Source organism: Anomaloglossus baeobatrachus, unplaced genomic scaffold (assembly GCF_048569485.1).
Source record: "Anomaloglossus baeobatrachus isolate aAnoBae1 unplaced genomic scaffold, aAnoBae1.hap1 Scaffold_2618, whole genome shotgun sequence".
Classification (NCBI taxonomy): domain Eukaryota; kingdom Metazoa; phylum Chordata; class Amphibia; order Anura; family Aromobatidae; genus Anomaloglossus; species Anomaloglossus baeobatrachus.
Window position 1 is genome coordinate 99382 of NW_027442158.1, and position 72089 is coordinate 171470.

The 72089-nt window shown below is 46.9% G+C and overlaps 1 non-coding gene and 1 pseudogene across 1 annotated transcript; both read right to left on the reverse strand.

The window, feature by feature from the left end:
• Positions 1-25743: 25743 nt before the first annotated feature.
• Positions 25744-25943, reverse strand: LOC142263634 (U2 spliceosomal RNA). The gene has a single exon (XR_012730644.1). It is a non-coding gene; the product is annotated as a U2 spliceosomal RNA (small nuclear RNA).
• A 39863-nt stretch (positions 25944-65806) lies between these two features.
• On the reverse strand, positions 65807-66013 carry LOC142263633 (U2 spliceosomal RNA; annotated as a pseudogene).
• Positions 66014-72089: the final 6076 nt, after the last annotated feature.

The window sequence follows — 72089 nt, forward strand, 5'->3', positions numbered from 1 at the left end:
ACGCCCGGTTGGACAGACCTCCTGACATCTTAGTGTTGCATGCCGGGGGGAATGATTTGGGTGGGCGTCCTTTTCGAATCTTGATAAAGGACATCAAACATGATTTGTTACGGTTATGGGTGTCGTTTCCAGGTCTAACGATAGTCTGGTCGGAGATAGTAGCGAGAAAGAGTTGGCAGAAAGCGCGGTCAGTTGACAGGTTGAACAAGGCGCGGGCGAAGGTTAATAGGGCGATCTCGAAGTTTGTTAGTCGGAACGGGGGTATAGCAATACGGCATGTTGAGTTGGAAAGGACGGAAGAGGAATTTTGGTTGGCTAACGGGGTACACCTTAATGCGGTGGGAACTGACTTATGGGCTCTTGGCTTGCAGGGAAGTATTAAGAGGGCCCTTTGGTTGCGGGGGGTCTCAGGCACTTGAAGGGTTTCAAGGTGCCTTCGTTGTGGTGTTGTTTATTGGTGGGTCCTTGAAGTTGGTTTAAAATTGGTTCGGGGATTCATCCGGGTATGGATCCCCTCATTGGCAGAATTGATGGTCCCCTGGTGATTTTGGGGGGGAACCCCGACGGGGTATGTCGGGGCCCCTGGGGGTGTGGTTGGGGTTGACAGAGGATTAACCCTTATAATTTGGTGCTCCTGAGCCAGTGTGGGTAACGGCTGGGAGCAAGTTGAGGTTTTTTATTGCTCGGTTATGGGAATCACCAGGGTTTTGGTAGCTTCAAGGACCTTACCACATTGCAAATTTAATTGGTTATGTATTCTTGTTAATAAAATGGCTGCTATGGCCAAAATTATCCAAAGATAAATTTGTGTCTGTGTAATTACTTTTAAATAAGAAATGGGAATGGAGGTGTGGGGTATGAAAGGAAGACCGGAGTCAACAATTCCAGGGTCAAGCATGTTTATTTGCGTAAGCTTCGTTCCAGAGTAGAAAGGGTAAGAGTGCCTTTCAGAATTCGAAGTGGTCAGACTGTACGGACCACCAATAACTGCAGGAGAGCTTGAACATCTTCCCATGGATTTGCGACATCCTCCCTCATCAGTTACGTAGGTAAGCAGGTTCTCAGCATTGCAGCCCATTTGTTGTCTTAAGTTAGTTAAGCGGGGTTAACTAACCTGTCAGTTCAGCCTCAGGTCTAAAGCAGAGGCCTGGACTCCACTCCTTACTCCTCACTCCACAACTCTCCTTAAAAACAACTGACTCCTTTTTCCTGCCCCGGGGTCTCCAGACCCCTAGGTGGGCGTTTCCTTCCGTCTGGTCCTGCCCACTGGTGTGCCTGTCTTTCCCTAGGGGAGGTGACTAGGGTTTTCTGGTTGGCTTTGTGTGACTTAGGTGAGGGAAGTTGTTATGCGGGGGCCTATGTGTGACTATCTGCAGTGTCAGGGCGTCACATATGTATGTGTGTATGTCTGCTAAAGGAATCCGCACCGTCATATTTACAAACACAAAATTTTGCAGACACCTCATGTGACTCAGGGAACGTTGTAGACTATGTTTTAACAGGAATATTTAACCTTTACAGTTACTCTCCAAAAAACCTGCCTCCATTAAACTGAATGGAGGTGGGAGCTGCAAGTTATTAATAGCAGCTGTGATTGGTTGCTATAGGAACAAAGGACATTCATAGTATAAGAAGCTTATGTGTGAGATAATATGATGTCAGTGGGGAGACAGATAGAGAGAGACAGACACAGACTGAGAGACAAACAGACAGAGACAGATAGGCATAGACAGACAGGGAAAGAGACAGAGACAAACAGACAGAGGCAGACAGGGAAAGAGACAGACAGAGATAGACAGGGAAAAAAGGCAGACAGACAGAGACAGAGAAAGAGACAGAGGCAGATAGGGAAACAGACAAAGACAAACATACAGAGACAGGCAGGAGAAAAGGCAGACCGACAGGGAAACAGACAGACAGGGGAAGAGACAGACAGAGAGAGACAGACAGATAGAGACAGACAAAGAAATACAGAGATAGACAGGGAAAGAGACAAACGGGGAATGAGTCAGACAGAGAGAGACAAAGAGAGACAGGCAGAGAGAGACAGGGAAAGAGACAGACAGGGGAAGAGACAGACAAAGAAATACAGAGACAGACAGGGGAAGAGACAGACAGGGGAAGAGACAGACAGGGGAAGAGACAGACAGACAGGGAAAGAGACAGACCTGGAAAAGAGACAGACCTGGAAAAGAGACAGACAGACATAGAAACAGACAGCCACAAAGAGAGAAAGACAGACAGACACAGAGAGACAGACAGAGATAGAGAGACAGACAGACATGGATAGAGATAGAGACACACAGAGACAGACAGATGACAGAGACTGGGAGAGAGACAGACAGAAGCATAAATCCCTAACTAAAACTTAACATTTAATGATAGTTTTAAAAGGTAAAAAAACACAAATCATGTAAATAGAATGACTCTCTTCTGTGCATAGAGTCAAAATTTTGTGTTTGTAAATATGACGGTGCGGATTCCTTTAGCAGACATACACACATACATATGTGACGCCCTGACACTGCAGGTAGTCACACATAGGCCCCCGCATAACAACTTCCCTCACCTAAGTCACACAAAGCCAACCAGAAAACCCTAGTCACCTCCCCCAGGGAAAGACAGGCACACCAGTGGGCAGGACCAGACGGAAGGAAACGCCCACCTAAGGGTCTGGAGACCCCGGGGCAGGAAAAAGGAGTCAGTTGTTTTTAAGGAGAGTTGTGGAGTGAGGAGTAAGGAGTGGAGTCCAGGCCTCTGCTTTAGACCTGAGGCTGAACTGACAGGTTAGTTAACCCCGCTTAACTAACTTAAGACAACAAATGGGCTGCAATGCTGAGAACCTGCTTACCTACGTAACTGATGAGGGAGGATGTCGCAAATCCATGGGAAGATGTTCAAGCTCTCCTGCAGTTCTTGGTGGTCCGTACAGTCCGACCACTTCGAATTCTGAAAGGCACTCTTACCCTTTCTACCCTGGAACGAAGCTTACGCAAATAAACATGCTTGACCCTGGAATTGTTGACTCCGGTCTTCCTTTCATACCCCACACCTCCATTCCCATTTCTTATTTAAAAGTAATTACACAGACACAAATTTATCTTTGGATAATTTTGGCCATAGCAGCCATTTTATTAACAAGAATACATAACCAATAAAATTTGCAATGTGGTAAGGTCCTTGAAGCTACCAAAACCCTGGTGATTCCCATAACCGAGCAATAAAAAACCTCAACTTGCTCCCAGCCGTTACCCACACTGACTCAGGAGCACCAAATGGTAAGGGTTAATCCTCCGTCAACCCCAACCACACCCCCAGGGGCCCCGACATACCCCGTCGGGGTTCCCCCCCAAAATCACTAGGGGACCATCAATTCTGCCAATGAGGGGATCCATACCCGGATGAATCCCCGAACCAATTTTAAACCAACTTCAAGGACCCACCAATAAACAACACCACAACGAAGGCACCTTGAAACCCTTCAAGTGCCTGAGACCCCCCGCAAGCAAAGGGCCCTCTCAAAACCTCCCTGCAAGCCAAGAGCCCATAAGTCAGTTCCCACCGCATTAAGGTGTACCCCGTCAGCCAACCAAAATTCCTCTTCCGTCCTTTCCAACTCAACATGCCGTATTGCTATACCCCCGTTCCGACTAACAAACTTCGAGATCGCCCTATTAACCTTCGCCCGCGCCTTGTTCAACCTGTCAACTGACCGCGCTTTCTGCCAACTCTTTCTCGCTACTATCTCCGACCAGACTATCGTTAGACCTGGAAACGACACCCATAACCGTAACAAATCATGTTTGATGTCCGTTATCAAGATTCGAAAAGGACGCCCACCCAAATCATTCCCCCCGGCATGCAACACTAAGATGTCAGGAGGTCTGTCCAACCGGGCGTATCTATGCACCTCCTGCAACACCCTGTTCCACCCTAACCCCCGAACACCGAGCCATCGCACGAGAGCCAGGTCCTTCTCAAAACCTAGCTGTCTCCCGTTCCATCTCGCGTCCGCTCGTCGGGCTCCCCAATACACATAAGAGTGGCCAAGGATCCAGACCAGGGAAGGAAGGGGGGGTGCTTCTGCAATACAAAATGTACAGACGACACCATTTTATTGCCTCACCAAACCAAATTGACAAAAAACACACACTCTCACCCCCCCCATTGCTACCCTAATACCCCCCCCTTTTCCCCTCAATTGCAAACAACCACCTGGGGACGTACATACGACTTAAAGCGCTGCGACTTCCACCTACCAATCTGCTTAACTGTCTCCTCCGGTAGGCCGCATATAGAGGCCTCCTTCGCTGCCCCAATCTGAAAGACTTCGGATCTAACCCCAACGACTTCAAACATGCCCTAAAAACACTCACAAATTGGTATCTCGATAAAAAGGACCCATCCTCGTGACATAATAAGGGGCCATCCACCTTCGGACGGATCTGTTGAAAATTCCCGAGACACTTGAACGGGCACATATCAGATGCCACAACCATCCCCAAACGGACTAGTTTACCCACACCTCTCTGATCAGTTTTCGATTTCCTAATCCAAAATTCAACTCCGTTTTCCACTGACATAATGTCACCCCAATCCAAGCCCCCGGGGAACGCCTTACTGGGCGATACCAACTCCCCAACCCGCAGGGCTCCAAAAATCGCCAAAGAAAAGGCTAACTTAAACAAACTCACCTCAAACGGAGATAGACAAACCCCCCACAACGCCCTACCCAACCGGGTAGGGACCCAGCCCAGCCCAGCTGGGACCCAGTTTGAGCGAGGAACGGAACAAGTCCTTCCCACACCAAGGTTTGCAGGCCCTACCTCAGTCAGGGTTTCACCCACACTCTACAGCTCCGGAATGTCATGCTTTTCAGCCTCCTCTTCCTCCTGCGCATCCACATCCACTTTACCCTCCACACCAGTCCCAAGCTGGAAGCACTGCAGCACTGCCTCGGCGAAGCGGCAACAGGCTGTGCTGCAGCTAATCTGCATAGGTGACAAACCCCACAATGCAGAAGAGGTGTGGACAGCTCTAAAACAGCATGCAGATCACTGGCTCACACCTCTGAACCTAAAGCCAGGAAAGGTTGTGTGTGACAATGGCCGGAACCTGGTGGCGGCGCCAGCTGACACATGTTCCATGCATGGCCCATGTGCTCAACCTCGTGGTTCAGCGGTTTCTAAAGTCATACCCAGAGCTGTCTGATCTGCTGGTAAAAGTTCGCCGCCTGTTTGCACATTTTCGAAAGTCACCTACTGCTTCAGCCGGCCTTGCCGGCTTTCAGCGTCGTTTGCATCTTCCGGCTCACAGACTGGTGTGTGATGTCCCCACGCGTTGGAATTCAACTCTGCACATGTTGATCAGGATATGTGAGCAGAAGAGGGCAGTTGTTGAGTACCTGCATCACCTAAGTCGTCGGGAAATGGGTCAAACTCCACACATAACACCTGAGGAGTGGAGATGGATGTCCGACCTATGTACCATCCTCCAAAACTTTGAGGACTCCACCAAGATGGTGAGCGGCGATGACGCCATTATTAGCGTCACCATACTAAAATGGTGTCGTCTGTACATTTTGTATTGCAGAAGCACCCCCCCTTCCTTCCCTGGTCTGGATCCTTGGCCACTCTTATGTGTATTGGGGAGCCCGGCGAGCGGACGCGAGATGGAACGGGAGACAGCTAGGTTTTGAGAAGGACCTGGCTCTTGTGCGATGGCTCGGTGTTCGGGGGTTAGGGTGGAACAGGGTGTTGCAGGAGGTGCATAGATACGCCCGGTTGGACAGACCTCCTGACATCTTAGTGTTGCATGCCGGGGGGAATGATTTGGGTGTGCGTCCTTTTCGAATCTTGATAAAGGACATCAAACATGATTTGTTACGGTTATGGGTGTCGTTTCCAGGTCTAACGATAGTCTGGTCGGAGATAGTAGCGAGAAAGAGTTGGCAGAAAGAGCGGTCAGTTGACAGGTTGAACAAGGCGCGGGCGAAGGTTAATAGGGCGATCTCGAAGTTTGTTAGTCGGAACGGGGGTATAGCAATACGGCATGTTGAGTTGGAAAGGACGGAAGAGGAATTTTGGTTGGCTGACGGGGTACACCTTAATGCGGTGGGAACTGACTTATGGGCTCTTGGCTTGCAGGGAGGTATGGAGAGGGCCCTTTGGTTGCGGGGGGTCTCAGGCACTTGAAGGGTTTCAAGGTGCCTTCGTTGTGGTGTTGTTTATTGGTGGGTCCTTGAAGTTGGTTTAAAATTGGTTCGGGGATTCATCCGGGTATGGATCCCCTCATTGGCAGAATTGATGGTCCCCTGGTGATTTTGGGGGGGAACCCCGACGGGGTATGTCGGGGCCCCTGGGGGTGTGGTTGGGGTTGACGGAGGATTAACCCTTACCATTTGGTGCTCCTGAGCCAGTGTGGGTAACGGCTGGGAGCAAGTTGAGGTTTTTTATTGCTCAGTTATGGGAATCACCAGGGTTTTGGTAGCTTCAAGGACCTTATTACATTGCAAATTTTATTGGTTATGTATTCTTGTTAATAAAATGGCTGCTATGGCCAAAATTATCCAAAGATAAATTTGTGTCTGTGTAATTACTTTTAAATAAGAAATGGGAATGGAGGTGTGGGGTATGAAAGGAAGACCGGAGTCAACAATTCCAGAGTCAAGCATGTTTATTTGCGTAAGCTTCGTTCCAGGGTAGAAAGGGTAAGAGTGCCTTTCAGAATTCGAAGTGGTCGGACTGTACGGACCACCAAGAACTGCAGGAGAGCTTGAACATCTTCCCATGGATTTGCGACATCCTCCCTCATCAGTTACGTAGGTAAGCAGGTTCTCAGCATTGCAGCCAATTTGTTGTCTTAAGTTAGTTAAGCGGGGTTAACTAACCTGTCAGTTCAGCCTCAGGTCTAAAGCAGAGGCCTGGACTCCACTCCTTACTCCTCACTCCACAACTCTCCTTAAAAACAACTGACTCCTTTTTCCTGCCCCGGGGTCTCCAGACCCCTAGGTGGGCGTTTCCTTCCGTCTGGTCCTGCCCACTGGTGTGCCTGTCTTTCCCTGGGGGAGGTGACTAGGGTTTTCTGGTTGGCTTTGAGAGACAAAGAGAGACAGGCAGAGAGAGACAGGGAAAGAGACAGACAGGGGAAGAGACAGACAGAGACAGACAAAGAAATACAGAGACAGACAGGGGAAGAGACAGACAGGGGAAGAGACAGACAGGGGAAGAGACAGACAGACAGGGAAAGAGAAAGACCTGGAAAAGAGACAGACCTGGAAAAGAGACAGACCTGGAAAAGAGACAGACAGACATAGAAACAGACAGCCACAAAGAGAGAGAGACAGACAGACACAGAGAGACAGACAGAGATAGAGAGACAGACAGACATGGATAGAGATAGAGACACACAGAGACAGACAGATGACAGAGACTGGGAGAGAGACAGACAGAAGCATAAATCCCTAACTAAAACTTAACATTTAACGATAGTTTTAAAAAGTAAAAAAACACAAATCATGTAAATAGAATGACTCTCTTCTGTGCATAGAGTCAAAATTTTGTGTTTGTAAATATGACGGTGCGGATTCCTTTAGCAGACATACACACATACATATGTGACGCCCTGACACTGCAGGTAGTCACACATAGGCCCCCGCATAACAACTTCCCTCACCTAAGTCACACAAAGCCAACCAGAAAACCCTAGTCACCTCCCCCAGGGAAAGACAAGCACACCAGTGGGCAGGAACAGACGGAAGGAAACGCCCACCTAGGTGTCTGGAGACCCCGGGGCAGGAAAAAGGAGTCAGTTGTTTTTAAGGAGAGTTGTGGAGTGAGGAGTAAGGAGTGGAGTCCAGGCCTCTGCTTTAGACCTGAGGCTGAACTGACAGGTTAGTTAACCCCGCTTAACTAACTTAAGACAACAAATGGGCTGCAATGCTGAGAACCTGCTTACCTACGTAACTGATGAGGGAGGATGTCGCAAATCCATGGGAAGATGTTCAAGCTCTCCTGCAGTTCTTGGTGGTCCGTACAGTCCGACTACTTCGAATTCTGAAAGGCACTCTTACCCTTTCTACCCTGGAACGAAGCTTACGCAAATAAACATGCTTGACCCTGGAATTGTTGACTCCGGTCTTCCTTTCATACCCCACACCTCCATTCCCATTTCTTATTTAAAAGTAATTACACAGACACAAATTTATCTTTGGATAATTTTGGCCATAGCAGCCATTTTATTAACAAGAATACATAACCAATAAAATTTGCAATGTGGTAAGGTCCTTGAAGCTACCAAAACCCTGGTGATTCCCATAACCGAGCAATAAAAAACCTCAACTTGCTCCCAGCCGTTACCCACACTGGCTCAGGAGCACCAAATGGTAAGGGTTAATCCTCCGTCAACCCCAACCACACCCCCAGGGGCCCCGACATACCCCGTCGGGGTTCCCCCCCAAAATCATCAGGGGACCATCAATTCTGCCAATGAGGGGATCCATACCCGGATGAATCCCCGAACCAATTTTAAACCAACTTCAAGGACCCACCAATAAACAACACCACAACGAAGGCACCTTGAAACCCTTCAAGTGCCTGAGACCCCCCGCAACCAAAGGGCCCTCTTAATACTTCCCTGCAAGCCAAGAGCCCATAAGTCAGTTCCCACCGCATTAAGGTGTACCCCGTTAGCCAACCAAAATTCCTCTTCCGTCCTTTCCAACTCAACATGCCGTATTGCTATACCCCCGTTCCGACTAACAAACTTCGAGATCGCCCTATTAACCTTCGCCCGCGCCTTGTTCAACCTGTCAACTGACCGCGCTTTCTGCTAACTCTTTCTCGCTACTATCTCCGACCAGACTATCGTTAGACCTGGAAACGACACCCATAACCGTAACAAATCATGTTTGATGTCCTTTATCAAGATTCGAAAAGGACGCCCACCCAAATCATTCCCCCCGGCATGCAACACTAAGATGTCAGGAGGTCTGTCCAACCGGGCGTATCTATGCACCTCCTGCAACACCCTGTTCCACCCTAACCCCCGAACACCGAGCCATCGCACGAGAGCCAGGTCCTTCTCAAAACCTAGCTGTCTCCCGTTCCATCTCACGTCCGCTCGTCGGGCTCCCCAATACACATAAGAGTGGCCAAGGATCCAGACCAGGGAAGGAAGGGGGGGTGCTTCTGCAATACAAAATGTACAGACGACACCATTTTATTGCCTCACCAAACCAAATTGACAAAAAACACACACTCTCACCCCCCCCCCCATTGCTACCCTAATACCCCCCCCTTTTCCCCTCAATTGCCAACAACCACCTGGGGACGTACATACGACTTAAAGCGCTGCGACTTCCACCTACCAATCTGCTTAACTGTCTCCTCCGGTAGGCCGCATATAGAGGCCTCCGTCGCTGCCCCAATCCGAAAGACTTCGGATCTAACCCCAACGACTTCAAACATGCCCTAAAAACACTCACAAATTGGTATCTCGATAAAAAGGACCCATCCTCGTGACATAATAAGGGGCCATACACCTTCGGACGGATCTGTTGAAAATTCCCGAGACACTTGAACGGGCACATATCAGATGCCACAACCATCCCCAAACGGACTAGTCTACCCACACCTCTCTGATCAGTTTTCGATTTCCTAATCCAAAATTCAACTCCGTTTTCCACTGACATAATGTCACCCCAATCCAAGCCCCCGGGGAATGCCTTACTGGGCGATACCAACTCCCCAACCCGCAGGGCTCCAAAAAACGCCAAAGAAAAGGCTAACTTAAACAAACTCACCTCAAACGGAGATAGACAAACCCCCCACAACGCCCTACCCAGCCGGGTAGGGACCCAGCCCAGCCCAGCTGGGACCCAGTTTGAGCGAGGATCGGAACAAGTCCTTCCCACACCAAGGTTTGCAGGCCCTACCTCAGTCAGGGTTTCACCCACACTCTACAGCTCCGGAATGTCATGCTCTTCAGCCTCCTCCTCCTCCTGCGCATCCTCATCCACTTTACCCTCCACACCAGTCCCAAGCTGGAAGCACTGCAGCACTGCCTTGGCGAAGCGGCAACAGGCTGTGCTGAAGCTAATCTGCATAGGTGACAAACCCCACAATGCAGAAGAGGTGTGGACAGCTCTAAAACAGCATGCAGATCACTGGCTCACACCTCTGAACCTAAAGCCAGGAAAGGTTGTGTGTGACAATGGCCGGAACCTGGTGGCGGCTTTGAGGCGAGGCCAGCTGACACATGTTCCATGCTTGGCCCATGTGCTCAACCTCGTGGTTCAGCGGTTTCTAAAGTCATACCCAGAGCTGTCTGATCTGCTGGTAAAAGTTCGCCGCCTTTCTGCACATTTTCGAAAGTCACCTACTGCTTCAGCCGGCCTTGCCGGCTTTCAGCGTCGTTTGCATCTTCCGGCTCACAGACTGGTGTGTGATGTCCCAACGAGTTGGAATTCAACTCTGCACATGTTGATCAGGATATGTGAGCAGAAGAGGGCAGTTGTTGAGTACCTGCATCACCTAAGCCGTCGGGAAATGGGTCAAACTCCACACATAACACCTGAGGAGTGGAGATGGATGTCCGACCTATGTACCATCCTGCAAAACTTTGAGGACTCCACCAAGATGGTGAGCGGCGATGACGCCATTATTAGCGTCACCATACCGCTTCTCTGCCTTCTAAAACGGTCTCTGCTCAAAACCAAACATGATGCATTGCAGGCGGAACACGATGAGTTGGAGCAAGAAACAGTAGTGGGTGTGGGTGATAACACACAGCCCAGCCTCGTCTCATCACAACGTGCAGTGGAGGACTATGACGAGGAGGAGGATGAAGACATGGAGCAACTCTCCGGCCAAATTGAGGATATGACATGCATACCAGTCATATGCTCAGTTCAGCGTGGCTGGCCAGAGGACAGGGTAGATGAGGAGGAGGAGGAGGAGGAGAAGGAGGAGGACAGCATGTTCAGTCATCGTGTTGGTCTGGATACTGAAGTGATGGCTGTTAAGAGTCTGGCACACATGGATGACTTTATGGTAAGCTGCCTGTCTCGTGACCCTCGCGTTAAGAACATCTTGGCCGACAATCATTACTGGTTGGTAACACTGTTAGACCCACGCTACAAGGAGAACTTTATGTCTCTTATTCCCGAGGCGGAGAGGTCAGCCAAAATGCAGCAGTTCCGGAAGGCCATAGTCACGGAAGTAGGCAAAGCATTCCCTTCACAAAACGCTAGCGTCATAATTGTAACACTATTAGTTAAAAGAAAGGGATAAAATGTAAAAAAAAAACAAAATAAGGCATGACTTTTTTTTAACATCAAATTTTTTTTTTTTAGATTTAACCAAAGAATGTGCACATTTGAAAAATGTTGAAAATCAGTCATCCAAAGGTGTGTGAAAAAAATATATATATATGGTACCAATAAAAATGTCACTTTGTCCTGCAAAGAATGCAGCCCCCCAAATTATTTTTTTCCTCTGTGCGGCCCATACACCCAGCCGAGTTTGAGACCCCCTGCCTTACACTATATAGATATCATGTTCATTCCCCATCTATCTTGCTCAGGAGAGCATCTCCCTCCCCCGGCACCAAGAGCAGCTCATACTGAATTGTTACATTGACTAGTAACACTGCACACAGAAATGCACCTTAATATTCCACTGTTAACCCTTTCCTCCCAGCAGTAACACACAACTCCTCACCTTGATATCATGGTGATTTATGGTCAGAATGACTTCAATGCGATCAGTGATTTCTATTCTAGCTCTGCTCACATAGATTTTATATCCACACTCAACTATAGGCCGTTCTTCATATTTTGGGGGCTTTTAGTCAGATATACTAGTTTGTGCCTGTATAGTATTGGTGTAGATGGGAGTGTAGGGCATGGGTTACATGGCACTGTGGTGGGATACTGATGGGAGGTATTGGTGCTGTGTTTGAGGCTTCTACTGGGTATTTTCCTACAAATACTGGAACAGCTCACTGCTTAGAATGATCCTTCCCAGCTCTATAATATATTATATATACCCCACAATGCAGGCTCACACACACATTTGTCTCAAGTGTGTTGTAGGGACACAGATACAGTCTTGGTCATGTGACTAAAGGCTACTTTACACACTGCGATATCGGTCCCGATATCGCTAGTGTGGGTACCCGCCCCCATCTGTTGCGCGACACGGGCAAATCGCTGCCCATGCCGCACAACACCGACCAGACCCGTCACACATACTTACCTGCCCGGCGACGTCGCTGTGACCGGCGAACCGCCTCCTTTCTAAGGGGGCAGTCCGTGCGGCGTCACAGCGACGTCACTGAGCGACCGCCCAATAGCAGCGGAGGGGCGGAGATGAGTGGCCGGAACATCCCGCCCACCTCCTTCCTTCCTCATAGCGGCTGGGAGGCAGGTAAGGAGAGGTTCCTCGTTTCTGCAGTGTCACACGGAGCGATGTGTGCTGCCGCAGGAGCGACGAACTACATCGTTACTGCTACAGTAACGATAATCGAGAATGGAGACCCATGTCACCGATGAGCGATTTTGCACGTTTTTGCAACGATGCAAAATCGCTCATCGGTGTCACACGCAGCAACATCGCTAATGCGGCCGGATGTGCGTCACAAATTCCGTGACCCCAACGACTCCGCATTAGCGATGTCGCAGCGTGTAAAGCCCCCTTTAGTGGGAGTGGTGTACAGGGTCTTAGCAGTAAAGAGTATTCCATATTTCTGCCAGATACCCACAGAGATATTGAAATCTGAAAAAAGAGACTTCTGCTTATTGAAGGTAAGAACTGCTCACATAGCGTTCAACTCCACAGCAAACGAGTGCTCTAGCACTGGCATCTCAGCAGGGATATTCCCCTACTACACATGTGTGTCTGGTTCGCTGTGACAGTTTACAGGACATAACTCAGGGCACCTAGACAGAAGGCAGAGGGACTACTTTCTATTTCTGGTGTAGAGCTTAGTACAATATATATATATATACTATTACATGTGACACATGTACCTTGTATTACCATTATTCGCTGTATATGAACCCCTTTTCTCCGGGCATTATTTGTCTATAGCATTTTTCACGAACCTGAGGCAACTGAGAACCCTTCAGTGAAGGAATTCCACTAACCCTCACAATACCAACCAGGGGCCTCCCTGCAGTAACTCAGGTAGTTGTACCCATTCTCTTTCCGCATTCTATGTGTTCTTCTTCTTTCTTCTTTTTTTTCTTTTTTCTTCTTTTTATTTCTATCATGTAGTTCAGGGGTTTATAGATATATGTCCTGCATCTCATATTTCCTTTAGTGGTGCTTCTTACCCATTCTCATATCATTTACCCTAGTATTTCATGATCCTGAGGCGACTGAGAACCCTTTAATAAAGGAATCCTTTTTCACCTGAATTGTCAAGTGATACTTACCAGTGACTATCATGTAATGTTACAGGTAGTTCCATTTTCTTCCTCTTCTTTCTCTCCTTTCTTCTTTGTCACACGGTCCATTGTGTTATAGCCCACGTGTCATGATAACACTTGTACCATCTTTTCATTTAGATTCCACCTACAATTATTTACCGATTCCAGTTCTGGAATAGGCTTTCATCATCTACTCACTAGAATTCTCAAGTACATAAGGTACTGAGACATATACATGTTCACACCATTATAAAGAACAAAGTATAAACATTGAGGTTTTTCTCACACCCATGTTCCTGTGTTCTTTGATATGATATGTGTTCATTTCCTTCACTATATAGGATTGCAAGTTTTCCATTTGTACCTTAATGGCAATGACGCTATACAATTGAACACATATCATCCTGTTATCCATATAGGTGTGTATTTACCTGCTTGACTATTTTTGGTTGTTTGATCCAGAATGTTTCTCCAGATAGGTCATGTGGAAATTTTCTTTCCTCAGTACAAATGTTTTCACTATGGCTTTGGAAAAATTTTTTGTATGTGCATCATGGTCATTTGACCCATTGTACTCTCAAGTAGCAATATATTGTACTGTTATGTTGTACTATGTACTAATTACGTGTTTATATGGTTTTGTAACCCTTTATGATCTTAGATAACTTTATCCTTGATAAAGACCTAAAAACAAGGTCGAAACGTTGGATGAATTATCCTTTTGCACAAATAAAGAATTTTCAGCATTCCAAGAGTTCTTTTCTTACGTTATTGATCACTATAGTGTGCCAGAGCTATTTCTATTGAATTGACTCTTATTTTTTCTGAGCACCTGCTATATACACAGTGAGCCAGACATATTCAATTTTCATTCAGAAGGCAGAGGGAAGCCTTAGCAGCTGAGCCTATATCTTGGCTTGTGAGCATTAGAACAGGCCGGCGATTACAGGGTAACATGAAAAATGTCCAGCTTGCATTATGACTAGAACATGAGAATATCCTTTTAAGTACTAACCTATGATGCGTTCCTAAGCAGTTGATGTTATATGTTCTACATTTCATTTTCTGCATACTTTACAAGTAAAATTAACACACAAAAGGTCTTCAAGTTATCGGACACTCCCATGATACTTTATAGCAACATCATGAAAAAACATATATCATATTTCTTCAAAAAAGGAGCATAGAGATCCAAAATCATAAATAGTAATCTTTATTACACAAAAGAACACAACAATTAAAAAGATGTGTACAGTAAACAGACGAGCTGTAGCAGCATAATATTGCACATCACGAAATCAATCCAAGGAAAAGATGACATATTTTGGTGCAGTCCAAAAAAAGTTGGAAAATACTGTTATCATCAACAAAGTTATATTCTGACTGGCAAAAAAATGGCTATAACAAGATAGGGAGCTTGAATATCCAAATTACATTCCACCATGGGATATCTACTTTCAAGTCCCACTGCTACCACTCACGTAAACTTCATCCTATTGCCAATGCATTATCACCTGTACAGTAGCGATAAATTATACAGGACTACAACCACTTCATATTAACAAGGATAAGTAAGTAATGAGTGACGGATCAGCTTTATAGTCCGAACATACCAGTTGCTAAAGGCTCGGGGTAATCACACTACGGGGATATCTCCGCTATGCCATCTGTATACGCTATACTGGTCAATAATCAATTATTGACCAGTATAGCGTATACAGATGGCATAGCGGAGATATCCCCGTAGTGTGATTACCCCGAGCCTTTAGCAACTGGTATGTTCGGACTATAAAGCTGATCCGTCACTCATTACTTACTTATCCTTGTTAATATGAAGTGGTTGTAGTCCTGTATAATTTATCGCTACTGTACAGGTGATAATGCATTGGCAATAGGATGAAGTTTACGTGAGTGGTAGCAGTGGGACTTGAAAGTAGATATCCCATGGTGGAATGTAATTTGGATATTCAAGCTCCCTATCTTGTTATAGCCATTTTTTTGCCAGTCAGAATATAACTTTGTTGATGATAACAGTATTTTCCAACTTTTTTTGGACTACACCAAAATATGTCATCTTTTCCTTGGATTGATTTCGTGATGTGCAATATTATGCTGCTACAGCTCGTCTGTTTACTGTACACATCTTTTTAATTGTTGTGTTCTTTTGTGTAATAAAGATTACTATTTATGATTTTGGATCTCTATGCTCCTTTTTTGAAGAAATATGATATATGTTTTTTCATGATGTTGCTATACTTTACAAGTAGTAGAATTTGCTTTGATATAGGCAACTGGATTTTCACAATGAAAAGGCAAAGGATAACGCCCGAAAAAGACGCCATACATTATGTCAGTGCCATCACTGACGAACCTGGATTGACCATGAAATACATCAATCCCCTTAAAGGTGAGTTAAAACAAGTTTTAACTAAATTGCCTTAATATTGTCATGCATTAGAATGACTCTCTTAGGTAATGATAAATATTTTCTACAGGAAGAGGAGTGTTTGCTGAAACTGAAATCGAAAAAGGGAGTTTTGTTGCAGAATATCGAGGCGAGCTCACGTATGCACTTACGATGGTAGACAACTACTCGAGATTTATGGTTGTGGTACAAGTCAAAGATCTAATGGCCCATACTGCAGCGAAGGTCTTCCAAGCACACTTATGCAGACCTCATGGCTACTCAGAGAGAGTCCTCACAGATCAAGGCACTGCCTTTGAAGCGGAAATCTTCAAGGACTTCTGCAGCTTTTACCGATGCAGGAAGATGCGCACTACACCCTACCATGCTCAAACCAATGGTTATCAACCTGCTCAGGACTTTACCCCATATTCCAGATGTGGCCTTACAAGTGATTTATAGAGGGGTAACAATACGTTGGGATCACCGGATCTAATCTCCCTTTTTATACACCCTAAAATCTTGTTTGCTTTAGAATAAACAATAACATCATAAAGGTATAGCAGTACCGTTTCAAAGTTTCGGTGATCCAAGCAGCATTCCATCAGCCTCTGGAAGGTTCCTGGCAAATTGCACAGCTCGAAGGGCATGCTTTTGAACTCGCAGAGACCCATCGGGGTGGCAAAGGCGGTCTTCTCCCGGTCTGCCTCAGCAATGGACACTTGCCAATAGTTGCTTCTTCTGCTCATACCCCCTCCACCATCCGGGCCGTACCGACTGGCCAGTTCCTCAGGATGAAGCGAATTTGTTCGTCAGACACTGCTTTTGAACAACAGTCTGTCGACCTCCAGCGCCATAGGGGTGGTGAAGGCGGTCTTCTCCCGGTCTGCCTCAGCAACGGACACTAGCCAATAGTGACTAGTGAGATCAAGGGTAGAAAAATAATTTGCAGTTCTCAATGCAGCTAGCGATTCCTCAATACGGGGGAGTTGTGCCGTCCTTCTTCTTTAACAGGACCAACGGAGCTGCCCAAAGGCTACAACTGTCACGGATAACCCCAGCCGCCTTCATGTTGCTCAACATGTCCTTGGTACACTGGTAATGTGAAGGTGGTATTGGCTTATAGCTCTCTTTGATGGGTGGGTGTGCACCTGTGGGGATGTAGTAATGGACCCCTTTTATTCCCCCAAAATCTAGCGGATGTTTGCTGAAGACTTGCTTGCTCGTATTCTTGCACTACCCTGTGGACCCGCTTCTTGTGATGTGAAGGTGTGGAGTCAGTGCCTACGTGTAATTCCTGACACCACTCCTCTGGCTGACTTGGTGAGCAGTCACTGACTGGGTGGGGTGCAGTAATAGTGGATGCTGCTACTTGGATAGCATGTGTATCTACTGTGAACAGCTTATCAATGGTGGCAAGTCGGGGCAGCTTAACCTCCTGCTCTCCGCAGTTTAACACTCTCACGGGCACTCTTCCCTTCCGCATTAATGAATAAAACTATGATGTAAATATCATATAGATACCCCACAATTGTAAATAAAGGTAGGTTATGGGAAAAGGGGGAACAGGGAAAGAGGAAAATAGTGTAATAAAGTATACCTTCTGGGGGTGAGAGGAAATGGCAGCACAGCCAGTGGAGGTGAAGCAAAAGGAAGCCTGCAACTAAAGAGTTGAGAGCGTTATCACATGGTGACTGAGCCTGATTGTAAAGGGAGCATAGAGTGGAGCATACTCTGGGCACGTTAGAACCCAAGTTCTTAAACCATGAATATGGACCCCTTTTATTCTCCCAAAGTCTAGCGGATGTTTGCTGAAGACTTGCTCGTATTCTTGCACTACCCTGTGGACCCGCTTCTTGTGATGTGAAGGTGTGGAGTCAGTGCCTACGTGTAATTCCTTACACCACTCCTCTGGTTGACTTGGTGAGCTGTCACTGAATGGGTGTGGTGAAGTAACGGTGGATGCTGTGGCTTGGATATCATATTAAATATAGGGACCCCCATACAGTAGTATGAGAAATTTTTTTGTATTCAATGATCGGTATTACCTTCAGGGGCGCGGCACGTGGACGTGCGTTCCATTAGCCTCACTGCATTCCACTCCCATACAGGAAGTGGGCGCAGCTATTACTACGGTCGCACATAAAAGAACCCACAGCCACCACTGCACACACGGTAGGTTTTTTAACTGCATGAGAGGACACACACAAGCTAGGGACCCCAACGTAGAGAAATACTTTGGCGTAGTGTTGGGGCTCTATTGCATTGATCAATTCAGTAGCTAAATTTCTCTTGATTCATATGTTCATGGCAGTAATGCAGATTCCATTTTTCACATATTCACTCTTGCATATAGCTATTGGATTTTTCAAGTCAGTATTCACACAGCAGTTTCTGCTATTTCATGTATTCCCCTTACATAGTCACTGGTGTGCATACCTTATCTCCCCATAGTGATGTTTTTTTAGGTTTTTGCACCCAGTTCGGACTTAGAATGGTGTTCCAAACGTTATTCCTATTTGTTAGTATTTTTTCGTTTGGGAACCCTCCCCAACCACACCTATTGCCAATCCATAGCATACGCATAAATAGCCTGGGTCTCAGCTTCCCATACACGGTAGGTTTTTTAACTGCATGAGAGGACACACACAAGCTAGGGACCCCAACGTAGAGAAATACTTTGGCGTAGTGTTGGGGCTCTATTGCATTGATCAATTCAGTAGCTAAATTTCTCTTGATTCATATGTTCATGGCAGTAATGCAGATTCCATTTTTCACATATTCACTCTTGCATATAGCTATTGGATTTTTCAAGTCAGTATTCACACAGCAGTTTCTGCTATTTCATGTATTCCCCTTACATAGTCACTGGTGTGCATACCTTATCTCCCCATAGTGATGTTTTTTTAGGTTTTTGCACCCAGTTCGGACTTAGAATGGTGTTCCAAACGTTATTCCTATTTGTTAGTATTTTTTCGTTTGTGAACCCTCCCCAACCACACCTATTGCCAATCCATATCATACGCATAAATAGCCTGGGTCTCAGCTTCCCATACACGGTAGGTTTCTTAACTGCATGAGAGGACACACACAAGCTAGGGACCCCAACGTAGAGAAATACTTTGGCGTAGTGTTGGGGCTCTATTGCATTGATCAATTCAGTAGCTAAATTTCTCTTGATTCATATGTTCATGGCAGTAATGCAGATTCCATTTTTCACATATTCACTCTTGCATATAGCTATTGGATTTTTCAACTCAGTATTCACACAGCAGTTTCTGCTATTTCATGTATTCCCCTTACATAGTCACTGGTGTGCATACCTTATCTCCCCATAGTGCCTGGGAGCTGACCCAGACACTAGCAGTTTTGCACTCCTACCCAAAACTGGGCTCCTCACTGAACTCACTACCTCCACGGTTCAACTCTAAACTGAACTTCAACTAACTGACTGGTTTATCCACCTCCAGGCCTGTGAACTCCTTGGTGGGTGGGGCCAACCACCTGGCTCCGCCCCACCTGGTGTGGACATCAGCCCCTGGAGGGAGGCAACAACGGTTTTGTGTCTGACTAGTGTAACTATCCGGGAAAGGGGGTGTGTGTGTGTTATGTCTGTGACTAACTGGCTAGTCCAGGGCGTCACACTTGCACTACCCTGTAGACCCCCTTCTTGTGATGTGAAGGTGTGGAGTCAGTGCCTACGTGTAATTCCTGACACCACTCCTCTGGCTGACTTGGTGAGCTGTCACTGAATGGGTGTGGTGAAGTAACGGTGGATGCTGTGGCTTGGATATCATATTAAATATAGGGACCCCCATACAGTAGTATGAGAAATTTTTTTGTATTCAATGATCGGTATTACCTTCAGGGGCGCGGCACGTGGACGTGCGTTCCATTAGCCTCACTGCATTCCACTCCCATACAGGAAGTGGGCGCAGCTATTACTACGGTCGCACATAAAAGAACCCACAGCCACCACTGCACACACGGTAGGTTTTTTAACTGCATGAGAGGACACACACAAGCTAGGGACCCCAACGTAGAGAAATACTTTGGCGTAGTGTTGGGGCTCTATTGCATTGATCAATTCAGTAGCTAAATTTCTCTTGATTCATATGTTCATGGCAGTAATGCAGATTCCATTTTTCACATATTCACTCTTGCATATAGCTATTGGATTTTTCAACTCAGTATTCACACAGCAGTTTCTGCTATTTCATGTATTCCCCTTACATAGTCACTGGTGTGCATACCTTATCTCCCCATAGTGCCTGGGATCTGACCCAGACACTAGCAGTTTTGCACTCCTACCCAAAACTGGGCTCCTCACTGAACTCACTACCTCCACGGTTCAACTCTAAACTGAACTTCAACTAACTGACTGGTTTATCCACCTCCAGGCCTGTGAACTCCTTGGTGGGTGGGGCCAACCACCTGGCTCCGCCCCACCTGGTGTGGACATCAGCCCCTGGAGGGAGGCAACAACGGTTTTGTGTCTGACTAGTGTAACTATCCGGGAAAGGGTGTGTGTGTGTGTTATGTCTGTGACTAACTGGCTAGTCCAGGGCATCACACTTGCACTACCCTGTAGACCCCCTTCTTGTGATGTGAAGGTGTGGAGTCAGTGCCTACGTGTAATTCCTGACACCACTCCTCTGGCTGACTTGGTGAGCTGTCACTGACTGGGTGGGGTGCAGTAATGGTGGATGCTGCTGCTGCTTGGATAGCATGTGTATTTACTGTGAACAGCTTATCAATGGTGGCAAATCGGGGCAGCTTAACCTCTTGCTTTCCGCAGTTCAACACTCTCACGCGCACTCTTCCCTTCCGTATTAATGAATAAAACTGTGATATAAATAGTATATAGATACCCCACAAATGCAGATAAAGGTAGGTTATGGGAAAAGGGAGAAGAGGGAAACAGGAAAATAGTGTAATAAAGTATACCTTCCAGGGGGGAGAGGAAATGGCAGCACAGCCAGTGGAGGTGAAGCAAGGGGAAGCCTGCAACTAAATTGTTGAGAGCATTATCACATGGTGACTGAGCCTGATTGTAACGGGAGCATAGAGGTGCCGATCCTGTCTTACCTGCGTTGGTGTAGAAGTGGGTTTCCAGTGGTGGAGTCAGCTGTGTGCAGTGGTGGCTGTGGGTTCTTTTATGTGCGACCGTAGTAATAGCTGCGCCCACTTCCTGTATGGGAGTGGAACGCAGTGAGGCTAATGGAACGCACGTCCACGTGCCGCGCCCCTGAAGGTAATACCGATCATTGAATACAAAAAAATTTCTCATACTACTGTATGGGGGTCCCTATATTTAATATGATATCCAAGCCACAGCATCCACCGTTACTTCACCACACCCATTCAGTGACAGCTCACCAAGTCCGCCAGAGGAGTGGTGTAAGGAATTACACGTAGGCACTGACTCCACACCTTCACATCACAAGAAGCGGGTCCACAGGGTAGTGCAAGAATATGAACAAGTCTTCAGCAAACATCCGCTAGGCTTTGGGAGAATAAAAGGGTCCATATTCATGGTTTAAGAACTTGGGATCTAACGTGCCCAGAGTATGCTCCACTCTATGCTCCCTTTACAATCAGGCTCAGTCACCATGTGATAACGCTCTCAACTCTTTAGTTGCAGGCTTCCTTTTGCTTCACCTCCACTGGCTGTACTGCCATTTCCTCTCACCCCCAGAAGGTATACTTTATTACACTATTTTCCTCTTTCCCTGTTCCCCCTTTTCCCATAACCTACCTTTATTTACATTTGTGGGGTATCTATATGATATTTACATCATAGTTTTACTCATTAATGCGGAAGGGAAAAGTGCCCATGAGAGTGTTGAACTGCGGAGAGCAGGAGGTTAAGCTGCCCTGACTTGCCACCATTGATAAGCTGTTCACAGTAGATACACATGCTATCCAAGTAGCAGCATCCACCATTACTGCACCCCACCCAGTCAGTGACTGCTCACCAAGTCAGCCAGAGGAGTGGTGTCAGGAATTACACGTAGGCACTGACTCGACACCTTCACATCACAAGAAGGGGGTCTACAGGGTAGTGCAAGAAGACGAGCAAGTCTTCAGCAAACCTCCGCTAGATTTTAGGGGAATAAAAGGGGTCCAACACCACATCCCCACAGGTGCACACCCACCCATCAAAGAGAGCTATAAGCCAATACCACCTTCACATTGCCAGTGTACCAAGGACATGTTGAGCAACATGAAGGCGGCTGGGGTTATCCGTGACAGTTGTAGCCTTTGGGCAGCTCTGTTGATCCTGTTAAAGAAGAAGGACGGCACCACTCCCCGTATTGAGGAATCGCTAGCTGCATTGAGAACTGCAAATTATTTTTCTACCCTTGATCTCACTAGTCACTATTGGCAAGTGTCCGTTGCTGAGGCAGACCGGGAGAAGACCGCCTTCGCCACCCCTATGGGTCTCTGCGAGTTCAAAAGCATGCCCTTCGAGCTGTGCAATGCACCAGGAACCTTCCAGAGGCTGATGGAATGCTGCTTGGGACAAGATTTTAGGGTGTATAAAAAGGGAGATTTGATCCCGTGATCCCAACGTATTGTTACACCTCTATAAATCACTTGTAAGGCCACTTCTGGAATATGGGAACCAGTTTTGGGCTCCACATTTTAAAAAGGACATTCAGAAGTTAGAGTCAGTTCAAAGGTGGGCAACTAGACTACTACAAGGAATGGAAGGCCTCCCATATGATGACAAGTTGAAAAAGTTATTAAGTGATTATTGGCTGCAATGGGGCTTTCTGGCTGGTGCCAGCCTCTCTTCTTAGCACACAGGAACCACAATCCCTACACCATGCTTCAATGGATTCTCTCATCCCAGCCCAGTAAAACTACATATTTTACACAGTCATAAGCAGCCCATGGGCATTCACCTGCATTCAAACCAATAACAGCTCATAGACCAGACAATCCATCTACCACTGGACCAAAGACAGGAAGTTAAATCCACTGCCTGCGGTAACCAACTTAATCCTATAGGCTACTCACACAACAAACCCAACAGAAAGGAAAAAAACATGGCTTCGATTATCCATCCAATGAAAATGCATAACCATTGTGAGCCATTGGACAATGCAATTGGACACTTGGTGACATGGTGCACGGCCCAATGAATCAAGTCTTTACTTCATATTCACGGTTTAAGCCCTTGGGTTCTAATGTGCCCAGAGTACATATCCAGAAAGATTCTCTTTCTTTGAGCTAAACACAAGTCAACAATACATTGTAAGCAGATTCTATTACCAGTCCCACACCATTTTGTGACGCATAATCACACAGTGATCCAATTAAGATTCCAAGTCATCGAACATGTCCAAGCCATACGCAGAGGAGGCAATAGAATTAGGAAGCTCAAAGAAAGGGAATCTTTCTGGATATATACTCTGGGCACATTGGAACCCAAAGGCTTAAACCATGAATATGAAGTACAGACTTGATTCATTGGGCCATGCATGGACATAATGGACATAATTCTAATAGGCAGGACAGGTAATAAGGAGCACAAGGGATATGCTAAAATGTGTTGTGTGACAAGACAGACACAGGAAAGGACATGATAACAGGTGTAGGGACCAACAAGGTGAGACAAGGGGTATCAGGATATTGTCAAGTAGGTATGAATGTAGTAATGGGGCAGGCATAGAGAATTGTATGTGAATGTGAATTACAATAAATCACTAAGGAAAGGAATATGTGAGTGTGTGCCTAATGTAAACTAATATTGTACTGGCAAAATTATAGATGGAAAGGGAGAAGGGGAGGGGGGGAGAGAGGAGGCTGTAATTGACTACAAGGGTATGAGTTATGAGTGATCATAGGGATAGTGTTACATAAGTGGAAATACCTATGGAGGACCGGATGTGTAAGCGCATACCTTATACAAACCTATAGAGTGCTGATGGGTGAGAGTGTGATGTTAGATATAAGACATCCTATAGTGAATAGTGAGCCGTAATCAAGTGCAACAGGGATATTTCACGTGACTATGGGAACATGGAAGGTAAAGAAAGGGGAGAAAAAACTGTTAGACAAGGTAATCAGACATAATGTAACCAGTTGATCAGACATGACAAACATGACAAATAAAAAACAAGGAAGAATGGAACTCCATACATAGTGGAACCATATATAGTGTGAACACGAAAAAGAACCGGGCGTTAGAAAAAATGTGCACGGCCCAATGAATCAAGTCGGTTCTTCATATTCATGGTTTAAGCCCTTGGGTTCCAACGTGCCCAGAGTATATATCCAGAAAGATTCCCTTTCTTTGAGCTTCCTAATTCTATTGCCTCCTCTGCGTATGGCTGGGACATGTTCGATGACTTGGAATCTTAATTGGGCCACTGTGTGATTATGCGTCACAAAATGGTGTGGGACTGGTAATAGAATCTGCTTACAATGTATTGTTGACTTGTGCTTAGCACAAAAAAAGGGAATCTTTCTGGATATGTACTCTGGACACATTAAAACCCAAGGGCTTAAACCGTGAATATGAAGTACAGACTTGATTCATTGGGCCGTGCACCATGTCACCATGTGTGCAATTGCATTGTCCAATGGCTCACAATGGTTATGCGTTTTCATTGGATGGATAATCGAAGCCATGTTTTTTTCCTTTCTCTTGGGTTTGTTGTGTGAGTAGCCTATAGGATTAAGTTAGTTACCGCAGGCAGTGGATTTAGCTTCCTGTCTTTGGTCCAGTGGTAGATTGATTGTTTGGTCTATGAGCTGTTATGGGTTTTAATCCAGGTGAATGCCCATGGGCTGCCTATAACTGTGTGAAATATGTAGTTTTACTGGGCTGGGATGAGAGAATCCATCGAAGCATGGTGTAGGGATTGTGGTTCCTGTGTGCTAAGAAGAAAGGCTAGCACCAGCCAGAAAGCCCCATTACAGCCAATAATCAACCGCTAGCCGCTGGAACTCGTTGCTCTAGATCATGTCAAACTCTCACCAAGCAGGAATAGATACATTAGCCCACCATCCCACCCAAAGAGCAACTTCTGCTGCGCAGCTGGCTTTCTAGGCAGCAGCGCTATTGTGATGTCAGCGGGGGACATTGTGACAAGCCAGTGTTCCGTCACTTCATGTTGTGCACTGTTCAAACGGAAAATACATCAACAGGCAGACTACAGAAAAGCTTACTGACAAAGGATAGAGAGGGGCTTTCTCAGAGGGCTTTTTACAGTTTGTCTATTCCCAATTAGCCGTTTAAGTATGCTTAATGAAAGTACTAATTCTTTCATAGGCCGCCCATTCTTAGTATTTGACGTTCCTTATATTGCGGTATCAGGCTTCGCAGCAGGTTGCAAAACATTCATCACCCATGACTGTCCCCAATTGGGCTCAGAAGCTAAATGTCTATCATGACCTCTCTTTTTGAAAGTCCAAGAGCAAGCAAACTCTTCCTCCAGGAGAGGGAGCCAACAGATCACTAAAGACATCATCATTGCTCAAAGAAAACACCGAAAAACAATGGAAGCTTTAATTGGAGTGGAATCTGATAGACAGCACCTGATGCCAAGTCTGCATCTTCTAACACCTGCAGTCACTGCAGCAGCTGAATCCAATGTGTCCAAAAGGGATCTATTCTATTCAATTGCAAATGATCTAGATAAGACTGAGAATAAGATACTGCACGGGACATAGCAGAGTTGGTCAAGTTGAGTGGAGATGAGTTTGCTATTTGGCACAGCTTTTGCATCAATAAAGCAAGTAAAAGGTGTGAAAGATAAAAAAAAAGGGTGAAAGTGTGAAAAGTGAATTGGCCAAATTGAGGTGCATATAAAGTTTTTGCTTTCTTTCAATTCACTAATGAGGCTCATTTGAATCAGGTGAATTGAGTTCTGCTTTTGGAAACTCGGTTAAGAAGGGGTGCACCGGTCCTGGAGGTACTGCAATACCAGGTCAATGCGTGGAGTGGACAGATTTTTTCCATCTCCTTGTTCTAAAAATCCATTTAATATATGGTCCCTAGAGAGGGGACGTATCAGATATTAAACTGATAAGAACAGATTTAATTTTTTTTTTTTCTGTTTATCAGTAGGACTTCAAAATAACAAAGGTGATCGCCTCCCGTTGCCTGGGAACCGTCCAGGCACAAGAGGGCTATGTGTCACCAGAAGGCGCACACACTCCCTCAAGGCCGGCAGACGTGCAATCCCAGGCACCTTCCAGTACCGACCAAGGTAGCGTCCTCCGAAACTACACTTGATCTTAGCCAAAAGGCCGAGAAGCTATAACCCGAATTAGTTACGGCCTTGAGTGGCACCCTGGCCTATACCGGACACATCTTAGGGAGAGGGAGACAAACCCACGCCTACAGAAGACATTTTGTCACCCAAGCCAAACCCTTGAAAAGGCTGTTTTGCAGAGCAAAAACAAGGAGAATGGTGCTTTTTGCAGCCGCCGCCCACTGCAATGAATCTGAATAACTCCTCCTTTTGGGCACAAGCACCTCCCCTCCCCCTTGCAGTCTTTTTAATTCATGATACAAAAAGACGGACGGACAGGACAGGACAGGACCATCTGCCTGACTTTCCGTCACTGCCACCCTTTGCCATCCTTGCCTGTAGAAAGCCCTTTCATCATCCCCAAACCCTAATCTTTTCCCTTCCCTTCCCAGCTGCGTCTCACTCCCTTTCATTAGGAAGTGAGCGCAGCCTTTTCTCCGTTCTGCACATGCGCGACGTTAAACACAAATGCGCAGGCGTGCGTTCCATTAGCCTCACTGCATTCCACTCCCATACAGGAAGTGGGCACAGCTATTACTACGGTCGCACATAAAAGAACCCACGGCCACCACTGCACATAGCTGACTCCACCACAGGACACCCACTTCTACACCAACGCAGGTAAGACAGGATCGGCACCTCTATGCTCCCGTTACAATCAGGCTCAGTCACCATGTGATAACGCTCTCAACTCTTTAGTTGCAGGCTCCCCTTGCTTCACCTCCACTGGCTGTGCTGCCATTTCCTCTCCCACCTGGAAGGTATACTTTATTCCACTATTTTCCTGTTTCTCTCTTCCCCCTTTTCCCATAACCTACTTTTATCTGCATTTGTGGGGTATCTATATGCTATTTACATCATAGTTTTATTCATTAATATGGAAGGGAAGAGTGCCCATGAGAGTGTTGAACTGCGGAGAGCAAAAGATTAAGCTGCTCCGATTTGCCACCATTGATAAGCTGTTCTCAGTAGATACACATGCTATCCAAACAGCAGCATCCACCATTGCTTCAGCCCACCCATTCAGTGACAGCTCACCAAGTCAGCCAGAGGAGTGGTGTAAGGAATTACACGTAGGCACTGACTCCACACCTTCACATCACAAGAAGGGGGTCTACAGGCTAGTGCAAGAATACGAGCAAGTCTTCAGCAAACATCCGCTAGACTTTTGAAAAATAAAAGGGGTCAAACACTACATCCCCACAAGTGCACACCCACCCATCAAAGAGAGATATAAGCCAAATCTACCTGCACATTACCAGTGTACCAAGGACATGTTGAGCAACATGAAGGAGGCTGGGGTTATCCGTGACAGTTGTAGCCTCTGGGCAGCTCCGTTGGTCCTGTTAAAGAAGAAGGACAGCACCACTCCCCTGTATTGAGGAATAGCTAGCTGCATTGACAACTGCAAATTATTTTTCTACCCTTGATCTCACTAGTCACTATTGGCAAGTGTCCGTTGCTGAGGCAGACCGGGAGAAGACCGCCTTTGCCACCCCGATGGGTCTCTGCGAGTTCAAAAGCATGCCCTTCGAGCTGTGCAATTTGCCAGGAACCTTCCAGAGGCTGATGGAATGCTGCTTGGGACACCGAAACTTTGAAACGGTACTGCTATACCTTTATGATGTTATTGTTTATTCTAACGCAAACAAGATTTTAGGGTGTATAAAAAGGGAGATTAGATCCGATGATCCCAACGTATTGTTACCCCTCTATAAATCACTTGTAAGGCCACATCTGGAATATGGGGTAAAGTCCTGAGCAGGTTGATAACCATTGGTTTGAGCATGGTAGGGTGTAGTACGCATCTTCCTGCATCGGTAAAAGCTGCAGAAGTCCTTGAAGATTTCCGCTTCAAAGGCAGTGCCTTGATCTGTGAGGACTCTCTCTGAGTAGCCATGAGGTCTGCATAAGTGTGCTTGGAAGACCTTCGCTGCAGTATGGGCCATTAGATCTTTGACTTGTACCACAACCATAAATCTCGAGTAGTTGTCTACCATCGTAAGTGCATACGTGAGCTCACCTCGATATTCTGCAACAAAACTCCCTTTTTCGATTTCAGTTTCAGCAAACACTCCTCTTCCTGTAGAAAATATTTATCATTACCTAAGACAGTCATTCTAATGCATGACAATATTAAGGCAATTTAGTTAAAACTTGTTTTAACTCACCTTTAAGGGGATTGATGTATTTCATGGTCAATCCAGGTTTGTCAGTGATGGCACTGACATAATGTATGGCGTCTTTTTCGGGCGTTATCCTTTGCCTTTTCATTGTGAAAATCCAGTTGCCTATATCAAAGCAAATTCTACTACTTGTAAAGTATGCAGAAAATGAAATGTAGAACATATAACATCAACTGCTTAGGAACGCATCATAGGTTAGTACTTAAAAGGATATTGTCATGTTCTAGTCATAATGCAAGCTGGACATTTTTCATGTTACCCTGTAATCGCCGGCCTGTTCTAATGCTCACAAGCCAAGATATAGGCTCAGCTGCTAAGGCTTCCCTCTGCCTTCTGAATGAAAATTGAATATGTCTGGCTCACTGTGTATATAGCAGGTGCTCAGAAAAAATAAGAGTCAATTCAATAGAAATAGCTCTGGCACACTATAGTGATCAATAACGTAAGAAAAGAACTCTTAGAATGCTGAAAATTCTTTATTTGTGCAAAAGGATAATTCATCCAACGTTTCGAGCTTGTTTTTAGGTCTTTATCAAGGATAAAGTTATCTAAGATCATAAAGGGTTACAAAACCATATAAACACGTAATTAGTACATAGTACAACATAACAGTACAATATATTGCTACTTGAGAGTACAATGGGTCAAATGACCATGATGCACATACAAAAAAATTTTCCAAAGCCATAGTGAAAACATTTGTACTGAGGAAAGAAAATTTCCACATGACCTATCTGGAGAAACATTCTGGATCAAACAACCAAAAATAGTCAAGCAGGTAAATACACACCTATATGGATAACAGGATGATATGTGTTCAATTGTATAGCGTCATTGCCATTAAGGTACAAATGGAAAACTTGCAATCCTATATAGTGAAGGAAATGAACACATATCATATCAAAGAACACAGGAACATGGGTGTGAGAAAAACCTCAATGTTTATACTTTGTTCTTTATAATGGTGTGAACATGTATATGTCTCAGTACCTTATGAACTTGAGAATTCTAGTGAGTAGATGATGAAAGCCTATTCCAGAACTGGAATCGGTAAATAATTGTAGGTGGAATCTAAATGAAAAGATGGTACAAGTGTTATCATGACACGTGGGCTATAACACAATGGACCGTGTGACAAAGAAGAAAGGAGAGAAAGAAGAGGAAGAAAATGGAACTACCTGTAACATTACGTGATAGTCACTGGTAAGTATCACTTGACAATTCAGGTGAAAAAGGATTCCTTTATTAAAGGGTTCTCAGTCGCCTCAGGATCATGAAATACTAGGGTAAATGATATGAGAATGGGTAAGAAGCACCACTAAAGGAAATATGAGATGCAGGACATATATCTATAAACCCCTGAACTACATGATAGAAATAAAAAGAAGAAAAAAGAAAAAAAAGAAGAAAGAAGAAGAACACATAGAATGCGGAAAGAGAATGGGTACAACTACCTGAGTTACTGCAGGGAGGCCCCTGGTAGGTATTGTGAGGGTTAGTGGAATTCCTTCACTGAAGGGTTCTCAGTTGCCTCAGGTTCGTGAAAAATGCTATAGACAAATAATGCCCGGAGAAAAGGGGTTCATATACAGCGAATAATGGTAATACAAGGTACATGTGTCCCATGTAATAGTATAAATATATATATATTGTACTAAGCTCTACACCAGAAATAGAAAGTAGTCCCTCTGCCTTCTGTCTAGGTGCCCTGAGTTATGTCCTGTAAACTGTCACAGTGACCTAGACACACATGTGTAGTAGGGGAATATCCCTGCTGAGATGCCAGTGCTAGAGCACTCGTTTGCTGTGGAGTTGAACGCTATGTGAGCAGTTCTTACCTTCAATGAGCAGAAGTCTCTTTTTTCAGATTTCAATATCTCTGTGGGTATCTGGCAGAAATATGGAATACTCTTTACTGCTAAGACCCTGTACACCACTCCCACTAAAGGGGGCTTTACACGCTGCGACATCGCTAATGCGGAGTCGTTGGGGTCACGGAATTTGTGACGCACATCCGGCCGCATTAGCGATGTTGCTGCGTGTGATACCGATGAGCGATTTTGCATCGTTGCAAAAACGTGCAAAATCGCTCATCGGTGACATGGGTCTCCATTCTCGATTATCGTTACTGCAGCAGTAACGATGTAGTTCGTCACTCCTGCGGTAGCACACATCGCTCCGTGTGACACCGCAGAAACTAGGAACCTCTCCTTACCTGCCTCCCAGCCGCTATGAGGAAGGAAGGAGGTGGGCGGGATGTTCCGGCCACTCATCTCCGCCCCTCCGCTGCTATTGGGCGGTCGCTCAGTGACGTCGCTGTGACGCCGCACGGACCGCCCCCTTAGAAAGGAGGCGGTTCGCCGGACACAGCGACGTCGCCGGGCAGGTAAGTATGTGTGACGGGTCTGGTCGGTGTTTGTGCGGCATGGGCAGCGATTTGCCCGTGTCGCGCAACAGATGGGGGCGGGTACCCACACTAGCGATATCGGGACCGATATCGCAGTGTGTAAAGTAGCCTTTAGTCACATGACCAAGACTGTATCTGTGTCCCTACAACACACTTGAGACAAATGTGTGTGTGAGCCTGCATTGTGGGGTATATATAATATATTATAGAGCTGGGAAGGATCATTCTAAGCAGTGAGCTGTTCCAGTATTTGTAGGAAAATACCCAGTAGAAGCATCAAACACAGCACCAATACCTCCCATCAGTATTCCACCACAGTGCCATGTAACCCATGCCCTACACTCCCATCTACACCAATACTATACAGGCACAAACTAGTATATCTGACTAAAAGCCCCCAAAATATGAAGAACGGCCTATAGTTGAGTGTGGATATAAAATCTATGTGAGCAGAGCTAGAATAGAAATCACTGATCGCATTGAAGTCATTCTGACCATAAATCACCATGATATCAAGGTGAGGAGTTGTGTGTTACTGCTGGGAGGAAAGGGTTAACAGTGGAATATTAAGGTGCATTTCTGTGTGCAGTGTTACTAGTCAATGTAACAATTCAGTATGAGCTGCTCTTGGTGCCGGGGGAGGGAGATGCTCTCCTGAGCAAGATAGATGGGGAATGAACATGATATCTATATAGTGTAAGGCAGGGGGTCTCAAACCAGGTGATCATGTCTGATCAACTGGTTACATTATGTCTGATTACCTTGTCTAACAGTTTTTTCTCCCCTTTCTTTACCTTCCAGGTTCCCATAGTCACGTGAAATATCCCTGTTGCACTTGATTACGGCTCACTATTCACTATAGGATGTCTTATATCTAACATCACACTCTCACCCATCAGCACTCTATAGGTTTGTATAAGGTATGCGCTTACACATCCGGTCCTCCATAGGTATTTCCACTTATGTAACACTATCCCTATGATCACTCATAACTCATACCCTTGTAGTCAATTACAGCCTCCTCTCTCCCCCCTCCCCTTCTCCCTTTCCATCTATAATTTTGCCAGTACAATATTAGTTTACATTAGGCACACACTCACATATTCCTTTCCTTAGTGATTTATTGTAATTCACATTCACATACAATTCTCTATGCCTGCCCCATTACTACATTCATACCTACTTGACCCTATCCTGATACCCCTTGTCTCACCTTGTTGGTCCCTACACCTGTTATCATGTCCTTTCCTGTGTCTGTCTTGTCACACAACACATTTTAGCATATAACTTGTGCTCCTTATTACCTGTCCTGCCTATTAGAATTATGTCCATTATGTCCATGCATGGCCCAATGAATCAAGTCTGTACTTCATATTCATGGTTTAAGCCTTTGGGTTCCAATGTGCCCAGAGTATATATCCAGAAAGATTCCCTTTCTTTGAGCTTCCTAATTCTATTGCCTCCTCTGCGTATGGCTTGGACATGTCCGATGACTTGGAATCTTAATTGGATCACTGTGTGATTATGCGTCACAAAATGGTGTGGGACTGGTAATAGAATCTGCTTACAATGTATTGTTGACTTGTGTTTAGCTCAAAGAAAGAGAATCTTTCTGGATATGTACTCTGGGCACATTAGAACCCAAGGGCTTAAACCGTGAATATGAAGTAAAGACTTGATTCATTGGGCCGTGCACCATGTCACCAAGTGTCCAATTGCATTGTCCAATGGCTCACAATGGTTATGCGTTTTCATTGGATGGATAATCGAAGCCATGTTTTTTTCCTTTCTGTTGGGTTTGTTGTGTGAGTAGCCTATAGGATTAAGTTGGTTACCGCAGGCAGTGGATTTAACTTCCTGTCTTTGGTCCAGTGGTAGATGGATTGTCTGGTCTATGAGCTGTTATTGGTTTGAATGCAGGTGAATGCCCATGGGCTGCTTATGACTGTGTAAAATAGTATTGATTCATGATGGATTTCAGACTACATGTAGATATCTTCAGTCTTTCTATCCACATCATTTAAATGAACATTATCCATGCAGCTTGAAATTCATCCAATAAGAGAAGCAACCTTGTACAACCAATCTGATAAGGGCACAGTATATCCTAAGGGAAGGTTATGGCTATAAAAGGGGACTTCTTGGAGTCACCAGGTTGTTGATGGATGTTGCATGATCTAGTCTAAGCTCTTAGGAGCTGGCTAGGGGATCAGAACCAGGATGCCTTGTGGACTCGGTCTAGGGACTTTGGCTTCAACTAGAGGATCACTTGGCTACATGGCTTCAATCTAGGGGCTCCAATTCCGATTGGAGATCATAACCGCAATCTAGGGATTTCGACTCCGGCTGCCAGGATTATACCATATCATCATACCAGAGACTACTTAAGGAAGAAACCCAGGTTGGACAATTTTGTCACCTGGCTACAGACTTTGCAGACCTCAGCCAGCTTCCTAAATCTGGCGCTATTCTATTGTCGGTGGGTGCCCGACAAATTACACAGCTATGTAAAATTTTGGTTTATGAAACTTCAAATCCAGTGACTGATTATTATGTTTTCTAATGTCCTGATTTAAAAAAAAAAATAAATATTTTTTTTTAACCATCAAATATTGATTTTGTACAATCCATGTGTGAAGTTACATACAAGTGACATGAACAAGAAAAATACTTATTGTAACCAAAAATATTCACAATTTTATATATAAAATACATTTATTTATTGTACAGTCATTCTGCAACTTTATTAGAAATTTATTCTTGCACTTTTTCCTTTTCTCTAGATCCCCCTTTTCTCTTATAGAAGGCCTGTGGATCTTCTCTGTGAAGCATCCGGCAATCATGTTCACGTTTCATTTACTTTGGTATCGTCGTTCCATCTCCTTGATATTCCGATGAAAACCTTCTTGTTCTTCCCACCAGCACCAAGGTTTTCAGACAAGTAGTCCAAATAGGAATGTAAAAAATGTAACTTCAAATTCATTAGACAACCCAAGGCTTTGAAACGTTTCAGCATGTTCTCCACGATGGACTTAAATTTTGATTCTTTGTTGTTACCTAGAAACGTATTTATTGCTTCTTTCAAAGAGTCCCAAGCCCTTTTTTCAACAGTTTTCATTATTGTTTAAAACACGTCATCCTTCATTCATGGGTTTCTGAATATCCGAACCCACAAAAATGCTTTTGTGCTGCCCCTGTGCCAGCAGCCGCCGTTGGTCGGATCCAGACCTTCTAAGAGAGTGGCTCGACCCGGGGGTCTCGCGGACATGTCGAATAAAAGGAGGAATGTAGATGTATGGGCTAGGCCGTATTAAGTTTGTGACGCCACCAACGGTGTGTGGTGAGGTGGGACACCACCGCTGCCGTTATGGGATACCCGGGAGAGATGTAGTGGCAGCTGGATGTTAACCCCTCCGTGTGTAGGGATGATTGCCCCGGGGCCCAGTGTCTTTGTGCAGGGTATGGTGATGGCAAGGGCCGGCGCGCCTGAGCAAGCAGGGGGATGTTTGGTTACTCACAGTAAATGAATCACACGAGTCTTTCGGTAAACCAAAGGTGCTGGTGGCCTGCCGCCCCGGCCGGTTGCATTCAGGTCCCCCACCCAGGCTGGTGGTCGCTGTCCTTTACTCTGCACTTGTTTTTGTGTATGGTGGACTGCCTGGTCTGGAACTCAGGAGTCCGCTCCCGGCTGGATATGGCCTAAGGAGCCGTGCCCGCAGGCGCTGGCCCGTGGGATCTAAGGGCCCTGGCAGTGGCCTTATCCCTATCAGTGGGCTGTTGTCTTCTTTGAGGGACTTTAGGTGGGATAGGACCTATAATCCTGCCCTCAATCATTTAATTAGCTAGGCCGCTGGTTTCGGTCCTGGCTTCAGGGTCCTAGGTGACTAGGGTTTCAGGTCGGCTGTGTGTTTCCTAAGTGAGGAAAGGTGTTGTGCGGGGGCCTATCTGTAACTACCTGGTTTTGTCAGGGCATCACACCTTCCTTCAGACTTGATTCTGACAGTCCCTGAAACTTGGTACACAGGTACTTAAACATCTCTCCTTCTTTCAGTAGCGCTTTCACAAACAGCTTCATCAGTCCAAGCTTACAGTGGAGTGGTGGCAAGAGAACTTTAGGTGGGATCAACTAAGCTTTATGCAACAATGTTCTTGAGTCCCGGTTACAAAGATGTTCTTGTTGGCCAATTTTTTTTGCTCCAGTGAAGAGTCCTAACCTGGCTTTCCAATTCACACAAAAAGCATGTGTTCTGCCTTCTTTTACGTAATGCTGTGAATCTCTAGCATACAGCTAAACCCTAGTTCACATTTCAAATAAACAGACTGTGGAGTTCAATAGCCTTGATTTATTAGCTGGTAACGTGAACTTGATTGCAGTATACATGGAATATACAGTGAATATAGGAATATCCAAGATGCAGTTGAAGACAGAATACGGTATATCCAAGATACTGTTTTATACGGGTAAAAACTATAACAAGAAAATGATTACAGTCAGTACAGTGTTAATACAGAGTTAACATAGCATAACAGTACATGAGATGCAGTTCTTACGAGAATGTAGGTGAAAGGTCACTGCATCTGCAATACATAGAAATCCTATCTAGACAAACAAGACAGGGATGACACTAAAGGTGTAGAAGTACAATGTACAATGCATTTACTACACTCTTCCATCTAGGATTCTATCACTAACACATGTAATTTGCTTTGCTCACCGGATTACACTAGGCAGGGGTGAATGTACAGAGAGGTAAGTCGGCATGTCCTTTCCTGACAAATCCAAAGAGAAAATGGCTGCAGGCTTCTTCTCAGCTCAGGGAGGCATTCCTTACCCAGAATACATTTAGCTTAAAGGGAAACTCAGCAATTCAAAAGAATAACAATGACCTCTAGGGGTTGTAACAGAAATTTCAATGAATGACTATTAGCAGGCTGCCATGAGGCAGAACAGCATGGGTATTTAATATATCCTCCTTGCTGCCCAAGAAGCAATGAGAACATTTTTAGACCACCACATATTGACCATCCATGCTCCTTGTAGTTAAGTTTCTTGAGAATAAAGTCTAAATTCTCACAGCTTTCTTCCAAGTGCATAGCATGTGTGACGCCCTGGACTAGCCAGGTAGTCACAAACACAAAATCACACACACCCCCTCCCCTGGATAGTCTACATCAGTCACACAAAATCCTTGTTGCCTCCTCCAGGGTCTGATGTCCACACCAGGTGGGGCGGAGCCAGGCGGTTGGCCCCACCCACCGAGGAGTTCACAGGCCTGGAGGCGGGAAAAAGCAGTTAGTTTAGTTTTGTAGTGGAAAGTGAGAGGACAGAAACTGTTAGTGTCTGGGTAGGAGCCCAGGCACTGTCAGCAAGGTCGGCAGACGGTGGTGGCCGTCTGCAGGAGGTGGTACAAGTCAGCTGAACCGTAGGACCGGGGACGGGCGGTGACCCGAGGGGAACTGAACCGGTGAGCGGATCTGTACCAAGCACAAAGGCAGGGCCATTGGACCCTGACCAGGCTAGAAGCCGCCGACAATGGTCAAATCCGAGAGTGACCGGAATCCCAGGGGTTCCCTAACACCCAAGACCCGACAGAAGGCAACCGTCCACACCGTGAGGATAAAAAGCCACCGCCATAGGCTAGAGATCCAAGGGCCAGTGCCTGCGGGCAAACGGGCTCCCTCGGTACGTACACCCCAGCCATCCAGCCTCCCCGTACCGCCACCGGGCCCCGGGATCACCAACCCCTACCCACGGAGGGGGAACCAACATCCTAGCTGCTCCCTGCCATCGCTCCCGGGATCCCCGTCACCAGCAGTGGTGGTGCCCATTATCACCACGACCTGTGGGTGACGTCACTAACTATCTCCCCAAACAAACCACCCCCTTTTCACTCGTGGGCGAGGAGCGCTGCTCGAGTCCCCGGATCTGGCCTTCCGCTCGAGCCACCGAGCAGCAGCAGCAGCAGAAGTCCCCGAACCCGAGCGTAGCGTGCGTGGCCCCTCTGCCCGCGACACATGCCCTACACACACTGAAGAATACTTACTGCCATTGAGCAGTAGCACAGCTTTCAGACTTTTTGGATGAAACAATGATGTGTCTCCACTCGCTCACATTGTACTTAATGTTACATTTTCCATCAGCACAGGAACATTGCTTGAATACACTAGAGCACCATCTTCAGAAAAGTATGGAGGGAATCTTTTCAGAATTCTAACCTTTTGGAAACCTATTGTCACGCTCTCCGGGTCCCCTGCTCTGCCCCCCGGCTCACCTGCCACGCTCCCCGGCTTCCCTGCTTCGCTCCCCGGCTCCTCTGGCAGACATCCCCCGCTCCACGGTCTCCAGCCTCCACCACCTGCGGTCCCCAGGCGGCCCGGTCCCCGCTCCCGGCGCCTGTCGGCAGCCCTGCTCCAGGCCGGCTCCCCTGCTTCCTATACACCGCTCCCTGCCCTGGCTTCTGGCACCTGGGCCTCGCGCATGCGCATTAGGGCGCGCGCGCGGTCATTGACCCTCTCTTAAAGGGCCAGCGTCCACTGACAGGAAATTGAACACACAGGTACAGGGTATAAAGGGGTTTAATGTCCAAGTGGGCGGGGCCTGTTCTTCGTGTTTCCTAAGCTAGGAGTCAGGTCTCCTTGTGTCTCTGTGATATACTTACCTATCTCTCTTCTAGAGCCGCTCCTGCCTCGCCATCCGGTCCTGCCGATTCCCGAACCCCGAACGCTGACTATCTGCCATCCCGTCAGTCCGTACCATCTCTGATCCCTGTGGTGACCCGTCCTCTCGCTCCATCGGTTCCGGACTCTGCCTGACATCTCGGCCTCCGAACCTGAGCTCCGTCACCCGGACTACCATCAGTGACTCCGTGGTCCCAGGGACTTCTCCATTCCACTCTTTTGCACGGACTGTCCTGCTACCCGTAGTGCTCCGGCTACCGGACCCCTTGCCTTCATTAAGGTGTTCGGCCCAGTGGATCCACCTCCTGGGTCTGCCCGTCCACCTGGCCCTAACACCTATAGAATCAGTGTTTGTGAAAAAACTGTACGTGATGATATTTTTTCAATATTTTTACTGAGTCCAATGATCGAAAGTATGAAAAAAATCACATCTTTCAAAAATTTTTACCCTTGGAAACCTGTGTTATTATTACTATGCACGAGCCCTAAATTGTCTGAAAAACAACAAATATGCTGGTTGGATAGACCTTGACCCCACAATTCAACGGCCACAATTAAGGAGAAAAGTGCTAAGAGAGTTAAATTTGCCCCTGAAATAACCCATGATACGGGCCAAGGAGGGACACACCATTTTGATCCGAAAATAGCCCAACACCATGAGAGACGGGCAAATCCGTGAAAAGACAAAGTTCCAAGCTACAACTGACGCAGGATCTACAGCACATACGCCCATTGTAATTGTTCATGATTTCCGGCCACTACGCATTTCAGCCTTCAGGGACCTGGTAATTCGAATGCTATGTCCAGGAGTAGAGATGAGCGAACCGGTCCCGGTTCGGCTCGAGGTCGGTTCGCCGAACGGAGCTCCCGTTCGAGTTCGGCTCGTCGAACGTTCGACGAACCGAACTCGAGCCAATAGGAAACAATGGCAGGCAATCACAAACACAGTAAAACACCTAGAAAACACCCTCAAAGGTGTCCAAAAGGTGACAAACAACTCACAACACAACACAAACACATGGGAAAGTGACAAGGACATATACTCATGCGAAAACAAAACAGCTGGACAAGGAAAAAGAGGAGGACACACAGATATAGGCATGGCACGCCATTCTAAAATCATGTAAAACACCGCAAGGTGACTCCAAGCGGAGTCTCCCTTTTTTCCAAAAATTGGGCCCCACACACACCCACCCCTTCAGTGGCAGCAGTTGTGCCCCAGTTGTACACTTCACAGCTACATTTGCATCAAGCACATTCAAAAATACGCTATTCTTAACCGTCCCCAGGATGACACCGGGGTAGGTAGCAAAGTCTTTCCTGATCCCAGCTCTGTTCATCTTGGCTTCTTTTAAAAACACAGCAAGCAAGGGTTACTCCAAGCGGAGTCTCCCTTTTTCCAAAAATTGGGCCACACAGACACCCACCCCATCAGTGGCAGCACTTGGGCCCTAGTTGCAAACAGGATGTTTTGATTTGCATCAAGCAAATTCAAAAATACACCATAATTAACCGTCCCCAGGATGACACCGGGGTAGGTAGTAAAGTCTTTCCTGATCCCAGCTCTGTTCATCTTGGCTTCTTTTAAAAACACAGCAAGCAAGGGTTACTCCAAGCGGAGTCTCCCTTTTTTCCAAAAATTGGGCCACACAGACACCCACCCCATCAGTGGCAGGACTTGGGCCCTAGTTGCAAACAGGATGTTTTGATTTGCATCAAGCACATTCAAAAATACGCCATTCTTATCCGTCCCCAGGATGACACCGGGGTAGGTAGATAAAGTCTTTGCTGACCCATGACTTGTTCATCTTGGCTTCTTTTAAAAACACAGCAAGCAAGGGTTACTCCAAGCGGAGTCTCCCTTTTTTCCAAAAATTGGGCCACACAGACACCCACCCCATCAGTGGCAGCACTTGGGCCCTAGTTGCAAACAGGATGTTTTGATTTGCATCAAGCACATTCAAAAATACGCCATAATTAACCGTCCCCAGGGTGACACCGGGGTAGGTAGCAAAGTCTTTCCTGATCCCAGCTCTGTTCATCTTGGCTTCTTTTAAAAACACAGCAAGCAAGGGTTACTCCAAGCGGAGTCTCCCTTTTTTCCAAAAATTGGGCCACACAGACACCCACCCCATCAGTGGCAGCACTTGGGCCCTAGTTGCAAACAGGATGTTTTGATTTGCATCAAGCACATTCAAAAATACGCCATAATTAACCGTCCCCAGGATGACACCGGGGTAGGTAGCAAAGTCTTTCCTGATCCCAGCTCTGTTCATCTTGGCTTCTTTTAAAAACACAGCAAGCAAGGGTTACTCCAAGCGGAGTCTCCCTTTTTTCCAAAAATTGGGCCACACAGACACCCACCCCATCAGTGGCAGCACTTGGGCCCTAGTTGCAAACAGGATGTTTTGATTTGCATCAAGCACATTCAAAAATACGCCATTCTTATCCGTCCCCAGGATGACACCGGGGTAGGTAGATAAAGTCTTTGCTGACCCATGACTTGTTCATCTTGGCTTCTTTTAAAAACACAGCAAGCAAGGGTTACTCCAAGCGGAGTCTCCCTTTTTTCCAAAAATTGGGCCACACAGACACCCACCCCATCAGTGGCAGCACTTGGGCCCTAGTTGCAAACAGTATGTTTTGATTTGCATCAAGCACATTCCAAAATTCGCCATAATTAACCGTCCCCAGGATGACACCGGGGTAGGTAGCAAAGTCTTTCCTGATCCCAGCTCTGTTCATCTTGGCTTCTTTTAAAAACACAGCAAGCAAGGGTTACTCCAAGCGGAGTCTCCCTTTTTTCCAAAAATTGGGCCACACAGACACCCACCCCATCAGTGGCAGCACTTGGGCCCTAGTTGCAAACAGGATGTTTTGATTTGCATCAAGCACATTCAAAAATACGCCATAATTAACCGTCCCCAGGATGACACCGGGGTAGGTAGCAAAGTCTTTCCTGATCCCAGCTCTGTTCATCTTGGCTTCTTTTAAAAACACAGCAAGCAAGGGTTACTCCAAGCGGAGTCTCCCTTTTTTCCAAAAATTGGGCCACACAGACACCCACCCCATCAGTGGCAGCACTTGGGCCCTAGTTGCAAACAGGATGTTTTGATTTGCATCAAGCACATTCAAAAATACGCCATAATTAACCGTCCCCAGGATGACACCGGGGTAGGTAGCAAAGTCTTTCCTGATCCCAGCTCTGTTCATCTTGGCTTCTTTTAAAAACACAGCAAGCAAGGGTTACTCCAAGCGGAGTCTCCCTTTTTTCCAAAAATTGGGCCACACAGACACCCACCCCATCAGTGGCAGCACTTGGGCCCTAGTTGCAAACAGGATGTTTTGATTTGCATCAAGCACATTCAAAAATACGCCATAATTAACCGTCCCCAGGATGACACCGGGGTAGGTAGCAAAGTCTTTCCTGATCCCAGCTCTGTTCATCTTGGCTTCTTTTAAAAACACAGCAAGCAAGGGTTACTCCAAGCGGAGTCTCCCTTTTTTCCAAAAATTGGGCCCCACACACACCCACCCCTTCAGTGGCAGCAGTTGTGCCCCAGTTGTACACTTCACAGCTACATTTGCATCAAGCACATTCAAAAATACGCTATTCTTAACCGTCCCCAGGATGACACCGGGGTAGGTAGCAAAGTCTTTCCTGATCCCAGCTCTGTTCATCTTGGCTTCTTTTAAAAACACAGCAAGCAAGGGTTACTCCAAGCGGAGTCTCCCTTTTTTCCAAAAATTGGGCCACACAGACACCCACCCCATCAGTGGCAGCACTTGGGCCCTAGTTGCAAACAGGATGTTTTGATTTGCATCAAGCACATTCAAAAATACGCCATAATTAACCGTCCCCAGGATGACACCGGGGTAGGTAGCAAAGTCTTTCCTGATCCCAGCTCTGTTCATCTTGGCTTCTTTTAAAAACACAGCAAGCAAGGGTTACTCCAAGCGGAGTCTCCCTTTTTTCCAAAAATTGGGCCCCACACACACCCACCCCTTCAGTGGCAGCAGTTGTGCCCCAGTTGTACACTTCACAGCTACATTTGCATCAAGCACATTCAAAAATACGCTATTCTTAACCGTCCCCAGGATGACACCGGGGTAGGTAGCAAAGTCTTTCCTGATCCCAGCTCTGTTCATCTTGGCTTCTTTTAAAAACACAGCAAGCAAGGGTTACTCCAAGCGGAGTCTCCCTTTTTTCCAAAAATTGGGCCACACAGACACCCACCCCATCAGTGGCAGCACTTGGGCCCTAGTTGCAAACAGGATGTTTTGATTTGCATCAAGCACATTCAAAAATACGCCATAATTAACCGTCCCCAGGATGACACCGGGGTAGGTAGCAAAGTCTTTCCTGATCCCAGCTCTGTTCATCTTGGCTTCTTTTAAAAACACAGCAAGCAAGGGTTACTCCAAGCGGAGTCTCCCTTTTTTCCAAAAATTGGGCCACACAGACACCCACCCCATCAGTGCAGCACTTGGGCCCTAGTTGCAAACAGGATGTTTTGATTTGCATCAAGCACATTCAAAAATACGCCATAATTAACCGTCCCCAGGATGACACCGGGGTAGGTAGCAAAGTCTTTCCTGATCCCAGCTCTGTTCATCTTGGCTTCTTTTAAAAACACAGCAAGCAAGGGTTACTCCAAGCGGAGTCTCCCTTTTTTCCAAAAATTGGGCCCCACACACACCCACCCCTTCAGTGGCAGCAGTTGTGCCCCAGTTGTACACTTCACAGCTACATTTGCATCAAGCACATTCAAAAATACGCTATTCTTAATCGTCCCCAGGATGACACCGGGGTAGGTAGCAAAGTCTTTCCTGATCCCAGCTCTGTTCATCTTGGCTTCTTTTAAAAACACAGCAAGCAAGGGTTACTCCAAGCGGAGTCTCCCTTTTTTCCAAAAATTGGGCCACACAGACACCCACCCCATCAGTGGCAGCACTTGGGCCCTAGTTGCAAACAGGATGTTTTGATTTGCATCAAGCACATTCCAAATCAACAAGCATTTACTCTCCCAGGATGACACAGGGGTAGTAAATTCCTTCTGGATCCATGACTTGTTCATTTTGATGAACGTCAGTCTGTCCACATTGTCACTGGACAGACGCGTGCGCTTATCTGTCAGCACACACCCAGCAGCACTGAATACACGTTCAGAGACAACGCTGGCAGCTGGACACGACAAAATCTCCAAGGCGTAACTGGAGAGCTCTGGCCATTTTTCTAGGTTTGAAGCCCAAAAGGAGCAAGGCTCCAGTTGCACAGTCATGGCATCGATGTTCATTTGGAGATACTCCTGTATCATCCTCTCCAGCCGTTGAGTATGTGTCAGACTTGTTGTCTCTGGTGGCCTTGCAAAAGAGGGTCTAAAAAAATTATGAAAAGATTCCATAAAATTGCTGTTACCGGCACCAGATACGGTCCTACTGGTACGGGTAGACTGTTGAAGATGACGAGACCGTCCCATGTTTGTCAAGTTACAACTGGAGATTCCCTCCCTGCACCTGCACGGTTGTTTGGTGGAAAAGCCGAGCTAAGATCGAGTAACAGCTTCTGCTGATACTCCTGCATACATGCGTCCCTTTCTATGGCTGGAATTATGTCACAAAATTTGGACTTGTACCGGGGATCTAATAGTGTTGCAATCCAGTAGTCATCATCACTTCTAATTTTGACAATACGACTGTCATGTTGGAGGTAGTGCAACAAAAAGGCACTCATGTGTCTTGCGCAGCCATGCGGACCAAGTCCACGCTGTGTTTGTGGCATAGAGGTGCTACCCGTTCTTTCTTCCTCTGACATCTCCCCCCAACCTCTTTCAACTGAAATTTGACCAAGGTCTCCCTCATCCGCTGAGTCTTCCCATGTCCATGGACAGTTCGTCCTCCATTTCTTCATGTTCTCCTGCACCTTGCTCAACATTTCGCCTGCTACTATGCGCCCTTGTCGATCCCTGTTCCCCATGGTCCCATGCCTGCTGCGTTGGTGATGATGAACGTCTGGACCTTGGTGATGTTGTTGTCCCTTGCGCATATGAATCCTCCTGTAGTTCCTCCCCTTCATGTTGTCCCACCCCCTGACTCCGAATAGTGTTTAGCGTGTGCTCCAGCATGTAAATGACTGGAATCGTCATGCTGATAATGGCATTGTCAGAGCTAAACATATTCGTCGCCATGTCGAAACTGTGCAGAAGGGTGCATAGGTCCTTGATCTGAGACCACTCCATCAGGGTGATCTGCCCCACCTCTGCATCTCGTTGGCCCAGGCTATACGTCATGACGTATTGCACCAGGGCTCTGCGGTGCTGCCACAGTCGCTGTAACATGTGGAGAGTTGAATTCCAGCGTGTCGCCACATCGCATTTCAGGCGATGAACCGGCAGGCCGAAAGACTTCTGGAGCGATGCAAGTCGCTCTGCTGCGGCGCTTGAACGGCGGAAGTGAGCTGACAGTTTTCGTGCCCTGTTCAGAAGGCCATCTAGGCCGGGATAGTGTGTTAAAAATTGCTGGACGACAAGGTTCAACACGTGAGCCATACAAGGTACGTGTGTCACAATGCCCAGGCGAAGTGCCGCACCCAGGTTTGCAGCATTGTCGCACACGGCCTTACCAGGCTGCAGGTTGAGTGGAGACAACCATTTATTAAACTCGGACCGCAGAGCTGACCACAACTCCTCAGCTGTGTGACTCTTATTCCCAAGACATGTCAAGCTAAAGACCGCCTGATGCCGTTGCGCTCTGCTGCCAGCATAGTAATGAGGCGTGCGTGATTCCTTCTGCGCAGTGAGAACGCTGGTGGCCTGACCAGGCAGGCTTGGGGCGGAGGTGGAGGACCCAGATGAGGTGGAGGATGCAGAAGCTGTGGCGGAACTTGGACAGACAGAGGATTGACACACAAGTCGTGGGGACGGCAAGACTTGTGCAGCAGACCCTTCACCATCTATCACCATAGTTACCCAGTGCCCAGTCAGCGACATGTAACGTCCCTGTCCATGCTTACTGGTCCAAGTATCGGTGGTGAAATGCACCCGTTCACACACAGAGTTTCTCAAGGAAGCGGTGATGTTGTGTGCGACATGCTGGTGTAGCGCGGGCACACCTTTCTTAGAGAAGTAGTGGCGACTAGGCATCTGGTACTGGGGCACAGCGACAGACATAAGGTCTCTAAAATCCTGTGTGTCCACTAGGCGGAAAGGCAGCATTTCGGTAGCCAACAGCTTACAGAGGGATAGAGTCAACCTCTTAGCTTTGTCATGGGTCGGAGGAAGTGGCCTTTTATTTGACCACATCTGAGGGACAGAGATCTGGCTGCTGTGTGTAGACGGTGTTGAGTAGGGTGTCCCTGGAAAAATGCAGGTTTGTGAGGAAAGTGCAGGCGGAGACATGATGTTGCCTTCATCCAACGTTGGTGCTATCGATGTCTGAGAGAGCTGTACACACTCACTTGTTTCCCCTTCCAAACCAACTGACGACCTTACAAGCAAACTGCCTGTTGCGGTTACAGTGGTGGAAGTTTGGCGTGGAAAAACAGGTGTGACAGCTGTCCCCACAGTCCTAGAAGATGAAGAGCGCGCGGATGCACTGGAAGGGGCGGGCGGTGGATGGTTCGCTCTTGCAGCATTGCAGCACAGTGAGCTTCCCACCGGGACCTATGATATTTATTCATGTGACGATTCATGGAAGAAGTTGTCAAACTGCTGAGGTTTTGACCTCTACTAAGAGAATCATGACAAATTTTACATATCACATGATTTGGGCGATCTTTTTCTATGTCAAAAAAGGACCAGGCTAGGCAAGGCTTAGAGGCCATGCGACCTGTTGATCCACCCCGAATAATGCTCATAGGCAGAGTGGTGGCTGAGGATGCAGTTGTAGACGTGCTACCAGTGCTCCGACTCTGTCCAGGAAGGCGCAAGGTAACTTCGTCGTCGGTTGCATCCTCCTCCACCGCCTCTGTTGACCTCCTCGAGTGCCTGACTGGGGGTTGACAGTAGGTGGGATCTAGAACTTCATCATCAATTGTTGTGTTTGCACTCCCCTCCCCCTCAGACCGAGCCTCTTCTTGCCCTGACCGAATATTTAAGTTGTCATCCCAATCGGGTATCTGCGTCTCATCTTCATCAGTATGTTCCTCATTGTCTATAACCACAGGTGTTACAGTTTGTGACAAAGGGTCAACATTATGCTCAGAAACTTGGTCCTCACGGCCTGAATCAGAGTCACAAAGGTTCTGGGCATCACTGCAGACCATTTCCTGTTCTGTACTCACTGTAGCTTGGGAGCAGACCTCTGATTCCCAGGCTATAGTGTGACTGAACAGCTCTGCAGACTCAGCCATCTCAGTTCCACCATACTGTGCAGGGCTGATGGAGACTTCAGAGCTGGGAGAAATCAAGTGTGATTGGGATGACAACTCAGAGGACTGGTGTTTTTTGGATGCGGTACTTGAAGTGGCTGAGAGGGCACTTGTTGGACCACTTGAGATCCATTCAAGCATTTTCCTTTTTTGCCCATCATCTACCTTTCTTCCTGTTGTTCGTGTCCGTAAAAAAGGGAGCACATCGGATTGTCCACGGTAAGTAGTAGACATCCTACTTTTGCTGGTAGATGGTCTATCTTCAGCAGATGATAATGGAGCTTTGCCACTTTCCCCACAGACAAAACCTTTTTTGCCTTTTCCACCACGCCTCTTCCCCTTTCCACCAGCATCTGTCATTTTGCCACTCATGTTGATTGCGACAAGATTGTGGACTGAAAATGTGGTAGTAAAAATTGAGAGGTGGTGAAGATTGCAGTGGTGGTCTAGCTTTATTAACAGCAGAATAATAAAGAATAAATATCCCTGACAATGCAACTTAGTTATAATGAGTTGGAGTGTGCAACGCAGGCAGATGCGCTCTGCAAATGTCTTGGCACTAGTGGGACTATAGCAAAGTCCAATAGCCACGTATAGGATGCCACTAGGTACACTGAGTGTTTGCTAGTATAATGGCTAAGTTAAAATTAGTTGGAGTGTGCAACGCAGGCAGATGCGCTCTGCAAATGTCTTGGCACTAGTGGGACTATAGCAAAGTCCAATAGCCACGTATAGGATGCCACTAGGTACACTGAGTGTTTGCTAGTATAATGGCTTACTTATAATTAGTTGGAGTGTGCAACGCAGGCAGATGCGCTCTGCAAATGTCTTGGCACTAGTGGGACTATAGCAAAGTCCAATAGCCACGTATAGGATGCCACTAGGTACACTGAGTGTTTGCTAGTATAATGGCTAAGTTAAAATTAGTTGGAGTGTGCAACGCAGGCAGATGCGCTCTGCAAATGTCTTGGCACTAGTGGGACTATAGCAAAGTCCAATAGCCACGTATAGGATGCCACTAGGTACACTGAGTGTTTGCTAGTATAATGGCTTACTTATAATTAGTTGGAGTGTGCAACGCAGGCAGATGCGCTCTGCAAATGTCTTGGCACTAGTGGGACTATAGCAAAGTCCAATAGCCACGTATAGGATGCCACTAGGTACACTGAGTGTTTGCTAGTATAATGGCTTACTTATAATTAGTTGGAGTGTGCAACGCAGGCAGATGCGCTCTGCAAATGTCTTGGCACTAGTGGGACTATAGCAAAGTCCAATAGCCACAGATAGGATGCCACTAGGTACACTGAGTGTTTGCTAGTATAATGGCTTACTTATAATTAGTTGGAGTGTGCAACGCAGGCAGATGCGCTCTGCAAATGTCTTGGCACTAGTGGGACTATAGCAAGGTCCAATAGCCACGTATAGGATGCCACTAGGTACACTGAGTGTTTGCTAGTATAATGGCTTACTTATAATTAGTTGGAGTGTGCAACGCAGGCAGATGCGCTCTGCAAATGTCTTGGCACTAGTGGGACTATAGCAAAGTCCAATAGCCACGTATAGGATGCCACTAGGTACACTGAGTGTTTGCTAGTATAATGGCTTACTTATAATTAGTTGGAGTGTGCAACGCAGGCAGATGCGCTCTGCAAATGTCTTGGCACTAGTGGGACTATAGCAAGGTCCAATAGCCACGTATAGGACGCCACTAGGTACACTGAGTGTTTGCTAGTATAATGGCTTACTTATAATTAGTTGGAGTGTGCAACGCAGGCAGATGCGCTCTGCAAATGTCTTGGCACTAGTGGGACTATAGCAAAGTCCAATAGCCACGTATAGGATGCCACTAGGTACACTGAGTGTTTGCTAGTATAATGGCTAAGTTAAAATTAGTTGGAGTGTGCAACGCAGGCAGATGCGCTCTGCAAATGTCTTGGCACTAGTGGGACTATAGCAAGGTCCAATAGCCACGTATAGGATGCCACTAGGTACACTGAGTGTTTGCTAGTATAATGGCTTACTTATAATTAGTTGGAGTGTGCAACGCAGGCAGATGCGCTCTGCAAATGTCTTGGCACTAGTGGGACTATAGCAAGGTCCAATAGCCACGTATAGGATGCCACTAGGTACACTGAGTGTTTGCTAGTAAAATTGCTTAGTTTAAAAAAGTTGGAGTGTGCAATGCAGGCAGACGTGCTCTGCAAATGTCTTTGCACTAGTGGGACTATAGCAAAGTCCAATAGCCACAGATAGGATGCCACTAGGTACACTGAGTTTTTGCTAGTATAATGGCTTACTTATAATTAGTTGGAGTGTGCAACGCAGGCAGATGCGCTCTGCAAATGTCTTGGCACTAGTGGGACTATAGCAAGGTCCAATAGCCACGTATAGGATGCCACTAGGTACACTGAGTGTTTGCTAGTATAATGGCTTACTTATAATTAGTTGGAGTGTGCAACGCAGGCAGATGCGCTCTGCAAATGTCTTGGAACTAGTGGGACTATAGCAAGGTCCAATAGCCACGTATAGGATGCCACTAGGTACACTGAGTGTTTGCTAGTATAATGGCTTACTTATAATTAGTTGGAGTGTGCAACGCAGGCAGATGCGCTCTGCAAATGTCTTGGCACTAGTGGGACTATAGCAAAGTCCAATAGCCACAGATAGGATGCCACTAGGTACACTGAGTGTTTGCTAGTATAATGGCTTACTTATAATTAGTTGGAGTGTGCAACGCAGGCAGATGCGCTCTGCAAATGTCTTGGCACTAGTGGGACTATAGCAAGGTCCAATAGCCACGTATAGGATGCCACTAGGTACACTGAGTGTTTGCTAGTATAATGGCTTACTTATAATTAGTTGGAGTGTGCAACGCAGGCAGATGCGATCTGCAAATGTCTTGGCACTAGTGGGACTATAGCAAGGTCCAATAGCCACGTATAGGATGCCACTAGGTACACTGAGTGTTTGCTAGTATAATGGCTTACTTATAATTAGTTGGAGTGTGCAACGCAGGCAGATGCGCTCTGCAAATGTCTTGGCACTAGTGGGACTATAGCAAAGTCCAATAGCCACAGATAGGATGCCACTAGGTACACTGAGTGTTTGCTAGTATAATGGCTTACTTATAATTAGTTGGAGTGTGCAACGCAGGCAGATGCGCTCTGCAAATGTCTTGGCACTAGTGGGACTATAGCAAGGTCCAATAGCCACGTATAGGATGCCACTAGGTACACTGAGTGTTTGCTAGTATAATGGCTTACTTATAATTAGTTGGAGTGTGCAACGCAGGCAGATGCGCTCTGCAAATGGCTTGGCACTAGTGGGACTATAGCAAAGTCCAATAGCCACGTATAGGATGCCACTAGGTACACTGAGTGTTTGCTAGTAAAATTGCTTAGTTTAAAAAAGTTGGAGTGTGCAATGCAGGCAGACGTGCTCTGCAAATGTCTTTGCACTAGTGGGACTATAGCAAAGTCCAATAGCCACAGATAGGATGCCACTAGGTACACTGAGTGTTTGCTAGTATAATGGCTTACTTATAATTAGTTGGAGTGTGCAACGCAGGCAGATGCGCTCTGCAAATGTCTTGGCACTAGTGGGACTATAGCAAAGTCCAATAGCCACGTATAGGATGCCACTAGGTACACTGAGTGTTTGCTAGTAAAATTGCTTAGTTTAAAAAAGTTGGAGTGTGCAATGCAGGCAGACGTGCTCTGCAAATGTCTTTGCACTAGTGGGACTATAGCAAAGTCCAATAGCCACAGATAGGATGCCACTAGGTACACTGAGTGTTTGCTAGTATAATGGCTTACTTATAATTAGTTGGAGTGTGCAACGCAGGCAGATGCGCTCTGCAAATGTCTTGGCACTAGTGGGACTATAGCAAAGTCCAATAGCCACGTATAGGATGCCACTAGGTACACTGAGTGTTTGCTAGTATAATGGCTAAGTTAAAATTAGTTGGAGTGTGCAACGCAGGCAGATGCGCTCTGCAAATGTCTTGGCACTAGTGGGACTATAGCAAAGTCCAATAGCCACGTATAGGATGCCACTAGGTACACTGAGTGTTTGCTAGTAAAATTGCTTAGTTTAAAAAAGTTGGAGTGTGCAATGCAGGCAGACGTGCTCTGCAAATGTCTTTGCACTAGTGGGACTATAGCAAAGTCCAATAGCCACAGATAGGATGCCACTAGGTACACTGAGTGTTTGCTAGTATAATGGCTTAGTTATAATGAGTTGGAGTGTGCAGAGGACAGGAGGGTACAGTGGCAGGATTGTGGTGCTCTGGGTAGAGGAATGGAAGCCTGCCTTTCTATTCCCTCCTAATGGTGAAATGCAGGGAGGAAATCCCTGACCTTGGCTACACAGATGCTGTTGCTGTTTGCAGGACCTGTCACCTATGGCTCTCTGACCCTGCCGGTTTGAGCCCTTAAAAGGACTGCTATAAAGTGCTCTCCCTATGCTGTCTAACGCTGTGTATGCAGCGCATACAGCTGTATCGGCTATAGGACTCAGGAGGACGGAGCTGCGACAGTGATGTCTGACACCAAAGACGCAGAAGGCAGATAATGGCGTCCGTGAAGAAAATGTCCGGTTTTATAATGCAGGGACATGTGACATGCAGATCCTATCACACATGCCGTTGCTTCTCTGGCTCAAAGTCAACTTAGCTGTGTGTGTGTCTGTGATTGGCTGACATGCTGGCCCGCCCCACAAGACGCGCGCACTTAGGGAAGGAAGACAAGAAAAAAAAAAAAAAAATGGCGATCGCCATTATAGAAACAGCAGTGATCTGAAGGCGCTGTTCACGCACACTATACATTGAAATGTGATAATAGTTTGATTCACAGAGTGACTTACACTATTACAGCAGAAACCAAGCTATGATTTAGCTGTTTTTTGGCTGCTAGAACCGTTCTCGAACGTTTCTAGAACTATCGAGCTTTTGCAAAAAGCTCGAGTTCTAGTTCGATCTAGAACATGCCCCAAAATCACTCGAGCCTAGAACTGGAGAACCACGAACCACGAACCGCGCTCAACTCTATCCAGGAGCTTTGGTTCCCTGAGTTTCCAATAGCAAATGTCTAGAAAAAACTCTGTCCATTGGCACAACTCAGCAAGAAAACGAGAAGACCGAGAAGATATATTTCATTTATCTTAATGCCACCTTATTAACAGCACTAAACCCTTCTATTATGTCCCTTAGCCTTTTGAGCTTATCCTCTGGTAAGCGGAAGACCATGCCTCTGGTATCGATCTCAGTGCCTAAAAACTGTATTATAGTAGCCAATCAGAATACAAAAGGATGCATAGGAAGCGTGACTTTATTTCAATATTTTAAAACAATCCAATAAAATGAAGAAAAGTCACTCATACAAGATCCACAGAAGTTGTATAATACATACATAAATCAAAACACTATAAGGCCTGTTTCACACGTCAGTGATTCTGGTACGTTTGTGCTTTTTTTTAAACATAACAGAATCACTGAGATACGCAGATCCATTATAATGAATGGGTCTGCTCACACATCAGTGATTTTTCACTGCACGTGTCTCCGTGCGGCGTACCCGCGTGTCCGTGATTGCTGCACGGAGACATGTCCATTTTTTTCTGGCATCACTGATAGGATGTCCATAAGGTGGCAGCAGAGCATAACAGAAAAAGGTGCCTATTGTGCACTGAAAAGACCCAATGTGATGCACCAGACATATAGAGCCCTAATGGATTCACAAATATAAGATATATCATGAATGACTACTGCATAATGAACGCTAGCATGAAAAAAGAAAGGAATCCATAAAAATAAATAATAAATGGTGCACATATGTTAGAGCCCCACCGAAGGACAAAAAAAGTCTGATGGAAATAGAGAGCATATAGGAACAATAAGAATGTGCAACAGAGAGGAAGGTGAGAATGCAGGATCAATCACTGCCTGTCAGATATTAATAATCAGGGAAATAACTCTGGAGCAGACGCACAAATTAGGGTCTTACCTGGTAAGGTAACAAATAATTAATAGTAGTTGCACTCACCTATTAAGGTTGTGCCAGTCACAACCCCTAAATGCACGTTACAAATGGCGACAGCCGCAGCCCCTAGTAGAAGAGCAATAACGTATAGGAGGAAAATCGGGTGCGTGCCGCGCTGTCACCAAAGGAAACTGATGTTAATTATTTCATCTCTTTATTCTTTTTTCCGGTCAATGTGTTTCAGAGATCACTGTCTCCTTCATCAGGGCAAAAAAAGAACAGTATGCAATCAAAGGAGGAAGAACCTCTATATATACTCATATGGAGCTACGTCAGAGGACTGACTGCTGTATTTCAAATACTGCCGGGATGGTCAACTGTTACAATACCGGCCATAAAAGTTCTCAAGTGATATATTGAGAAACATTTATAAAATCACTGGGGTATAGTGTTTCAAATTTCATCAGCTTTTTGAGACAAAAATCAGAAAAAGAAGAAGAAGAAGGACAAAATGAAAAAAAGAAAAAAAAGAAGAAAAAAAAAACAAAAAGGGAGCATTGAGCTCCAGACCCTGTATTGAGTCTTAGAAGTGTAGTGACAAGTGCATCTGTCCACAACCCTGTAAGGGTGAACGGGATGACGGACAAGAAAAATTATGTTCGTGGCAAAAAATGGTGGTGTTGCTATATAAAATTGCATTAAGAATAAAGAAAGGAAAAATTTCTTTATAAAAGTAGTGAAGAAAAAAGTGGAAAAAAGGGGAGTGTAAGCCATTTTACTAATAAATAGTGATGAGCGAGCATGCTTGTTACTACTCGGTACTCGCACGAGTATCACTGTACTCGGTCTACTCGACGGGGACCGAGTAATCTCGCGATACTCGTGCTGTACTCGTGGTCTTCATCCCTGCATGTTGGCGCTCTTTTGAGAGCCAGCCCTCATGCAGGGATTGGCTGGCAGACCACTGCAATGCCACAGCCCTGTTAGTTGTGGAATTGCAGTGATTGGCCGGCCTGCACAGCGTGACCGAGCCTTTATACCGGCGGGCGCGCTGTGCTCTGCTCACAGCTATCCAGACAGTCAGTGCAGGGAGAGGGTCGCTGCTTCAGGGAAAGGTTTGCGGCCCTTTATAGCTATTTCCGTAGCAGGGCTGCAAACAGTGTGACCAAAAGTCCTTCTCAGGACTATTCTAGTTGTATACAGGCAGGCAGGGTATAGCCAGGTCGGAGTACAGTAGCAGAGTCCTTCTCAGGACTATTGTTGCTGTATACAGGCAGGGTATAGCCAGGTTGGAATACAGGCTAGTGACCAAAAGAGTCCTTGTCAGGACTATTGTAGCAGTATACAGGCAGGCAGGCAGGCAGGCAGGGTATATAGCCATTCCTAGTGGTGACCGTATACCAGCCTTCATCATATCTGGGGCTGGTGTACACAGTCTAAAACAGTCCTGATAGTGTCAGACTTCTCAGCAATTGTCGCTCCTAAAACCTGTTAGGTTCTTAGTGCGTCCGTGCTTGCATTTAAAAACCGCACGTGTGTGCCTGTCGGTGGCAGCGTACAGGTGCACTTGTGTGCGTTTTTACCAAACTATTATATAACGCACAAGTGTAGTGTATAATACACGTCAGTCAGCAGTGGCTGATAGTGTCAGAGTTCTCGTCATTAATTTTTGCTCCTAAAACCTGTGTTAGGTTCTTAGTGCGTCCGTGCTTGCATTTAAAAACCGCACGTGTGTGCCTGTCGGTGGCAGCGTACAGGTGCACTTGTGTGCGTTTTTACCAAACTATTATATAACGCACAAGTGTAGTGTATAATACACGTCAGTCAGCAGTGGCTGATAGTGTCAGAGTTCTCGTCATTAATTTTTGCTCCTAAAACCTGTGTTAGGTTCTTAGTGCGTCCGTGCTTGCATTTAAAAACCGCACGTGTGTGCCTGTCGGTGGCAGCGTACAGGTGCACTTGTGTGCGTTTTTACCAAACTATTATATAACGCACAAGTGTAGTGTATAATACACGTCAGTCAGCAGTGGCTGATAGTGTCAGAGTTCTCGTCATTAATTTTTGCTCCTAAAACCTGTGTTAGGTTCTTAGTGCGTCCGTGCTTGCATTTAAAAACCACACGTGTGTGCCTGTCGGTGGCAGCGTACAGGTGCACTTGTGTGCGTTTTTACCAAACTATTATATAACGCACAAGTGTAGTGTATAATACACGTCAGTCAGCAGTGGCTGATAGTGTCAGAGTTCTCGTCATTAATTTTTGCTCCTAAAACCTGTTAGGTTCTTAGTGCGTCCGTGCTTGCATTTAAAAACCGCACGTGTGTGCCTGTCGGTGGCAGCGTACAGGTGCACAATTTGCACAAACTTTGATATAACGCCCAAGTCTAGTGAATACACGTCAGCACAGCATTGCAAAATGCGCAAGGGCGTTGGCAAGGAACAAGGAAGTGGACGTGATGGTGGTGCAGGCAGAGGCCGAGGTCGTGGGCAAGCTCTAATTTTGCCACAACAAAGGGCCACATCTAGTCGCTCGCACGTCCTGTCCCAAATTCTTGGGGACCGCAGCAGTACACCGCTCTTGAACCAAGACCAGTGTCAACAGGTTGTTAGTTGGATAGCGGATAATGCTTCCAGTCAGATTGGCACCACCACAAACACTCTGTCTTCCACACGGTCAAGTGTCAGTAGCCGTGATACTGCACCGCACATTTCAGAACCTGATCCTCCTTCCTACCACAAGGCTGAGTACACGTCCTTGGACATTAATGATCCCACACTTGGACACTCGGAAGAGCTGTTCACGTTTCCATTCGCACATTCTGGCCTCTCGCCAGCTCATGTTGAAGTGGGTCATGAGGAGATCGTATGTACAGATGGCCAAATATTTGAGCAGCCACGTTCTCACGAAGTTGGCAACGTGTCTCAACAAGGGGTGGACGATGATGAGACACAATTGTCAGGAAGTCAGGAGGAGGAGCAGGGTGCGGAAGAGGAAGACGACGTGGTGGATGATCCAGTAACTGACCCAACCTGGCAGGAGGATATGCAGAGCGAGGACAGCAGTGCACAGGGGGAGGGAGGCGTAGCATCCCAACAGGCAGTAAGAAGCAGGGTGGTGGCTCCAGGCAGAAGTCAGGCAACCGTTCCCCGGAACAACAACACGACACAAGGTGCCTGTACAAATGTTAGGTCTTCCCGAGTCTGGCAGTTTTTTAAGTTGGATCCAGATGATTCTAAAAAGGCCATTTGCAACACCTGCCGTGCCAGCATCAGCAGGGGTACCAAAACTAGCAGCCTGACCACCACCAGCATGATCAGGCACATGTCAGCCAAGCACCCGACTTTGTGGGAAGTACAACAGAGTCGAGGAGCAGTGCTTGCTAATGTCACTGCTACGTCTTCGCTGGTTGTGCATGCGAGCCAATTCCCTGTCCATGCTGCCTGCGAACAAGCCTCCTCCGGTCCTGCACCTGCAGTTGCCTACTCAGAAATAACACCATCATCAAGCACGTCCTTGTCCCAGCGCAGCGTTCAGTTATCCATTCAGCAAACCTTTGAACGCAGGCGCAAATACACTGCCAACACCCCACATGCCACAGTTCTAAATGCTAACATTTCGCGACTGCTTGCGCTGGAAATGTTGCCTTTTAGACTGGTGGAGACAGAAGCATTCCGCGACCTGATGGCGGCAGCTGTCCCACGTTACTCGGTCCCCAGTCGCCACTATTTCTCCCGGTGTGCCGTCCCCGCGTTGCATAACCACGTGTCACAAAACATCACACGTGCCCTGAACAACGCTGTTTCACCCAAAGTCCACCTAACCACAGACACATGGACAAGTGCTTGTGGGCAAGGCCGCTACATCTCGTTGACGGCACACTGGGTTAATATTGTGGAAGCTGGGACCCAGTCTGAGCGAGGGACGGAACACGTCCTTCCCACACCAAGGTTTGCAGGCCCTACCTCAGTCAGTGTTTCACCCACACTCTACAGCTCCGGAATGTCATGCTCTTCAGCCTCCTCCTCCTCCTGCGCATCCTCATCCACTGTACCCTCCACACCAGTCCCAAGCTGGAAGCACTGCAGCACTGCCTCGGCGAAGCGGCAACAGGCTGTGCTGAAGCTAATCTGCATAGGTGACAAACCCCACAATGCAGAAGAGCTGTGGACAGCTCTGAAACAGCAGGCAGATCACTGGCTCACACCTCTGAACCTAAAGCCAGGAAAGGTCGTGTGTGACAATGGCCGGAACCTGGTGGCGGCTTTGAGGCGAGGCCAGCTGACACATGTTCCATGCGTGGCCCATGTGCTCAACCTCGTGGTTCAGCGGTTTCTAAAGTCATACCCAGAGCTGTCTGATCTGCTGGTAAAAGTTCGCCGCCTGTCTGCACATTTTCGAAAGTCACCTACTGCTTCAGCCGGCCTTGCCGGCTTTCAGTGCAGTTTGCATCTTCCGGCTCACAGACTGGTGTGTGATGTCCCCACGAGTTGGAATTCAACTCTGCACATGTTGGTCAGGATATGTGAGCAGAAAAGGGCAGTTGTTGAGTACCTGCATCACCTAAGCCGTCGGGAAATGGGTCAAACTCCACACATAACACCTGAGGAGTGGAGATGGATGTCCGACCTATGTACCATCCTCCAAAACTTTGAGGACTCCACCAAGATGGTGAGTGGTGATGACGCCATTATTAGCGTCACCATACCGCTACTCTGCCTTCTAAAACGGTCTCTGCTCAAAACCAAACATGATGCATTGCAGGCGGAGCGCGATGAGTTGCAGCAAGAAACAGTAGTGGGTGTGGGTGATAACACACAGCCCAGCCTCGTCTCATCACAACGTGCAGTGGAGGACTATGACGAGGAGGAGGATGAAGACATGGAGCAAATCTCCGGCCAAATTGAGGATATGACATGCACACCAGTCATATCCTCGGTTCAGCGTGGCTGGCCAGAGGACAGGGTAGATGAGGAGGAGGAGGAGGAGGAGGAGGAGGACAGCATGTTCAGTCAACGTGTTGGTCAGGCTACTGAAGTCCTGGCTGTTAAGAGTCTGGCGCACATGGCTGACTTTATGGTAAGCTGCCTGTCTCGTGACCCTCGCGTTAAGAACATCTTGGCCGACAATCATTACTGGTTGGTAACACTGTTAGACCCACGCTACAAGGAGAACTTTATGTCTCTTATTCCCGAGGCGGAGAGGTCAACCAAAATGCAGCAGTTCCGGAAGGCCATAGTCACGGAAGTAGGCAAAGCATTCCCCTCACAAAACGCTAGCGGCATAGGTCAGGAATCAGTGGACAACCAAGGCGTACAGCCGAGAGAGGCACAAGTCCAATCCGCCAGAGGTAGGGGAACAGTCTTTAAGATGTGGGACAGTTTTCTCAGCCCCTCACGTACCACAGCCCCTGAGGTGCGGGGTAGTGCCACAAGAAATCCTAAGTTTGCCCAGATGCTCAAGGAGTACCTTGCAGATCAAACAACTGTACTCCGACATTCCTCTGTGCCTTACAATTATTGGGTATCCAAGGTGGACACGTGGCATGAATTGGCTCTCTACGCCTTGGAAGTCCTGGCCTGCCCTGCCGCTAGCGTTTTGTCAGAGCGTGTTTTTAGTGCCGCAGGTGGAATCATTACAGATAAACGCACCCGCCTGTCAACTGAAAATGCTGACAGGCTGACTCTGATCAAGATGAACAAGGGTTGGATTGGGCCAGACTTCACCACACCACCAGCAAATGAGAGCGGAATTTAAAGTTTGTAACGGGAATTTGCCATGTACCTCCAGTCACCCATGGGTACACACTTCTGGACTTTGGATAATCGCTGGACTGCTCCTCCTTCTCCTCATGCGCCACCATGATGACCGTTACAAGAGTTAGGCCTTTGTTTCAGGTATACCCCCAGTGGTAAATTTTTTCGCCCATTCTTTGCAGAATGGACATTACAACGACAGGAGACCCGCTCCTTTGCAATGGGAACAATGTTTTGAGGCCCTCATGCACGTCTCTATGCAGGGACAACGTGGAGCCTCCCAATTTTTGGCTGCCCTGCCAAAGGGCTATACTATAATACACCCACTTCCTGACAATGGACACTTAATGTTTTGAGGCCCTCATGCACGTCTCTATCCAGGGACAACGTGGAGCTTCCCAATTTTTGGCTGCCCTGCCAAAGGGCTATACTACAAAAGACCCACTTCCTGACAATGGACACTTAATGTTTTGAGGCCCTCATGCACGTCTCTATCCAGGGACAACGTGGAGCCTCCCAATTTTTGGCTGCCCTGCCTAAGGGCTATACTATAATACACCCACTTCCTGACAATGGACACTTAATGTTTTGAGGCCCTCATGCACGTCTCTATCCAGGGACAACGTGGAGCCTCCCAATTTTTGGCTGCCCTGCCAAAGGGCTATACTACAAAAGACCCACTTCCTGACAATGGACACTTAATGTTTTGAGGCCCTCATGCACGTCTCTATCCAGGGACAACGTGGAGCCTCCCAATTTTTGGCTGCCCTGCCTAAGGGCTATACTATAATACACCCACTTCCTGACAATGGACACTTAATGTTTTGAGGCCCTCATGCACGTCTCTATCCAGGGACAACGTGGAGCCTCCCAATTTTTGGCTGCCCTGCCAAAGGGCTATACTATAATACACCCACTTCCTGACAATGGACACTTAATGTTTTGAGGCCCTCATGCACGTCTCTATCCAGGGACAACGTGGAGCCTCCCAATTTTTGGCTGCCCTGCCAAAGGGCTATACTACAAAAGACCCACTTCCTTCCAATGGGCACTTCAGGTTTACAGGCCCTCATGCACGTCTCTATCCAGGGACAACGTGGAGCCTCCCAATTTTTGGCTGCCCTGCCTAAGGGCTATACTATAATACACCCACTTCCTGACAATGGACACTTAATGTTTTGAGGCCCTCATGCATGTCTCTATCCAGGGACAACGTGGAGCCTCCCAATTTTTGGCTGCCCTGCCAAAGGGCTATACTACAAAAGACCCACTTCCTTCCAATGGGCACTTCAGGTTTACAGGCCCTCATGCACGTCTCTATCCAGGGACAACGTGGAGCCTCCCAATTTTTGGCTGCCCTGCCAAAGGGCTATACTACAAAAGACCCACTTCCTTCCAATGGGCACTTCAGGTTTACAGGCCCTCATGCACGTCTCTATCCAGGGACAACGTGGAGCCTCCCAATTTTTGGCTGCCCTGCCTAAGGGCTATACTATAATACACCCACTTCCTGACACTGGACACTTAATGTTTTGAGGCCCTCATGCACGTCTCTATCCAGGGACAACGTGGAGCCTCCCAATTTTTGGCTGCCCTGCCTAAGGGCTATACTACAATAGACCCACTTCCTTACAATGGGCACTTCAGGTTTACAGGCCATCATGCACGTCTGTATGCAGGGGCATTGGTGAACCTCACAATTTTGGACTGCCCTGGCAAAGGAAAATACTACAAAGACTCAGTTCCTCAAAATGGGCACATTAGACTCAGAGGCCTTTATGTACGTCTCTTCTCAGGGACATCGGAGTGCCACACAATGTTTTACGTAAAATCTTTCATGTATTGATCTCAAAAAGTAACATACATTAGCTCTATCTCACTATTGGGTATGTGCCCTTAACATTTCCGCTATGAAAAATCATTTTGGTGTCATTTTGGAAGGTTTTCTGGTGAGTCCGTAAAAATGGCGTAAAACGCGGACAAAATTATTCACAGCTGTGACTTTTGAGTGATAAATGCTTCAAGGGGTCTTCCCCATGCTGTTGCCATGTCATTTGAGCACTCTTCGGAGACTTTTGTGCCATTTTTAGGGTTTCTACATGCTGCCGGTGGTCATTTCACAAAAATACTCGGGTCTCCCATAGGATAACATTGGGCTCGGTGCTCGGGCCGAGTACACGAGTATCTTGGGAGGCTCGGCCCGAGCTTCGAGCACCCGAGCTTTTTAGTACTCGCTCATCACTACTAATAAACCTAAAAAATAAAAATAAATTGAATAAAAATCATGAATGTTGTGTTATAACAGGAAATTCGGTGTAAGAATGAATATCCGGGATGAGAGTTCAGCGAATGAGTTATAGAAATTGTTACAAAAAGGAGTGTGTACGGTTTATGCGTAAATTTTCAGAATGCGTACATGAAAATTATATGTATGTGAGAATGTCCCCCATGCTTTGTAAAAAGTTATTTATGAAAATGTAAATAAAATATATAAAAATGCCTAATTATTTATAATTTATGAGAAAGATATATATGTATAAAAGAATGTTATAAGGTGTCCAAGAACCATAAAGAAAAAGGGTGCATATATAATGTTAGAGGTCTAGAGTTCCACCAGGCTATATCACCCCTAAAGAAATAGAAAGAAGACCTTACTACCTGTGTACCCCAAAAAAAGCTATATTTCTTAGCCAGGATTATGGTGGAGATATGCACAAGTGAAATAAGAATATAAAGTAATACAATAAGATTATAAAACCAATATGTGTGCATTCATGCACCACCCGGTACGCTACCCTTGCCAAATTGCTCACTCTAGATCCCCACACGATCCATGAAGCCGTTCCCCCGGTCACACTGCCTGCTGCCGGTTCCCACTCATCCCTGGGGGAGTTAGGCGAGTGGTATCGAGAGCTACATGTCGGCACTGATGATACCCCCATACACCACAAGGAAGGGGTATACCGGGTGGTACAGGAGTATGAGCGGGTTTTTAGCAAGCACCCTCTAGATTTTGGGCAGATTAAAGGGGTTCAACACCACATCCCTACCGGTACACACTCCCCTATTAAAGAGAGATACAGGCCTATTCCCCCTGCGCACTACCAATGCGCCAAAGACATGTTGAGGAACATGAAGGAGGCAGGGGTTATTAGGGACAGCTGTAGTCCCTGGGCCGCTCCGTTGGTGCTGGTTAAGAAGAAGGATGGCACCATGCGGATGTGTGTGGATTACCGGAAGATTAACCAGATAACGCATAAGGATGCTTACCCTCTGCCCCGCATCAAAGAGTCCCTGGCCTCGCTGAGAACCGCTAACTACTTCTCCACCCTTGACCTCACCAGCGGGTACTGGCAGGTGGCCGTGGCACCGGAAGACCGAGAGAAGACTGCCTATGGGACCGTTTTGCTGTACTTGGATGATGTGATTGTGTACTCACAGACGTATGAAGCCCACCTGGAGCACCTAGCCGAGGTGTTCGCGTCCCTTGCCAAGTATGGGATGAAGTTGAAGCCCTCAAAGTGTCATCTGCTGAAACCCAGAGTGCAGTACCTAGGACATGTGGTTGGTGCGGAAGGTGTCGCCCCCAACCCCGAGAAGATCACCGCCATCCAAGACTGGCCGAGACCGACCACAGTGAGGGAAGTGAGGCAGTTTCTGGGCCTGGTGGGATATTACCGTCGCTTCATTAAGGGGTACACAAAGATGGCTGCCCCCATGCAAGACCTCCTCGTAGGACAGACCAATGGTGGTAGATCCCTAGTAGCCCCATTGGTGTGGGAAGAAAAGCATGAGGAATCCTTCCGCCAGCTGAGAACAGCCCTGACCGGAGAGGAAATCCTAGCGTACCCTGACTACAGCCGCCCATTCATCCTCTACACCGACGCCAGCAATGTGGGCTTGGGGGCTGTTCTATCCCAGGTCCAAGACAGAAGGGAAAAGGTAATAGCTTATGCTAGCCGAAAACTCCGACCGACTGAGAGGAACCCTGAGAACTACATCTCCTTCAAGCTTGAGCTCTTGGCACTGGTGTGGGCTATCACCGAGCGGTTCCGCCATTACCTGGCAGCAGCCAAGTTCACCGCGTACACAGACAATAACCTGCTGACCCATCTAGATACGGCCAAGCTGGGCGCGTTGGAGCAGCGGTGGGTGACCAGGTTAGCCAACTACGATTTCACCATCAAGTACCGGGCCGGCCGTACCAACGTCAATGCCAATGCACTCTCCCGGATGCCCCACCTGTCGGAAGAGGGGCCAGAGGATGATGACCTCGAAGAGATCGAGTTGCCTGCATTTCACCGGCCATTCACTGAGAAGGTGCACGTCTACCAACAACGGGTGAACCTGGATCCGCTGCCCCGACAGGACTGGCAGGAAGCTCAGGACCAGGCACCTGCTGTCCGCCTGGTCAAGACTCTAGTGGAACAGGGTTCTGCTGGGATAGACCCTGCTGCCCCTGCCGAAGCCCAACGTCTGTGGCAAGAACGGACCCGGCTATACCTACACCAGGGGAAGTTGTATCGCGAGCTGATTAATCCAAAGACTCACGAGAAGATCCGCCAGCTGGTGATTCCCCAGGCTAACGTGCCCACCGTCCTGCAAGCATACCATGATGGTGCAGTGCACTTCGGGTGGAAGAAGCTAGAGATGTTGTTAAGAGAGCGGTTCTATTGGAGTGGAATGCGGGAATCTGTGGAGGCCTGGTGCCGAGAATGTGGCCCTTGCGCATTGAGAAGGAAGGACGAGGCCAGCCAGAAGGCACCCCTACACCCGATCATTACACACCAACCGCTGGAGCTGGTTGCCCTTGACCATGTAAAGCTCACCCCCAGCCGAAGTGGGTACACCTACGCTCTGACCATCGTAGACCACTACTCGAGGTTCCTGGTGGTTATCCCAGTTAAGGACTTAACCGGCCGCACCGCTGCTAAGGCTTTCCAGGCTTATTTCTGTTGACCGCATTGGTACCCGGAGAGGGTGCTTACCGACCAGGGTCCGGCCTTTGAAGCAGAGGTATTCCAGGAATTCTGCCAGTTGTACGGCTGCAAGAAAATCCGGACCACGCCTTACCACGCCCAAACCAATGGCATTTGTGAAAAGATGAACCACTTGGTCCTGGGCCTCCTCAAGACGTTACCACTGGAAGAGCGGAACCTGTGGCTGGAGAAGCTACCTGACCTGGTCGATATGTACAACAACATCCCTTCCAGCTCTACGAAATGCACTCCAGCATACCTGATGAGAGCTCGTCCCGGCCGGCTACCAGTGGATCTGGAAATGGGCTTGGAAGCTTCAGAAGCACTCCTGTCGACAGCTGAATGGGACACTCGGCGGAGGACACAGTACCGACAGGTCCAGGAGTATGTTGAAAAGAACTTGTGCCGGAGTCGGGGACAACAGAAGCAGTGCTTCAACAAGAAGGCGCCTGCCGGTTCCTTCCAACCTGGGGATGTAGTGCTGAAGCGGAAAAGAAGGGCCCACAAGCTGGATGATCAATGGGAAAAAACCCCGTATGTAGTCCAGCCCACAGGATGGGAGAATGGGAAGGCCTACCAGATCAGCCGTGACCAGGGGGGGACTTTGGCCACGGTTTCCCGAGACCACCTGAAGAAGTGCCCACCAGCATTGAGAGTAGCGGATGAGGCTCCAGTTCCCAGTCCAGTGGAGAAGGAAAAAGAGGTAATCCACACCATGATGGGTGATTTTCCAGCAGACTGGCCTACACAGAACGGTGCGGTGATCCTTCCAGTGATACTGTTCCCACAACCCGTGGATGAAGAAATGATGGAAACGGTTAACCGCGAGCCAGTGCCCAGGGATGTACCTGTACCCAGCTCCCCTACGCCTCCGCCTGCCCCACATGATAGCAGGAAGGAGGAACTGACTGTTCCCTCTGCCCCACTGCCTGTCACCACTGACACCGGACCCCGAAGGTCCACTCGCCCCAACCTAGGTAGACCCCCACTTAGGTACAGGGAAACTACTCTTTAAAAGGGGGGGGCTTTATGTGTTGAGTGTACCAGTTTGAAAGTTTTAAATGATAAGTAAAGATGATCAACCAAAGAAGTTTACCTGATTGAACCGTGATTAAACCGGCCGTTGCCGGCAACTGTTGTCCCCGTAGGGACTGTGCAACCATTGCGTAAGGAACTGCTTACGGACAAGCCCGAGAACTTGCAGGGCAACCACAAACTTAGTGCAATGTAAATAAAAATGTTTGTTGGCTTGACACCGTTACCGCCTCCGGAGAGGCTGATTTGGGAGGATGGGCCTGGAGGAAAGGGATGGCCTAGGCCCGCCACTACCGTAACCGGTGGCGATCCTCCGGGGGTTCAGGGGTCCCCTTGGACGTGGGCCCCCTGAAAGAGACAGAACCCGCTCGGGCAACTTGGTGCTGGACTGGGGTCAAGGGGTGCTGCCCGCTTCTTAGGGGCAGCATCAGGGCCAGGTTGTTTGGGTGGGAGAAGAGCGGAAGCTGTACCGTTGTAAAATGTTTATGATGCTTTTACATGTTTTACCGTTTTATTCTTTTTCAGTTGTGAAAATAAAACCGGTGATGGACGGGCAGCCCGCGGACGGTCTGCATTTTACTATAGGGGAATGTGGCGCCCTGGACAAGCCAGGTCGTCACAGGTACTACACCAACACACTCTACACTCCGGCTAGGCACACCGAAGCTAAACACAAATCCTAGTTGCCTTCCTCCAGGGGCTGATGTCCACACCAGGGGGTGGGCCAGGCGGTTGATCCCACCCACCGAGGAGTTCACAGTCCTGGAGGCGGGAAAAGGAGTCAGATTAGAGATCAGTTTTGGAGTTAGAGAAGTGAAGAGGAGAGGAGACTGACCGTGTCCGGGTGTGTGGCCCGGGCACTCAGCAAGGTTGGCAGACGGTGGTGACCTTCTGCAGGAGAGGCTGATTGGAGTGAACCGTACGGACCGGGGATGGGCGGTGGCCCGCCGGTACCAGATCTGGGAGTGAAGAGAAGCCAGCACCATCCGGCAGGGCCTACGGACCCCGACCAGGCTAGGAGTCGCCGTAAAACCGGTCAAATCCGTTAGCGACAGGAACCTCCAGGGTTTCCCAGCAGTCAAGACCCGATTGAAGGCAACAGCTCACACCGTAGAGGGAAGCACAGTCACCGCCAAGGCTACAGTTCCCAGGGCCAGAGCCTGCGGGCAAAAGGGGCTCCCTCAGCATCCATCCAAGCTGGGGAGCGGGTTACCGGTGGGAAGCCCGCTAGATTTTGGGGGAATAAAAGGGGTCCAACACCACATCCCCACAGGTGCACACCCACCCATCAAAGAGAGCTATAAGCCAATACCACCTTCACATTGCCAGTGTACCAAGGACATGTTGAGCAACATGAAGGCGGCTGGGGTTATCCGTGACAGTTGTAGCCTTTGGGCAGCTCTGTTGATCCTGTTAAAAAAGAAGGACGGCACCACTCCCCGTATTGAGGAATCGCTAGCTGCATTGAGAACTGCAAATTATTTTTCTACCCTTGATCTCACTAGTCACTATTGGCAAGTGTCCGTTGCTGAGGCAGACCGGGAGAAGACCGCCTTCGCCACCCCTATGGGTCTCTGCGAGTTCAAAAGCATGCCCTTCGAGCTGTGCAATGCGCCAGGAACCTTCCAGAGGCTGATGGAATGCTGCTTGGGACAAGATTTTAGGGTGTATAAAAAGGGAGATTAGATCCCGTGATCCCAACGTATTGTTACACCTCTATAAATCACTTGTAAGGCTACATCTGGAATATGGGAACCAGTTTTGGGCTCCACATTTTAAAAAGGACATTCAGAAGTTAGAGTCAGTTCAAAGGTGGGCAACTAGACTACTACAAGGAATGGAAGGCCTCCCATATGATGACAAGTTGAAAAAGTTATTAAGTGATTATTGGCTGCAATGGGGCTTTCTGGCTGGTGCCAGCCTCTCTTCTTAGCACACAGGAACCACAATCCCTACACCATGCTTCAATGGATTCTCTCATCCCAGCCCAGTAAAACTACATATTTTACACAGTCATAAGCAGCCAAAAGGGATCTATTCTATTCAATTGCAAATGATCTAGATAAGACTGAGAATAAGATACTGCACGGGACATAGCAGAGTTGGTCAAGTTGAGTGGAGATGAGTTTGCTATTTGGCACAGCTTTTTGCATCAATAAAGCAAGTAAAAGGTGTGAAAGATAAAAAAAAGGGTGAAAGTGTGAAAAGTGAATTGGCCAAATTGAGGTGCATATAAAGTTTTTGCTTTCTTTCAATTCACTAATGGGGCTCATTTGAATCAGGTGAATTGAGTTCTGCTTTTGGAAACTGGGTTAAGAAGGGGTGCACCGGTCCTGGAGGTACTGCAATACCAGGTCAATGCGTGCAGTGGACAGAGCAAGATTTTTTCCATCTCCTTGTTCTAAAAATCCATTTAATATATGGTCCCCAGAGAGGGGACGTATCAGATATTAAACTGATAAGAACAGATTTAATTTTTTTTTTTTTCTGTTTATCAGTAGGACTTCAAAATAACAAAGGTGATCGCCTCCCGTTGCCTGGGAACCGTCCAGGCACAAGAGGGCTATGTGTCACCAGAAGGCGCACACACTTCCTCAAGGCCGGCAGACGTGCAATCCCAGGCACCTTCCAGTACCGACCAAGGTAGCGTCCTCCGAAACTACACTTGATCTTAGCCAAAAGGCCGAGAAGCTATAACCCGAATTGGTTACGGCCTTGAGTGGCACCCTGGCCTATACCGGACACATCTTAGGGAGAGGGAGACAAACCCACGCCTACAGAAGACATTTTGTCACCCAAGCCAACCCTTGAAAAGGCTGTTTTGCAGAGCAAAAACAAGAAGAATGGTGCTTTTTGCAGCTGCCGCCCACTGCAATGAATCTGAATAACTCCTCCTTTTGGACACAAGCACCTCCCCTCCCCCTTGCAGTCTTTCCAATTCATGATACAAAAAGACGGACGGACAGGACAGGACAGGACAGGCTGCCTGACTTTCCGTCACTGCCACCCTTTGCCATCCTTGCCCGTAGAAAGCCCTTTCATCATCCCCAAACCCTAATCTTTTCCCTTCCCTTCCCAGATGCGTCTCACTCCCTTTCATTAGGAAGTGAGCGCAGCCTTTTCTCCGTTCTGCACATGCGCGACGTTAAACACAAATGCGCAGGCGTGCGTTCCATTACCCTCACTGCATTCCACTCCCATACAGGAAGTGGGCGCAGCTATTACTACGGTCGCACATAAAAGAACCCACGGCCACCACTGCACATAGCTGACTCCACCACAGGACACCCACTTCTACACCAACGCAGGTAAGACAGGATCGGCACCTCTATGCTCCCGTTACAATCAGGCTCAGTCACCATGTGATAACGCTCTCAACTCTTTAGTTGCAGGCTCCCCTTGCTTCACCTCCACTGGCTGTGCTGCCATTTCCTCTCCCACCTGGAAGGTATACTTTATTCCACTATTTTCCTGTTTCTCTCTTCCCCCTTTTCCCATAACCTACTTTTATCTGCATTTGTGGGGTATTTATATGCTATTTACATCATAGTTTTATTCATTAATATGGAAGGGAAGAGTGCCCATGAGAGTGTTGAACTGCGGAGAGCAAAAGATTAAGCTGCTCCGATTTGCCACCATTGATAAGCTGTTCTCAGTAGATACACATGCTATCCAAACAGCAGCATCCACCATTGCTTCAGCCCACCCATTCAGTGACAGCTCACCAAGTCAGCCAGAGGAGTGGTGTAAGGAATTACACGTAGGCACTGACTCCACACCTTCACATCACAAGAAGGGGGTCTACAGGCTAGTGCAAGAATACGAGCAAGTCTTCAGCAAACATCCGCTAGACTTTTGAAAAATAAAAGGGGTCAAACACTACATCCCCACAAGTGCACACCCACCCATCAAAGAGAGATATAAGCCAAATCTACCTGCACATTACCAGTGTACCAAGGACATGTTGAGCAACATGAAGGAGGCTGGGGTTATCCGTGACAGTTGTAGCCTCTGGGCAGCTCCGTTGGTCCTGTTAAAGAAGAAGGACAGCACCACTCCCCTGTATTGAGGAATAGCTAGCTGCATTGACAACTGCAAATTATTTTTCTACCCTTGATCTCACTAGTCACTATTGGCAAGTGTCCGTTGCTGAGGCAGACCGGGAGAAGACCGCCTTTGCCACCCCGATGGGTCTCTGCGAGTTCAAAAGCATGCCCTTCGAGCTGTGCAATTTGCCAGGAACCTTCAAGAGGCTGATGGAATGCTGCTTGGGACACCGAAACTTTGAAACGGTACTGCTATACCTTTATGATGTTATTGTTTATTCTAACGCAAACAAGATTTTAGGGTGTATAAAAAGGGAGATTAGATCCGATGATCCCAACGTATTGTTACCCCTCTATAAATCACTTGTAAGGCCACATCTGGAATATGGGGTAAAGTCCTGAGCAGGTTGATAACCATTGGTTTGAGCATGGTAGGGTGTAATACGCATCTTCCTGCATCGGTAAAAGCTGCAGAAGTCCTTGAAGATTTCCGCTTCAAAGGCAGTGCCTTGATCTGTGAGGACTCTCTCTGAGTAGCCATGAGGTCTGCATAAGTGTGCTTGGAAGACCTTCGCTGCAGTATGGGCCATTAGATCTTTGACTTGTACCACAACCATAAATCTCGAGTAGTTGTCTACCATCGTAAGTGCATACGTGAGCTCGCCTCGATATTCTGCAACAAAACTCCCTTTTTCGATTTCAGTTTCAGCAAACACTCCTCTTCCTGTAGAAAATATTTATCATTACCTAAGACAGTCATTCTAATGCATGACAATATTAAGGCAATTTAGTTAAAACTTGTTTTAACTCACCTTTAAGGGGATTGATGTATTTCATGGTCAATCCAGGTTTGTCAGTGATGGCACTGACATAATGTATGGCGTCTTTTTCGGGCGTTATCCTTTGCCTTTTCATTGTGAAAATCCAGTTGCCTATATCAAAGCAAATTCTACTACTTGTAAAGTATGCAGAAAATGAAATGTAGAACATATAACATCAACTGCTTAGGAACGCATCATAGGTTAGTACTTAAAAGGATATTGTCATGTTCTAGTCATAATGCAAGCTGGACATTTTTCATGTTACCCTGTAATCGCCGGCCTGTTCTAATGCTCACAAGCCAAGATATAGGCTCAGCTGCTAAGGCTTCCCTCTGCCTTCTGAATGAAAATTGAATATGTCTGGCTCACTGTGTATATAGCAGGTGCTCAGAAAAAATAAGAGTCAATTCAATAGAAATAGCTCTGGCACACTATAGTGATCAATAACGTAAGAAAAGAACTCTTAGAATGCTGAAAATTCTTTATTTGTGCAAAAGGATAATTCATCCAACGTTTCGAGCTTGTTTTTAGGTCTTTATCAAGGATAAAGTTATCTAAGATCATAAAGGGTTACAAAACCATATAAACACGTAATTAGTACATAGTACAACATAACAGTACAATATATTGCTACTTGAGAGTACAATGGGTCAAATGACCATGATGCACATACAAAAAAATTTTCCAAAGCCATAGTGAAAACATTTGTACTGAGGAAAGAAAATTTCCACATGACCTATCTGGAGGAACATTCTGGATCAAACAACCAAAAATAGTCAAGCAGGTAAATACACACCTATATGGATAACAGGATGATATGTGTTCAATTGTATAGCGTCATTGCCATTAAGGTACAAATGGAAAACTTGCAATCCTATATAGTGAAGGAAATGAACACATATCATATCAAAGAACACAGGAACATGGGTGTGAGAAAAACCTCAATGTTTATACTTTGTTCTTTATAATGGTGTGAACATGTATATGTCTCAGTACCTTATGAACTTGAGAATTCTAGTGAGTAGATGATGAAAGCCTATTCCAGAACTGGAATCGGTAAATAATTGTAGGTGGAATCTAAATGAAAAGATGGTACAAGTGTTATCATGACACGTGGGCTATAACACAATGGACCGTGTGACAAAGAAGAAAGGAGAGAAAGAAGAGGAAGAAAATGGAACTACCTGTAACATTACGTGATAGTCACTGGTAAGTATCACTTGACAATTCAGGTGAAAAAGGATTCCTTTATTAAAGGGTTCTCAGTCGCCTCAGGATCATGAAATACTAGGGTAAATGATATGAGAATGGGTAAGAAGCACCACTAAAGGAAATATGAGATGCAGGACATATATCTATAAACCCCTGAACTACATGATAGAAATAAAAAGAAGAAAAAAGAAAAAAAAGAAGAAAGAAGAAGAACACATAGAATGCGGAAAGAGAATGGGTACAACTACCTGAGTTACTGCAGGGAGGCCCCTGGTAGGTATTGTGAGGGTTAGTGGAATTCCTTCACTGAAGGGTTCTCAGTTGCCTCAGGTTCGTGAAAAATGCTATAGACAAATAATGCCCGGAGAAAAGGGGTTCATATACAGCGAATAATGGTAATACAAGGTACATGTGTCCCATGTAATAGTATAAATATATATATATTGTACTAAGCTCTACACCAGAAATAGAAAGTAGTCCCTCTGCCTTCTGTCTAGGTGCCCTGAGTTATGTCCTGTAAACTGTCACAGTGACCTAGACACACATGTGTAGTAGGGGAATATCCCTGCTGAGATGCCAGTGCTAGAGCACTCGTTTGCTGTGGAGTTGAACGCTATGTGAGCAGTTCTTACCTTCAATGAGCAGAAGTCTCTTTTTTCAGATTTCAATATCTCTGTGGGTATCTGGCAGAAATATGGAATACTCTTTACTGCTAAGACCCTGTACACCACTCCCACTAAAGGGGGCTTTACACGCTGCGACATCGCTAAAGCGGAGTCGTTGGGGTCACGGAATTTGTGACGCACATCCGGCCGCATTAGCGATGTTGCTGCGTGTGATACCGATGAGCGATTTTGCATCGTTGCAAAAACGTGCAAAATCGCTCATCGGTGACATGGGTCTCCATTCTCGATTATCGTTACTGCAGCAGTAACGATGTAGTTCGTCGCTCCTGCGGTAGCACACATCGCTCCGTGTGACACCGCAGAAACGAGGAACCTCTCCTTACCTGCCTCCCAGCCGCTATGAGGAAGGAAGGAGGTGGGCGGGATGTTCCGGCCACTCATCTCCGCCCCTCCGCTGCTATTGGGCGGTCGCTCAGTGACGTCGCTGTGACGCCGCACGGACCGCCCCCTTAGAAAGGAGGCGGTTCGCCGGACACAGCGACGTCGCCGGGCAGGTAAGTATGTGTGACGGGTCTGGTCGGTGTTGTGCGGCATGGGCAGCGATTTGCCCGTGTCGCGCAACAGATGGGGGCGGGTACCCACACTAGCGATATCGGGACCGATATCGCAGTGTGTAAAGTAGCCTTTAGTCACATGACCAAGACTGTATCTGTGTCCCTACAACACACTTGAGACAAATGTGTGTGTGAGCCTGCATTGTGGGGTATATATAATATATTATAGAGCTGGGAAGGATCATTCTAAGCAGTGAGCTGTTCCAGTATTTGTAGGAAAATACCCAGTAGAAGCATCAAACACAGCACCAATACCTCCCATCAGTATTCCACCACAGTGCCATGTAACCCATGCCCTACACTCCCATCTACACCAATACTATACAGGCACAAACTAGTATATCTGACTAAAAGCCCCCAAAATATGAAGAACGGCCTATAGTTGAGTGTGGATATAAAATCTATGTGAGCAGAGCTAGAATAGAAATCACTGATCGCATTGAAGTCATTCTGACCATAAATCACCATGATATCAAGGTGAGGAGTTGTGTGTTACTGCTGGGAGGAAAGGGTTAACAGTGGAATATTAAGGTGCATTTCTGTGTGCAGTGTTACTAGTCAATGTAACAATTCAGTATGAGCTGCTCTTGGTGCCGGGGGAGGGAGATGCTCTCCTGAGCAAGATAGATGGGGAATGAACATGATATCTATATAGTGTAAGGCAGGGGGTCTCAAACCAGGTGATCATGTCTGATCAACTGGTTACATTATGTCTGATTACCTTGTCTAACAGTTTTTTCTCCCCTTTCTTTACCTTCCAGGTTCCCATAGTCACGTGAAATATCCCTGTTGCACTTGATTACGGCTCACTATTCACTATAGGATGTCTTATATCTAACATCACACTCTCACCCATCAGCACTCTATAGGTTTGTATAAGGTATGCGCTTACACATCCGGTCCTCCATAGGTATTTCCACTTATGTAACACTATCCCTATGATCACTCATAACTCATACCCTTGTAGTCAATTACAGCCTCCTCTCTCCCCCCTCCCCTTCTCCCTTTCCATCTATAATTTTGCCAGTACAATATTAGTTTACATTAGGCACACACTCACATATTCCTTTCCTTAGTGATTTATTGTAATTCACATTCACATACAATTCTCTATGCCTGCCCCATTACTACATTCATACCTACTTGACCCTATCCTGATACCCCTTGTCTCACCTTGTTGGTCCCTACACCTGTTATCATGTCCTTTCCTGTGTCTGTCTTGTCACACAACACATTTTAGCATATAACTTGTGCTCCTTATTACCTGTCCTGCCTATTAGA